Here is a 72089-nt window from a genome sequence, read left to right on the forward strand (position 1 = left end):
AGTTAGTGAACATGGCAACACACGAGCCTGTTATTGGATGTAAATGGGTTTTTAAGATCAAGTATCAAGCTAATGGGAATATTGACATACTTAAGGCACGACTGGTAGCTAAAGGGTATAATCAGACTGAGGGAATTGATTATCAAGTGACATTTTCACCAGTGGTGAAGATGGTTACAGTTAGATATATAATCTCATTAGTTGTTGCTGAACATTGGATTATTTACCAAATGGATGTTTACAATGCCTTCTTACAAGGTGATTTGTTTGAAGAAGTGTATATGGAATTGCCTAAAGGATTTCAACCATAGAAGAAGAATGTTGTCTGCAAGCTGATTAAAACTATTTATGGCCTCAAACAAGCTTTTAGACAATGGAATGCAAACTTCACAACTGCACTTTATGAATTTGGATATACTCAGAGTCATCTGGATTACTCCCTATTTACTAAAAGGAGAGGATCTAAGCTGGTTATTATTTTAGTATATGTGGATGACCTTTTGATTACAGGGAATGATATTAAATTGATAGAAGAGACCAAATGTGTGTAACATAGTCACTTCAAGATCAAAGAATTAGGAGAGCTTAAGTATTTCTTAGGCATTGAATTTCATAGATCAAATAAAGGGATAATGATGAATCAAAGAAAATATTCCCTTGAGTTGATATCAGAGGTAGGATTAGCAGCTGCTAAATCAGCTCCTACACCACTAGAATGTAACATGAATAATACTAGTGTGGAATATGACCAAAGTGCTGATTTACATGATGATTTATTTGAAGATGAAAACAGATATCAAAGACTGATTGGCAAGTTATTATACCTTACTAGCAAAAGGCCAGACATAGCATTTGCAGTACAATCTTTGAGTCAGTTTATGCAACAACCAAAGGTTTCACATTGGGATGCAGCTTTAAGGCTAGTAAGATATATTGAAGGTGATCCAGGAAAAGGGTTATTGTTGAGTTCAAATCAGAAGCCTCAACTTATAGGGTTGTGTGATGCAGAGTGGGCAACTTGTCCAAATACAAGAAGATATGTTACTTGTTTTATTTTGAAGTTTGGTGATTCCTTGATTTCGTGGAAGTCTAAAAAACAAAATACAATTTCCAGAAGTTCTATAGAGGCAGAGTATAGAAGTCTAGCAGCACTGACTGTAGAGATAGTTTGGGTTATAAATTTGTTACAGGAATTGGGGGTCAAATTGTTAGGACCAGCCAATATTTATTGTGATAGTAAAGCAACTATACAAATTGTTGCTAATCCTGTATTCCATGAGCGTACTAAACACATTGAAATAGACCGTCATTTCATCCGTGAGAAGATTCAAGCAAGATTGATCAAGACCAATTACATCCATACTAAGGAACAACAAGCAGATTTATTAACAAAAGAACTTGGAAGATCACAACATGAAGCACTTGTTGCCAAGCTTGGATTCTTGAACTTGTTCAATAGATCCATCTTGAGGGGGAGTGTAGGAATTGGTTAAATAGTTCCTATTATAATTAGTTAATTAATTAAGTTGATTAGTAGAAAGGCTAGTTAGCTAGGGCCCATAAGGTTCTTAGTTAGTTAGTACATACTAGTACTGTGTAGATTGTATATATAGAATAGTTCATTGTAAACAGGAGGTTACAATTTTTCAGATCAGATCAATAAGATCTTTCTCTTCTTCTTTCTTCTTTAGCTCATTCTTAGATTACTCCAAGATGTTGAGAGTTGGTACAATTATTGGCTGGCAAACTTATATCCTAAGAGGAGGGTGATTTTCTAATTTCAAATCCAACGGTTTCCCCCAAAATCACCCAAGCTTCCCCTATAAATGTCCCCATCTCCTCCTCCATGTTTAAGATGATGTCTTCAGAGTGGAGAGGGAGCAAGTATTAGGAGGAACTTTTGGAAGTTTCAGATAATGAATGTACTATCAATATAATATTTATAAAAAAAACACTCAGGTCTAGAGTTTTAGGAATTTCTTCTCGTCTCATCGGAGCATCACCGGAGTTTCATTGGAATCTAACTTGTGGTGGTAGATGCTTCATCGTTAAGCTCCTCCTCCTAGTCTCGCTGCTCCAAAAGAGGTATACTTCCTTATTTTGTTATTAAGTCATATTCAGGATTGTAATCTTAGTTCACTGTTCAGCAACTAATTTGATTTAATGCCTTGTTACTTTGGCTACTGTGGTTGTATTAGCTTTTAAGGGATATATACTTTTTTCCTCTATTTCTTTAAATTCAAAATGATTTGTGCTTGACATCTTCTCATCCTTGTACTTTGTTTTCAGCTTCCTCATCAACTCTTGGCTAGCTAGTTACTTTTAGTACTATTGGGTTTTCATATGGTAGAATTTAGGCATAATACATTAATATTTCCTTTAACTTGGCTTCGAATCACATTTATGCCCTTCAATTTTGGGTGTGCACAAGTACACGCTTAAACTTGTATAAAGTTGAACAAATAGACAGACATGTCCTACATATTATATTTTGTCCTACGTGGTGTCCTACGTGTATTGTGTCATGTAGGACTCATGTGCTTATTTATTTTAAAATTTGGATAGTTAAAGTGTTTGTTTGTGCATTATGAAATTTGTTGGTCAAAGTTAAAATTTGAAGCCAAGTTTAGGATCCAATATATGTATTATGCCTAGAATTTAATTGTATTTACGTTTTAGCTGAGAATGTTCTTCCCTTGTGTCTACTGTTATGAGGTATTAGGACACATTAACATGAATATTTTAGCGGGTCACTGTCTATAAAATTTGAATCGACCTTAATGCGAACTTAGTTATCGTCTTTTCTTTTACTCATTATGATATGTTCTTCTATCTTTCATGTCCCTTAGAATTCATGTGCCTTGTTTGGTTTTCTTTGTGTAATTCTCACTCTGTTTCGAGTTTCCTCCTGTTGTATGACAAGCTTGTCTGAAACTCTTGACGCTGCCAAAAGGTTTATTACTGATTCAGCACGATATATCAACTTTTCGCTTTAAAAATGAGAAGCATATCAATCGTGATTCTTCATGTTAGCAATAAGTGTTTTGTTTGTCGTAAACTCTTGAAAACAGTAGCTTACTTTACATGCGTGGTTTTGAACTTTTACACAATGTCCTTTTTTTTATTTTGGTGTAAGTGATATACCGTGGTTTCACGGTATAATTAATACTTTTTCCTTAAGTTTAGTGTGTCCGAAAGTCTTTTTGTGCTAGTTTTTATATGAGTTTCTCTTTGTTTTGCAGTAAATCTGTCCAAAGTGGAATGCGGAGATTTTGAGAGAAGAAATGCAGAAAAGGCCACCTACGGAGTTGATGACGGTCCGTCGTGCTTGTGACGGTCCGTAGGTGGAAGCATAGTGCAGCTGCTGAAGGAAGATGGGGAAGTCTGACCAAGTGTGGGATTACGAAGCTTGTGACCGTCCGTCATGGCTATGACGGTCCATCCTGCAGGTTCGTCGTGAAGATCAGAGAAGTGATCCCAGTACCCAGATTCCAAGAGTTGTAGTATTTTGAAACGAAGACCCTCAACAGACCGTTGTGCCTATGACGGTCCGTCATACTTGCCGTTGAGGGAATGAAGAGAGCAGCAGAAGAAATTGCTAAGTATGGGACGACGGAGTCCATGACGGTCCGTCGTGACCATGACGGCCCGTCGCGTGGTCCGTCGATCCAGCCGCGTTTTGGCAGATTTCCAGCAATTAGAATCCTTGTTTAATTAGGTTTTTATTTTTTCATAAATAGTTCGAAAAATCTCATTTTTGAGGTTAGACTCTGCTAGATTAGACATCACATTATTAGACTTTGTGTATTAGTGTTTGATTTTATGGAGATTCTTACAAGTGATTTTTGGTGATTAATCAAGCAAACTTTCGGACATTATTCTCTCTCATCAAAGTGAGTACATGAATTCTTATTTAATATATTTGAATATTATGTTTATGGATATGAGTAACTAAACTCCATAACTAGGGTTGTGGGAACCATAGGCAAATAATGATATAAAACCTAGCTAAAATAACAATTCTAGAATAGTGTCTTGCATGTATTAATAATTCTTTCGCTTAGAAGTCTTTTTAACGGATGATCAACGTTAGAACTCGCCTTAATGCTACTTGGCGGACCAAGGAGGTAGATAATAGGAAAAGAATTATTAACATAGATTTAGTGTATACTATCTAATAGGCTAGTATTGATTGGTATGAGGTAATAACTTAGTCAAATATCGAATACGATACTTAATATGATGTAAAGATAAGGGTTAGGAAAGCAACACACGTAGCCGGACCAAGGTGCGGAGTGAGATTTTCTAGATGCCGGACCAAGGATTTAGAAATACATAACTTATCACTTTGCATGCAAGATATTAGGAAATAATTGTTATAGTTAGAATTATCAAGTTATGAACCTGTGAGGAACACGTAAACCTAGTTACTTTGATTAATTGATTAAAATTCAACTTTTAAAACTGTTAAGCGTCTCTTTCAATTTCGTTAGTTATTTTTACTCATTAGGAAATACAAACCCCCCTTTTTATGTTTTTACTTTCTAAGGAAGTCATCAACCGAACAATAGTAATAACAAGTTGAAGTTAAGTCTAGACTATTTTCCTCATGGGAACGATCCCAACCTCACTAGTTGGGTTATTTACTTGACGCGACCGCTTTACTTCTCATTTGAGAAGTAAGTTTGAGCGTATCAAATTTTGGCGCCGCTGCCGGGGATCCACAACCTCTTCACCACGCATCGCTTAGAGTGGACAGCCCGTCTGTTGGGACGATACAACGAGGAAATGGTCCGAGAGTTCTACGCATCCTACGTAGCGACTCTTTGATCACAGATTGATAGGCGGGCTGCACCCGCTAAACAGGCTACTCTGGAGCAGGTTCGAGTCCGGGGCGTGCAGGTTGACATTTCCCTGCCAGCCATCCGCCGATTTATATACGGCGAGAGTGCAGATGCTACTCGGACCCCCGTTACTGCCGAGTTTGACTACCGCTGGCAGATAGTAAAGGATGGACAGTTCTTGCGCGAGCCAGCACTGAGAGAGACCACCAAGAGGTGGATGGACCTGCACCTGTCAGTAGAAGGAGAGGGTGCCGATTAGGTCACTGAGTCGAAGGGGGCCATCAAGAAGGCCAACCTCACGTTCGTCGCAAAGTTGTTGTGGCTGCTCGTCCGTCACTGTCTTTCCCCCACAGCTGCTGATAACATCGTCACCTGGGATCGAGCAGTGTTGATGGTGGCGATGATAGCCGGATTCGAGGTGGACTTCACATGGCTTCTCCAGGCAGTCATGCACGAGAGGGCATTCAAGGTCACTACTACCTACCCCATCCCGTGTATGATCTTTGTCCTTTGCAGGTCCGCAGGTGTGCCCATATGGCACATAGATCAGTTGAAGACCCCGCAGGGCACCATTGACCTCGGCCTCATCAGAGACGAGGCCAATGAGTTGGCCCCACGTAGAGGGACCCGTCCAGAGCTGCCACCACTTGCTGATGATCTTGCGGATATGGTAGCCCAGGACCGCGCAGCTACACAGGCGTCCACTGACACTATCCTGGTCGAGTCTATCCCGGGTAGTAGCCCAGCCCCGAGCTCCTCTCGCACAACGCCTCTACCGGTACTGGTCCCGCTGTCTAGGGTCCAAAAACTAGAGGCACAGATGGCCACTCTTCTGCATCATATCCAGCCGTGGATGCAGAAGTCGATTACTGAGTCTGAAGCGCGTCTAGAGAGGAAGATGTAGCAGTTTACAGAGCATAAGATTGCTGAGGTCAACTAGCGTCTGGACGCCTTTAAGTTGAGAGTATTAGCCCGTCCAGCCCCTTCGGTGGATGTGTCGACTCTTCAGGCTGCAGTCGACAGTCTTCGTGCCGACATCGACACGATCCTAGAGGCGAGGGTGCCGGAGTCTAAGGCCGCTTCTGTCGAGCCTGCTGAGGACACTGTGCTAGCCTCCCTATTTACTACTTCAGACATTCCACCACCTCCCTCTCGAGAGACTGCCAAGAGGCGTAAGGGTCAAACAGAGGATGAGGCGCGAGCAAGGAAGAAGGAGCACCGAGAGATGGAGGCTGCGAGGAGAGCCTCACTTGCTGAGGAGGAGGCGCACCAGATCAGAGCATCACAGTTAGCGGCTGGGGCGTCTAGCTCCTACACTGTAGAGGAAGCAGGAGGCACTACAGATGGTGTGGGTGTTGCTGAGGACACCACTGAGGGTGTCCAGATTGCAGAGGACGTGGGTTCCGGGGAACTGGACCCACCATCTTGCTGATCGACGGCGCTTTGCGCCACAGGTTTACTTCACCTACCACTCTAATAATTAGATTTTTTTATGCATTGGGGACAATTGCATGCTTTTTTTTGTTGGGGGTGGGGTAAATGGAAAGTGAGTGTAGGGTGAAGTCTGAGTAGCCCAACTCACTATCCTGTTTTGGGGTTTTCTTGCCTGTGTTCTTTTTCCCCAAAAGACTGATTACTTTTTCTGTTGAACCGGCATGTTTATATCTTTTGTACATAGTTTAACTCTGAAGCATGATGGCTAAAATGATATCCTGAGAAAACTGGAAAATGTTGCATGACTAGGCATAGTAACTGATAATTGTGTGGCTCTAAGCATGAAATAGAATTACACCATTGCATTACACTAAGTCTTCAATTCGAACTAGGTATCTAATAATCTGGTATAGTGATGAGATGTCAAGTGAGTGTGAGAAAATTTGAATAGTCCACTATTGGTACTGAGCTAGAACTTGCCTGGTTAGTCCTGCTAGAAGTAAGCAGTAACTGACAATTAGGAAAGGATCATAGGCCCTTATTCAAGATAGCCTATTTCTAGCCTAAATAAAAGAAACCAAATAAAACTTATCCTTCTTTGATCCAAATAATCTGAGCTTAAAATTAGACCTTTCTTTTTCACCCCAACTGATCTTTTCTGGGAACAATATAATGGCCCTGGTCCCTCCTTGGACATGTGCACCTCAGCTTATGCCAAAAGCATAAGTTGAGGGTGGCTAATGCATAAACAACCTTTGTTATGGCCCTGACCCGACTTTGGGTATAGTGTACCTTAACTCATGGCAAAGCCATTAGTTAAGGGTGGTTGTTTTGAGGAATGCTCTGGAAAGTGGTGTTGAAAGAACAAAGAGAGAGAAAGAACAAAAGCAAAGTGACTCAAGAACTCATTGAAAAAAATAAAAAAAAAGAAAAAAAAAGAAAAAAAAGGGGAAAAGAGTCACCTACAGAAATGAAGAAAGAAGGGATAATAGCAAGGTGAAAGAATAGGAGAAACTGGGCTAGATAAAGTGATAGAAAGTGGAAGGTTTAGCCGATATGTCAAGGAGGGCAAAAAGTCACTAAAGTATACCTAAATATACCCTACCTGACTCTGAGCCTATGTTACAAGCTAAGAAAGTCCTATCATGATCCTAAGGGTTGTATAGCGAACTTAAGGCAGTGAAAATAAGGGCAAACTTATGGCAATAGGTATGAATGAGTGTGACTTTCTTCTGAGAGAGAGTGTTGAAAAGTAATCCTTATACTCAAACTGAAATCATTGTGTGAAAAATGAGGATTTTGGTTTGAAGTGAGGACACTAGTTGCAATACCGGAATTGCTAGCACCTCGGTGAGAAATTGAAGAGGTAGTTGTTAGTGCATGGTGAGTCTGTGTCATGTTTGAATCCCACAAAACTCAAGCCTAATAGTGATAGCATGCATAGATTTAATGAGATTAATCGGGATTGATAGTCAAATGATTGCAAAGGATAAAACATGAATACTATTGTACAAAGATTGTGTAGTGAGTCATAGAGCGTCGCTTGAGCACAAACAACGAATTTAAGTTGAGGGTGTTGATATACCGTGGTTTCACGGTATAATTAATACTTTTTCCTTAAGTTTAGTGTGTCCGAAAGTCTTTTTGTGCCAGTTTTTATATGAGTTTCTCTTTATTTTGCAGGAAATATGTCCAAAGTGGAATGCGGAGATTTTGAGTGAAGAAATGCAGAAAAGGCCACCTACGGAGTTGATGACGGTCCGTCGTGCTTGTGACGGTCCGTAGGTGGCAACGTAGTGCAGCTGCTGAAGGAAGATGGGGAAGTCTGACCAAGTGTGGGATTACGAAGCTTGTGACGGTCCATCATGGCTGTGACGGTCCGTCATGGCTATGACGGTCCGTCCTGCAGGTTTGTCGTGAAGATCAGAGAAGTGATCCCAGTACCCAGATTCCAAGAATTGAAGTATTTTGAAACGAAGACCCTCGACAGACCGTTGTGCCTATGACGGTCCGTCATACTTGCCGTTGAGGGGAATGAAGAGAGCAGCAGAAGAAATTGCTAAGTATGGGACGACGGAGTCCATGACGATCCGTCGTGACCACGACGGCCCGTCGCGTGGTCCGTCGATCCAGCCGCGTTTTGGCAGATTTCCAGCAATTAGAATCCTTGTTTAATTAGGTTTTTATTTTTTTATAAATAGTTCGAAAAACCTCGTTTTTGAGGTTAGACTCTGCTAGATTAGACATCATATTATTAGACTTTGTGTATTAGTGTTTGATTTTTCGGAGATTCTTACAAGTGATTTTTGGTGATTAATCAAGCAAACTTTCGGACTTTATTCTCTCTCATCGAAGTAAGTACATGAATTCTTATTTAATATATTTGAATATTGTGTTTATGGCTATGAGTAACTAAACTCCATAACTAGGGTTGTGGGAACCATAGGCAAATAATGAGATAAACCCTAGCTAAAATAACAATTCTAGAATAGTGTCTTCCATGTATTAATAATTCTTTCGCTTAGAAGTCTTTTTAACGGATGATCAACGTTAGAACTCGCCTTAATGCTACTTGCCGGACCAAGGAGGTAGATAATAGGAAAAGAATTATTAACATAGATTTAGTGTATACTATCTAATAGGCTAATAACTTAGTCAAATATCGAATACGATGCTTAATATGAGGTAAAGATAAGGGTTAGGAAAGCAACACATGTAGCCGGACCAAGGTGCGGAGTGAGATTTTCTAGATGCCGGACCAAGGATTTAGAAATACATAACTTATCACTTTGCATGCAAGATACTAGGAAAGAATTGTTATAGTTAGAATTATCAAGTTATGAACCTGTGGGGAACACGTAAACCCTAGTTACTTTGATTAATTGATTAAAATTCAACTTTCAAAACTGTTAAGTGTCTCTTTCAATTTCGTTAGTTATTTTTACTCATTAGGAAATACAAACCCCCCTTTTTATGTTTTTACTTTCTAAGGAAGTCATCAACCGAACAATAGTAATAACAAGTTGAAGTTAAGTCTAGACTATTTTCCTCGTGGGAACGATCCCAACCTCACTTGTTGGGTTATTTACTTGAGACGACTGCTTTACTTCTCATTTAAGAAGTAAGTTTGAGCGTATCAGTAAGCGATAAGTGTTTTGTTTGTCGTAAACTCTTGACATTGGTAGCTTAATTTATATGCGTGGTTTTGAACTTTTAAACTATGTCCTTTTTTAATTTGGTGTATTCATATGCTTTTGTTATGGGATAAACTTATCCAAAGACACTTATCGCTTACGCCAAAACTTTAACTTTGCATTTTTGTCAATATTTACCGCTCTCTGTGTTTCTTTCTTTTTTAATAATCACATAAAATTTTTCTTGTTTTGTCTAGCTTACAATTATGGCATTAGCTTACAATTATAGCATTAGCTTACAATTATAGCCTGAGTAATTTCCTTCTGTCTATATTAAAATATCGGTAAGTACATGGTTATTTGCCAATTTGTCAACATGGATTCATCAGCAGTAGCTTGTAGTATGTCACGTGGTGATACTTCATATGCTTATACTTTTTTTTTACGCTTGTAGTAAATTGTGGATACTTTTTTTCTGTTTTTTAAATTAAATTGTGGATGTATTAAATTAGCTGTAACATGATTATTTCTAGTTAAAAACATAATTGTGTATGTAAATTGTTCAAAACCCTCCATTAATTCCTTTTCCCTTATTTTGATACACGTGACATTCATCGGCGTCCATTATGGACTTCATCTTGACATTTTGTTGAATTTCATTCCTTTCGAGTCAACCCGTCTTGTTCAAGTTGCTGGGAGCTGAATTATAGGGAAAATCGAAGCAAAAATACCAGGTTAAAAGGTCGATGGCAGATGTCAAAAGCCCAAAATGAGGTGGTGTAACCTGCAGTATACAGCTGTATACACGTTATATACACAGATTTAAGAGTGAATACGCAGCCCCCATATATTTGGTACACGTAAAACAGGTTGAAAGTAAGGATTACAGGGAAAAAGAAGCAGATTACAGGTCAAGGGAACTGAGAAATAGATTGTATACACTTGTATACATGTCTTGTGTATTTAGTACACATGGGGCAAAGCCCAAGTGCAACAGCAGCAAATCCGGCCCATAAAGAGGGCCCAATTCATTTCTTCTTCACCCTAAAATTATTTAATGTCTTTATTTATTGTTTTGATCTTTTTATTATTATTAACTCTAACTTTAGAATTATTAATTTCCCAAAAGATAAACTATATTCTTTATGTTAGTAAAGCTTTAATCAACTCGTGTATTTTATCCAAAAATCTCTAGTCAAAACTTTTTATTTATTTTTCAATTAATTTAACATAGTTTTCATACTTTAATTAAACAAATTTGTTTAAACAATTATTTTTAAAATGAGTAACTAATCTAACCGATCTCGTAAAAAAATTTAATCCCTTGCAATTTAATTGAAACATTTCAATTAATATCTTCTTTTTCTTAAAAATTAAATATTAGTCTTTTCTTAATTATTTTCTCAAGTTGAACATTTTTCTAAAAATAGTCAATATATATATATATATATATATATATATATATATATATATATATATATATATATATATATATATATATATATATATAATTTAAGTTTTAGGATAATTGCGTGTTAGCGGACTCTTCAAATACCGTAAAACCTTCTTGAAGCGTAAATAAAAACCTCTTACCACTTTCTCTATATTTGAAAAAATTTAATCTGTTTAATTCTTTTTAAAAGGAAATTTTCATGATTTCTTCAAACAATCAAGTGACAACTCTTATCAAGTATTTTTCTAAAATGTTTATACTAGGAACGTTTCAAAAAGTGATTTTTCTAAAGATAGATAAATTACGGCATAACAAAAATTGTGACTCTGTTGGGTAAATAGGTTCTAAGCATAACAGACTTAGGTTAATTATTAAGATTTTTAACATATGCTTACTTGTTTGCTTATTATACACATCGAATGCTTTGTTTATCATGCTTATGTGATATAAATTATTTATTTTTAACAATTTTATATAAATTGTTTATCTGTTATTGCTTTATAAACTGTCATTCTGTTCATATTTCTCCACTTCTTGGAAATTCACACAATCACACATATATGCGAGGTGTGCTTTGTGCACCCGCAAATTTCTTTTAAAATTCTCAAAGTTATGAGAGTTGGCATATGTACGGGGTGTCCAGATCTTTTTTCGTGTGACCGCATAGCATACTCACTCGAGTTGTTCACTCGAGAACCTTGTGTCTAGTAAGCAAAATTCTTAGAAAACATAAGATAGAGCTAAGTCACCCCTCACTTTAAGTCATGCATGCATATACCTTAGGGAGCGATCCTAGGTATCGACTCCACATTTAAGAAGTCCACCCTTACGTCGACGGATTTCATGATGCAACGACCAAAAGCATGTTTTATGCAACTTGATAATGATAGACGGACTCATGCCTAAGTTTGACATAGTAAGTTTGATTTAATGAAAACTCGAGTTTTCACAAATTAATGACTTAGATCAATTTATCTTAATCACATTCTTTGAATCATTAGGCCTACCCTTGGTAAAAAAAAAAAGGTCACATATCTGTTTAGACCGTGCAATAATTGTTATGTGTTATAACTAATTATGCGAAAATGTTGCTTTATTTGGATATATTGTAGCCCACTCCTTAGTTTTTAGAATCCCTAAACATAAATATCAAGTCACATCAAAAATGCGTTCAAATATTCTTCGAATCGTTAGTTTCCAAAAAAAATACGTATATTCAAAACTCTCTTGAAAATCCTAAATATTATTACTCTCTCATAAAAAAAAGGGTGTACATTTTCCATCTCAAATCAAAAAGAGATTCAAACAGGTCAAACTATGTAGGACCCGAATTCTCATCTGCGAGATACGTATGCAGTCTTTCAACACTCGTTCTGCATATTTAAAAAATTCTATTTCTCCACTCTCCCAAGCAAACTAGAGTTTCCTCTCAATTACATATACAAAAGTCCATCGACTCCACTAAGTTAACTTTTCAAATTCACTATTCCCAAAATTAGATAGACAAATTTCTGTCTATTTAGTAACCTTTCAATATCAGTGGGCTCGTTTATCTTCAAACGGAGCAATTCTTATGTGATTGTGGATCATATGTGTGATATTTTATATTATTTATCATCGACAAAAATTAATGCAATTGTCTTCTGAGTTATTTTCCTCTTCACGTATTCAAAAACTAATCTATGTTGAAAAAATGACAATCCATACTTCACGAGGTCTAAAGATTCCAAAGGTTCCTTGTGTGACCAAAGTTTGTCAAAAGGCAAAGAAAAAATGATTGAAAATGTTGAGAATACTGATTTGACCAAAATCCCTATGAACAACCCTATCATTGCTGAAGAGAAAAAGTTGATTGCACAATTGTCCGAATAGATTGCTAAAATGAAGGTCGAAATGGATAAGACCCGAAAATTGATGAATTCAACTATTTTTGCCAACACTCTTATTCCAGACAACGGAAGACCTCCACTTCATTTTCCTACTTCATATCCAACCTCTGAATATCTTCCAATCAATTCAACCACCGCTAAAAATCTAAATCCTCCCATCATCGACTCAACCACACTTAACCCACATCAAGCTAGCTTCTCATGCCAAAAGTTACTTACTCCTCAAAATCCAAATACCAACAACTTCTAGAATATTCCTCACAATCATCAAATTTCTACAATAGTCCAAAACTCACTTACAACTCAACCCATACATATAAAAATTGTATCTACTACACACTTCGAACTCGATAATTATGAGAAGAAGGGAAAAGAGTGGAAGGTCATGAAATGAAAGACTAAGCAATGCAGAAAAGGAATTTCAATGCACTCAAGATAATGTGGGATTAAATTATGAAGATTTGTGAATTCATCCACACTTGGAGATTCCAAAATGTTTTAAAGTGCCAAAATTTGACACTTTTAGTGGAATTGAGAATCCTTTTCCTCATTCAAGGGCTTATTGCAACAAATTTGTTAGAGTTGGCAAAAATGAGGATTTGTTAATATGACTCTTTGGTCGAAGCCTGAAAGGAGAAGCTTTTGAATGATATGTTTCTCAAGAAATCAAGCAATTTCCAACTTGGAACACATTAGCGAAAGACTTCATTGAAAGGTTTGGTTACAACGTAGAACTCATTCCCGATCGATACTCTTTCAAAAGAATCAAACAGATATATTGTGAAAACTATCGAGAATATTCCTACCGTTGGAAAAGAGAGTTTGCAAGGGTTATCTCTCCCCTAAGTGAGAAATATATTATAGAAGTGTACGTGCGCACTCAAGAGCCGGTGTACTACAATGGGATGTTTCTCATTTTAGGAGGGAAGTTCATTCAGATAGTCAAAATTGGTGAAGCTATTGAAGATGGTCTCAAGACCGGAAAAACCATTCAAATGACTCCCCAAATTATCACGCTCCACCACCAAATTATCCAAATTACCAAGATCCATTGTCATATTACCCAAATGCTTAATCAAATTACCAAGTAACTTTGCAAAATTACCATAATACCCCTTATATCTACAAAACTCCACAATATGGGTATTTTCAAACACAGACACCTACTTTCCAAAATCCTCCACTTTATCATCAAGAACCTCCACCTCCATGAAATAATTACATTCTTTCTCATCCAAAACTCAAGAGAAAACAACCTCGAGTTTTTACTCCATTGGTTGAAAGTCAGACTCAACTTTTGAGAGATTGAAAGTAGTCGGTCTGATACAAATAGTGATCAAAAAAATGTCAATTCCAGACATTATAGGGCCGATCGCCATTGTGCTTACCATTTAGGAGGTGTTGGGCCTACCTGATACGCTCAAACTTACTTCTCAATTAAGAAGTAAAGCGGACGTGTCAAGTAAATAACCCAACTAGTGAGGTTGGGTTATTTACTTGACACGACTGCTTTACTTCTTATTTGAGAAGTAACTTTGAGCATATCAAATTTTGGCGCCGCTGCCGGGGAATATAGCTTTTAGATTAACTTGAACTTATTACTATAGTTTAGTTGATATTTTCTTGATTTTACTTTGTTTTATTGTTTTTGATTTTTTTCAGAACTATCCTCCTTGTATGCCAAATACACGGAGAGGAAGAGAACCCTTGTTTCCCTACGATCACGAATTAGAGCGTACACTACGCAATATGAATCGAAACATAGGAATAAATGATGATGACCCAAACCAGAACATCCCAACTCCGGTTGATGTTCATGGTCAGTTGTTACCCGATGCTCCGGGTGAACACCAACAGAGGGGACAGAATCCTGTTCCACGGCCCCAAGCATACTACAGAGGCTATGATAACATAACAGACTCCGATGGGCCACTTGTCTTACCTCCTCTACCCACAGGCCACACCTTTGTGGTAACTAGTAGTCTGATGCAAATGCTCACTGCCAGAGGTTTGTTTTCAGGGCTACCTTCTGAGGATCCACATGCCCATATAGCTAAGGTAAGGACAGTGTGTAAAAGTTGTGTAGGGAGGCCTGATTTGGATTTAGATTTAATAAGGATCAGAGTGTTTCCTCTCTCACTGATGGGAGAGGCTGCTATATGGTTCACTGAGCTCCCATACAACTCAATCTTCACTTGGAACCAACTAAGGGATGCTTTCTTAGCACGCTACTATCCGGTCTCCAAGAAACTAAACCACAAAGACAGAGTGAATAACTTTGTGGCACTACCAGGAGAGTCAGTTAGTAGTTCTTGGGATAGATTCACCTCGTTCTTGAGAAGTGTCCCAAATCACCGTATAGATGATGAGTCACTGAAGGAATACTTCTATCGGGGATAGGATGATAATAATAAAGCGGTGTTGGACACTATAGCAGGTGGATCTTATGGGGAATATCCTTATGCTAAGATTGCCGAAAAATTAGAGAAAATCTCCCGGAATAATAAAGCTTGGAGTACTAGGAAACCTGATACAGGGAGAATCACCTTCGCAGTAAAGTCCACTCACAACCCAGCCACAGATGAGATTCGCGAAGAAATGGCTCAGATGAGAACTGAGCTTGGGTTGGTACTAAAACATGTCACTAGGGTGCAGAAAAGATAAATGCAGTCAACTACTTGTCGAAACCACCATCTAATGATGAATGCTATTATGCAAAGGATTCCTATGCGGTAAATGAGCAGACGGGGGGTTTCCGATCGAGCGCCCAAGGCTCAAATCAAGATAATTAGCGCCAAGGTCAAGGGAACCAAAGTCGGAACTATGGTAACTATAACCGTGAGGGTCATTATGTCCGAGATGGAAACTACAACCGCGAAAACAACTTCAACAGGGGTAAGTACAGTAACAAAAATGATAGGAACGGGCCCTATGTCCCTCCTCAAAATCGTGAAGTTAATCCTACGGATGGTGGAGATAGTATGGCTCTAGTTGAGGATGTGTTGCACAAAAATGATGAGGAGGTTCGATGCTAGTGATGAGCACATTAAAGAGTTAAGGGGTGATTTAGCTAGTATTGGGCAAAAAGTTTATACACATGCAATATCGATTAAATAGATCAAATTGTAAATGAACCAATTACCCGCGACAGTGAACACACGGCAACCGGGCACTATTCCTAGCAACATTGTCCAAAATCCAAAAAAAGATGCACACTATATGGCAATCACTACTCGGGGTGGGAAGCAAACCATTGACCCACCTATGTCGTCTAATGAGGAAAATGTGAGAAAGGATAATGATAAGGTGGTAAAGGGTAGTGTTGAGGAAGAAGAGAGCAATAGAAAAGATGCAGAAGTCCCTATGAAGGTAATTTCCATGCCTAGACCACCATCACCCTTCCCTCAGAGATTAGTGAAAAAGACCGAGGATGGTAAATATCGACGTTTTATAACAATGCTGAAGCAGCTCTCTATCAATGTCCCTTTGGTAGAAGCTCTAGAACAAATGCCCGGTTATGCCAAGTCTATGTAAGATCTGGTCACAAAGAAAAGATCGGTCACTTTTGATGATGATGATAGACTGCAGCATTGTAGTGCTATTGCTACAAGATACCTCGTACAAAAGAAACAAGATCTGGGTGCTTTCACTATTCCTTGTACAGTTGGGTCATTACATTTTGCGAAAGCATTATGTGATCTGGGGGCAAGCATAAATCTCATGCCCCTATCGATCTACAAGAAGTTGGGTTTGGGGGATCCAAAACCCACTGCGATGCGGCTACTGATGGCTGATCGTACAGTGAAAAGGCCTATACGGATACTCCATGATGTGCTAGTAAAAGTGGAGTCATTCATTTTTCCGGCTTATTTTTTAATTCTTGATTGTGAAGTCAATTTTGAAGTGCCTATTATTCTTGGGAGGCCATTCCTTGCTACAGGTAGATCCTTAGTTGATATGGAAAAAGGGTAGATGAAATTTCGGTTGAACAATGAAGAAGTGACCTTCAACGTTTGTAGGACCATGAGGCAGAGTGGTGAGCTCCAATCGGTATCAGCCATATCCCACAAAGAAAAGATAAAGAAAGAGAATGAAGAAAAAGTGCAAAACAAGATTTTATGGTTGGGGATTTGGTGCTTGTAGACAGTTCTGGGGTGCCTTGTTTTCCGGGCAAGCTTGAGTCCAAATGGACTGGCCCTTACTTGATTACCCAAGTATTCCCTCATGGAGCAGTTGAGTTAAAAGCCAATGAGGGAGTGCGGTTTAAGATGAATAGAGAACTAATAAAACTCTATTTTGGCATAAAGCATCGGGGAATGAAGTGATAGAGGCATACCATCTTGATGAAGTCTGAGTATCAAGTGTCCCCAGTCGTGCCGCCACATTAAATCAGGCTCTTTTTGGGAGGCAAACCAATACTTGTAGTCTTTTTAGTAATGGTAACATTTTTCTACTGATGGGTTTTTAAATTTGCAGGCACATCACTAGGAAATTCTGAAGAAAATTACTCTACAGCAGTCACTGACGGATACAGCGATGGACCGTTGCGCCTGCGACGGAACGTCGTATGCATCCGTCGTGCCAGGTACGTCTTTCTGTTATTTTCAAACTAGGGCACACACGACGGAACCAATGACGGATCGTCACAACTGAGATGGACCGTCGTCGGGGAATCATCGCGTCATTAATGAGGCGTACCCGACCCAACCCGATTGGAGGTTTTTTTGTGTGGTTTTGCTTGTCTTGTTTGCCACTACTCGTACTAATATTGATCCTTTACAGGTACTATCTACTATGGCACCCAAGAAAGATCGAATCTATGCACGCGGGCGATCGAAGTCTGTCGCCCCGTCTGCCCGCATGGTCATTGGCTCTGATGATGAGCATGACCCCGAGTACGTGCCCCCAGGCACTTCCACCCCTTTCCGTGCTTCACGTGCCACCAGAGCCACACCCACAAAGGTGGCGTCTAGCGTAGTCACTGCCTCCCAGTCTGATGAGGAGCGCACACTGACCGGCACACCTTCTTGGTCAGGCACCAATGAAGAAGGAGCGTCTGGCTCCTTAGGAGTTTCGTGGTCGGAGGAAGCCTCCGGCTCTGCTGAGGTTCCCACACCCGCCACCGCTGTAGCGTCGGCCTCGTCTGATGAGGCTGACAGTTCGGAATCACACCAGGATCACCAGCTCATGCCCTCACCCAGCTACTGACCAGCCCAACCGGTGGTGTGTCGACGGGCAATTTCAAGTCTACTCCGACATCAAGTTCCTGAAAGACAAAGGAGTTATGACTCGAACACTCACAATGGAGAAGCGGGTCCTTATAGGGAGTCTCCCAATGATGCCTGAGATCCACAATCTCTTCACCAGGCATCGCCTGGAGTGGACAGCACGTCCGTTGGGATGTTACAGTGAAGAAATTGTCTAAGAGTTCTACGCATCCTACGTAGAGACTCTCCGATCACAGATTGATAGGCGGGCTGCCCCCGCCAAACAGGCCCCACTGGAGCAGGTCCGAGTACGGGGTGTTCAGGTCCATATTTCCCTGCCTGTCATCTACCGGTTTCTATACGGTGAGGGTGTTGATGCTACTCGGACCCCTCTCACTACCGAGTTTGAATATTGATGAAAGCTTGTTATAATGGTCAGTTCTTGCGCGAGCCATCGCTGAGAGAGACCACCAAGAGGTGGATGTCCCTGCACCTGTCAGTTGATGGAGAGGGTGCCGACTGGGTGACCGAGCCAAAGGGGCCATCAAGAATGCCAACCTAACTTTCACGGCGAAGTTCTTGTGGCTGATTTTCCGCCACGCCTTTCCCCCACACCCGTTGATAATATCGTTACATGGGATCGAGCAGTATTGATGGCGGCGATGATAGCCGGGTTCGAGGTGGATATTGTGTGGCTTCTACAAGCAGTCATGCACGAGAGGGCTTTCATGGTCACAACTACTTACCCTTTCCCGTGCATGATCTTTTCTCTCTGCAGGTCTGCAGGTGTGCCTATATGGCACGTTGATCAGCTCAAGACCCCTATGAGCACTGTTGATGTCGGCCTCATCAGAGATGAGGCCAATGAGTTGGCTCCACGCAGAGGGCCCTGTCCAGAGCTGCCCCTACTTGCTGACGATCTTGCTGATACGGTAGCCCAGACCCGCATGGCTACGCAGGCGGCGTCCACTGACACTACCCCAGTCGAGTCTATCCTGATTAGTAGCACTGCCCCGAGCTCCTCTCGCACAGCCCCTCTATCCACGCTGGTCCCGCTTGCTAGGGTCCAAAAATTAGAGGTGCAAATGGCTACACTTCTGCATCATATCCAGCCGTGGATGCAGAGGTCTATTACCGAGGCAGAAGAGCGCCTGGAGCAAAAAATGGTCCAGTATACAGAGCGTAAGATCGCTGAGGTTCACCAGCGCTTGGACGCCTTTGAGTTGCGGGTGCTAGCCCATCCAGCTCCTCCGGTGGATGTGTCGACTCTTCAGGCTGTAGTCGACAGTCTTCGCGCAGATATCGACATGATCTTAGAGGCTAGGGTTCCGGAGTCTGAAGCCCCTTTTGTCGAGCCTACTGAAGACACAGTGTTGGCGGCCCTATTCGCCACCTCAGAGATTCCACCAACTCCCCCTCGAGAGCATGCCAAGAGGCGTAGGGGTCGAGCAGAGGACGAGGTGTGAGCACATAAGAAGGAACGCCGTGAGATGGAGGCTGCAAGGAGAGCCTCACTTGCTGAGGAGGCGGCGCACTAGATGAGAGCAGGAGAGTTAGCGACTGGGGCGTCTAGCTCCCGAACTGTGGAGATAGCGGGAGACACTACTGATAGTGCGGTTGTTGCTGAGGACACCACTGAGGGTGTCCAGATTGCAGAGGACGTGGGTTCCAGGGAACCGGACCCACCAGCTTGCTGATCGACAGTGCTTTGCGCCACAGGTTTGCTTCACCTACCACTCTAGTATTTAAATTTTTTATGCATTGGGGACAATTGCATGTTTTTTTGTTGGGGGTTGGGTAAATGGAAAGTGAGTGCTAGGGTGAAGTCTGGGTAGCCCAATTCACTATCCTCTTTTGGGGTTTTCTTGTCTGTGTTCTTTCCCCCCAAAAGACTGATTACTTTTTCTGTTGAACCGACATGTCTATATCTTTTGTACATAGTTTAATTCTGGAGCATGATGGCTAAAATGATATCCTGATAAACTGGAAAATGATGCACAACTAGGCATAGTAACTGATAAATATGTGGCTCTAAGCATGACATAGAGGTACACCATTGCATTACCCTAAGTGTAAAATTCGAACTAGGTGTCTGATAATCTTGTAGAGTGATGAGATGTCAAGTAAGTGTGAGGAAGATTTGAATAGTCCACTATTTGTACTGAGCTAGAACTTGCCTGGTTAGTCCTGCTAAAAGTAAGTTGTAATAGACAATTAGGAAAGGATCATAGGCCCTTATTCAATATAGCCCATTTTTAGCCTATATAAAAGAAAACCAAATTAAATTTATCCTTTTTTGATCCAAATGATCTGAGCTTAATTAGACCTTTCTTTTTCACCCCAACTGATCTTTTTTGGGAAAAATGTGTTGGCCCTGGTCCCTCCTTGGACATGTGCACCTCAGCTTATGCCAAAAGCATAAGTTAAGGGTGGCTAATGCAGTAAACAACCTTCGTTATGGCCCTGACCCAACTTTGGGTATTGTGTACCTTGACTCATGGCGAAGCCATGAGTTGAGGGTGGCTATTATGAGGAATGCTCTAGAAAGTGGGGTTGAAAGAACAAAGAAAAAGAAAAAGCAAAAGTAAAGTGACTCAAGAATTAGTTGAAAGATAAGTAAAGAAAAAGAAAAATATACAATAAATACAAGCAAGAAAAGAAGAGAGTCACGTACACAAATGAAGAAAGAAGAGAAAATAGCAAGGTGAAAGAATATGAGAAACTGGGCGAGATAAAATGATAGAAAATGGTATGTTTAGCCGATATGTCAAGGAGGGAAAAAAGTCACTAAATTATACCTAAATATACTCTAGCTGACAATGAGCCTATGTTACAAGCTAAGAAAGTCCTATAGTGATCCTAAGGGTTGTATAGCGAACTTAAGGCAGTGAAAATAAGGGCAAGCTTATGGCAATAGGTATGAATGAGTGTGACTTTGTTCTGAGAGCGAGTCTTGAAAAGTAATCCTTATACTCAAACTGAAATCATTGTGTGAAAAATGAGGATTTTGTTTCAAAGTGAGGACACTTGTTGCAATATTTGAAATATTAGCATCTCGGTGAGAAATTGAAGATGATAGGTGTTAGTGCATGGTGAGTCTGTGTCATGTTCTGATCCCACATAATTCAAGCCTAATAGTGATAGCATGCATAGATATGATGAGATTAATCGGGATTGATAGCCAAATGATTGCAAAGGATAAAACATGGATACTATTGTACAAAGATTTTGTATTGAGTCATAGTGCGTTGCTTGAGGACAATTAACGAATTTAAGTTGAGGGTATTGATATACCGTGGTTTCACAGTATTATTAATACTTTTTCCTTAAGTTTAGTGTGTCCAAAAGCCTTTTTGTGCTAATTTTTATATAAGTTTCTCCTTATTTTCAGGAAATCTGTTCAAAGAGGCATGCGGAGATTTTTGAGCGAAGAAATGCAGAAAAGACCACCTACGGAGCTTGTGACGGTCCGTCGTGCTTGTGACGGTCCGTAGGTGGCAACATAGTGCAGCTGCTGAAGGAAGATGGGGAAGTCTGACAAAGTGTGGGGTTATGGAGTCCATGACGGTCCGTCGTGTCTATGACGGTCCGTCCTGCAGGTTCGTCATGAAGTTCAGAGTAGTAATTCCAGTACCCATATTCCAAGAGTTTAAGTGTTTTGGAACGAAGACCCTCGACGGACCGTTGTGCCTATGACGGTCCATCATACTTGACGTCGAGGGTAGTGAAGAGAGCAGCAGAAGAAATTTCATCAAGTATGGGACGACGGAGTCAATGACGGTCCGTCGTGACCACGACGATCCGTCGCGAGGTCCGTCGACCCAGCCGCGTTTTGATAGATTTCTAGCAAATAGAGTTCTTGTTTGATTAGGTTTTTATTTTCTATAAATAGTTCGAAAAACCTCGTTTTTGAGGTTAGACTCTGTATTATTAGTTAGACTCCGGATCATTATTAGACTGTGTATTAGTGTTGGACTTTTGATTATCATTAGACTTTTTGTTAGATTCTTGATTACTTTGAGATTCTTTCAAGTGATTGTTGGTGATTTTTGGTGATTAATCAAGAAAACTTTCGGATTTTACTCGTTCTCATTGAAGTAAGTACATGAATTCTTATATAATATATTTGAATATTGTGATTATGACTATGGGTAACTCAACTCCATAACTAGGTTTGTGGGAACCATAGGCAAATAATGATATAAAACCTAACAAAAATAACAATTCTAGAATAGTGTCTTGCATGTATTAATAATTCTTTCGCTTAGAAGTCTTTTTAACGGATGGCCAACGTTAGAAATCGCCTTAATACTACTTGCCGGACCAAGGAGGTAGATAATAGAAAAAGAATTATCAACATAGATTTAGTGTATACTATCTAATAGGCTAGTATTGATTGGTACGAGGTAATAACTTAGTCAAATATCAAATACGATGCTTAATATGAGGTAAAGATAAGGGTTAGGATAGCAACACACGTAGCCGGACCAAGGTGCGGAGTGAGATTTTCTAGATGCCGGACCAAGGATTTAGAAATACATAACTTATCACTTTGCATGCAAGATACTAGAAAAGAATTGTTATAGTTAGAATTATCAAGTTATGAACCTGTGGGGAACACGTAAACCCTAGTTACTTTGATTAATTGATTAAACTCCAACATTCAAAGCTGTTAAGTGTCTCTTTCAATTTCGTTAGTTATTTTCATTCATTTAGAAATAGAACCCCTTTTTTTTGTTTTTGCTTTCCAAGGAAGTAATTGACCGAACAATAGTAATAATAGGTTAAAGTTAAGTCTAAACTATTTTACTCGTGGGAACGATCCCAACCTAATCCCAATGCTGATTCACTGCCGAATCATGGAGAGTTAACCGTTAACATGGTCGAGGTCGAAAGAAATTGGTGTGTGGATAAAGTTTTAATCCCTACCAATCCAGACAATCTTGAGAAAGTTCTAGCTTCTCTGAGCATAATTGAGAAATCCAAATTCCTGGTCATCAAACCGCATCAAACTTTTGCTTTGGTGTCAAAAGATGGTCTGAATAGGAAGTAAGTTAATCATGTATCACCAAAGTTTTGCCTCATCCGTTTCAGTCTTTAGTGGTAGAGGAATATGCCAATGATGACAATCTAAGAGAAGGAACTAAGGATGAAGAAAGTGATGTTGCATCAAAGAAGACGATCGAGACATAAGACATACGAGACACCAAGCCAATGGAGAGAGTTCTTAATTGGATTTCCACGATGTTCTTTCCCGCTCATCTTGATTTACAAAGATGAATTGTATATCATTTCTAAAATCAGTGGTAGTCTGAATGAGGCTTGGGACCCACCTGACCTTTTATGTAAATTTTAAATTTTTTTCGTAAAGTTTTGAAAAAGGCAAATAGGCCATGAGCATGCCATAGTTTGTATTTCCTTATTTTCAATGGAAGCCTCTTCTATTGCGAAAAATTCATTTCACTCGCTTAATCTTTCTATCTAATAGTCTTTCTTGTTTCAATAAAAAATAATTTATGTTTTTTTTTAAAAAAAACTATCAATATTATGTCACGTCACAAGTTGAATGAACAAATGAGGTAGATCACGATGTGTTCTAAGACCGTGATGAGGAGATCATGATACATTGTTGAGAAACTCGAGAATCATGATAAGTAAATCTGGATCACACATAAAAGGATGATTGTGTCCAGAAGACTAGAATAAGAGTCTATCTGACAGAAGCACGTAAAAGTGAACCCAACAACTTACTTAGGCAATACATCGATAAATTTGTCTGATAACATGTCAGGGTTGAGTATAGAGTTTATCTCAAGTGGCGAATTGACTCAAGTGATATCAAGAGTTGAAGATTCAGAACTTCTTTGATTACTTTCATGTAATTACACAACTCACTTGTAATCATCTCATATTTTATCGTTAGGAAATTATCTTTTGTAATTTGAACTAACTGAATTCTCAAGAATGAGATACGTAGGCGGCCTATGTCAACCTCGGTATTTTTTTTAATCCTCGAGGGGGAACTACGTATGACCTTATTCCTTCCTCAAAGGGGTACGTAGTCGCCACAAGGGTTCGATCATATCTCCCGTAAGATTTCTATTTTTCTTTACAATAGAAACTGGGACATAATTTTGAGAAGGACTAAAAAATTCTCAAAAAGAGGATCTCTCCAACAAATCAAGACTTAAGATACATTGTGAGTTGTAACTGGGATATAATTTTTCAGGGGATCTAAAAAACTCTTCAAGTCATATATAAAAAAAAATCAAGATATGCTGAGACATATAATCGGGACAAATTTTTGAGAGGCACTCAAAAATTCTCATGAAAAAAATCTCTAAAAAGTCAAGACTAAAGTCAGATTGTGAATTGCAACTAGGAAAGATTTTTTGAGAGGGACTCAAAAAAATCTACAACTCATATATCAAATATTTGAAATACTCCAAGACATCCAACTGGGACTTAAATTTTGGAGGATGGGTTGAAAAATTTCTTCAAGCATCACTACAAGTATGTAGTCAATTTTGAACCTTTTGAGCATGATCAAAAGTGTAAAGCTAACTTCAAACGACCTCTAGCATCGTCAAAGTTCAAAGTCAACTTTAGCAATCTCAAACACTGTTGGATTTCAAAGTCAACTACAAAACTTTCAAACCATGGAGGACTTCAGGAGAAACAAGTCTGAAATTGCTCAAGCTTCAAGGATATTTTGAATTCTCCAAAAACAAGCCATCAAACATGTCAAAAGTTTGAAACAAGGACATTCATTTAAGCAATGCATGACATGATATTTGACAATGACCTTTGCCAAATGGATTCTCAAAAAAAATATTCTTCCATCAAGATTTTTAATGTTGCATATATTTTGTATAATTTCATCTTATGTCTATCAAGAAGAAAGAGACCGGAATGATCAACTGAAGATAGAAAGAGAAAGAGCAAGCGCTTGAAGAAGTCAACACAGATCAGTTTGTTTCAAAAAACTAATAATTTTTTTGTGGATAAAGGTCTACAAGATTGCCTCAAGATCATCATATTTCTCTATTCAACAAATATGGAGAATTCAAAAGGTCGAGTATCTACCCAAATTGACAGCTTTTCTATGGAGAAAGAAAAGTATTCGAGTTCTTTAGAAGAAAAGCAGTTGTTTGAAATACGAGCAGCAACACCTCGTTCAAATCTCCAACAAAGAACCAGTTACATTGAACACAAAATGTTCAAAATGGAAATAAGTGAAGACATCACTCTCAACATGTACAAGCATCAACAAATATATTAAATTATAGTTTTTCAGCATCAAGAACTATTGGAGAATATTCACAAATCTCGTTGATATCAGACACGGCAATGTGATCCACCCAGTGGGAGATTGTATTTATGACGACGAAGTCATGCATATCATATTATCAAAGGAGTTAATGTTATTCCCAAGAGCGCCATTACATATTTCAAATTGTCGAGATGGCCATTACATAATTAAATTGCCAAGAGCACCATCACATTATAACCGCCGAGAGGGCCATTCATATTCAAATCTCGAGAGTGCCATTGCATCTTCAAACGCCAAGAGGGTCATAATCTTCCATTGCCAAGAGGACGATTGCATAATCAAATTGCCAAGAGGGCCATCATATTCAAAGACGAGAGGGTCATTCATATTCAAAACTGCTGAGAGGTCCATTGCATAATTAAAATGCCAAGAGGGACATTGCATAATTAAATTGCCAAGAGGGCCATCATATTCAAACGCCGAGAGAGCCATGCATATTCAAATTTCTGAGAGGGCTATTGCATAATCAAACTGTCAAGAGGGTCATTGCATAATCAAATTGCCAAGAGAGCCATAATATTTAAACGCTGAGAGGGACATTGCATAATCAAACTGCCAAGAGGGACATTGCATATTCAAATTGCCGAGAGGGTCGTTCATATTCAAATAGAAGAGAAAACCATTCATATCATACTTCCCAGAAGTCCATCATCTTCAAATGCTGAGAGGGCCATTATTTTCAAACGTCGAGAGGTCTATTATCTTCAAATGTCGAGAGGACCTTGCGTTCAAACCTCCAAGAAGGCCATCATATTCATATGCCGAGAAGAGCATTGCATTCAAACACTGAGAAGACCATTGCATCCTCAAATTTCGAGAGAATATTGCATTCAAACGTCAAGAGGGTCATCATCTTGATATACCAAAAGGGCCATTGCATCTTCAAACGCTAAGAGAGGCATTGCATTTATTTGCCAAGTGGGCGATTGTATTCAAACGCCGAAAGGGCCATTGCATATTCAAACGCCAAGAAGGTTATTGCATCTTCAAACTCTGAAAGATGTCATTGCTTCTTCTAATGCCAAGAGATCAACATCATCTTACCAATCAAGCTTCGACAACATCATCCTACCATTAGATTTACATTATTCTGCCAATGAATCATCAAAGTAGCATCATCATCTTATTGATCGAGTAGCAAAATCTTCATCACTAATGTAGCAACATCATTCTATCAGTGAAGTATCGTCATCAACAATATTACATTCTCGATAAAGTCATCATCGTGTCGCATCATATCAATTCATCATCTACTGTGTCAAAAGTGATGGAAGCTTACGTCAAAATATTTTTAAAAATGTGCCGAAGAGGGTAAAACATAACACCTCTCGATATAAAATACAGTTTCTACTAACAAGTTTGTTTCAATCTCTGCCGAGAGCATCCAAGAGAATGAATTCTCAAATCAAACCACAGCTGCGGACGACATCGATATGCAGCACAACGTTAAACTTTTTCTTAGCAGCAAACTGAAACATAGTCCAAAGAGGAGTATCAAAATCTTAGAAGAGAGCTGAGGAGAAACTTCCACCACAATTAAACCACACCCCTATCAAAAGGCATGTGGGTTTTTCTTTTAATTCATCGGTTTCAATTTCGCATCCGGTAAACATCTCACTCTTACCGAAGGCAACTTTCTAATCTGAGTGACAATGCACCATGAGCTATGAAAATTATGTCCATTTAAGTTCTTAATTATGGGTTTGAAGTGCATCACATTAATGGCTAGAGGTTGCAAGCCTCTTTTTAACACTCAACTTACTCGTCATTCCTCTAGAACCAAAGGTTATCTTGCATAATAGATTTCATTTTCAACCGATTGAGTCGAACTACAAACTACCTGATTCCTTAAGTCTAAGAATATGTAGGCGGGCTCAATGTTGAAAATTCGGCTGTATTCCGGCATCCTCTCTCTAATATTATTCTCGAGCATTCTGGTCTCTTTATAATTTGATATTGGGATAGGTTTTGAATTCTTTAATAATCGTGCGGTAAATCAAGCGTATCGAACTACAAATGACCAGAATTCTCATATAGTCTATGATATGTAGGAAAGCCGCTACCGGGTTCATCCATAATTCTTAAAGTCCGTACCGAAATCCCTTCCTAAAGATGAATGTGGTCGGTCAAAATTGAATTCGTCAATATAATTTCTCTCGAATTTCTTTCATCAATCCGAGTCAAACGAGGGACAACTGTTGACACCCAATTTTGGCCTTCCACAATATAAATTAGTCATCGAGCTTTTTGAATTTCAAACGATTTGAAATAATTAAATTTTATAAAATTTTAAATATTTTTCAAATCATTTTAAAGTAATTTTGTCATTATTATAAATTTCAAAATGTTAAAAAATAGTTTGTATAGACTATATAATTTTGTATATATTTATCATATTAAAATTTGAAAATCATCTCAAAAAGATTGTAATTTTACTTAAATATTTGATTAATTAGTTTAACTAATTTATAGTTTATATTTTTGAGTAATAGCTTATAATAAAAATTAATTATTATATCTCGTTAAGATTAAGAGACTATTTAATTAATATTAATTTATCTAAATGAACTCAAATTAGCTACATTCTTAATTCAATTTGTAACTTAATTGACATTCTTTGAATCCAATTGTATACCAAATTTTGGCCCTTTTGCTCACAAAACCAGGCCCAATTCTTCCTCCAAATAATGCCAAGCCCATCCCAATACAACATTACATATCAATACCACAAACCCAATTCATTCAACAACCAAATAAACAAAAATTCCAAACAACATCACAAAACTGACCCGACTGTCCCATCGTTCTTCTTCTCCACGCAAGAAACAACGAATAAATCACGCTGCAAACCCAGAAAATCAGCAGCAAATCGCGACCTCTAGCCACACTTCTAGCTGTGTCGTCCTCTCCTTTTTCCTTATCCTTCCGTACCAGGAGTCATTGGAGAATCCAAGTGTCTCAATCTCCTATTTTGTCCGCTCTTTCTCTAAGATCGGACGACCATCCTTTCCAAGCTGTTGAGAGTTGGTACAATTCTTGGCTGGCAAACTTATCTCCTAAGAGGAGGGTGATTTTCGAATTTCAAATCCAACGGTTTCCTCCCAAATCACTCAAGCTCCCCCTATAAATGGCCCCATCTCCTCCATGTTTTAAGATGATGTCTTAGAGTGGAGAGGGAGTAAGTATTAGGGGGAACTTTGGAAGTTTCAGATTATTGAATCTTCTCGTCTCATCGGAGCTTCGCCGGAGTTTCATTTGAATCTAACTTGTGGTGGTAGATGCTTCATTGTTAAGCTTTTTGTCCTAGTCTCGCTGCTCCAAAAGAGGTATACTTCCTTGTTTTGTTATTAAGTCATATTCAGGATTGTAATTTTAGTTCACTGTTCAGCGACTAATTTGATTTAATGCCTTGTTGCTTTGACTACGTGTGGTTGTATTAGCTTTTAAGGGATATACACTTTTTTCCTCTGTTTGTTTGAATTCAAAATGATTTGTGTTTGACATCTTCTCATCCTTGTACTTTGTTTTCAGCTTCCTCATCAACTCTTGGCTAGCTAGTTACTCTTAGTACTATTGGGTTTTCATATGTTGGAATTTAATTGTATTTATGTTTTAGCTGAGAATGTTCTTCCCTTGTGTCTACTGTTATGAGTTATTAGGACATATTAACATGAATATTTTAGCGGGTATCTCTGTCTATAGATTTTGAATCGACCTTAATGTGAACTTAGTTATTGTCTTTTCTTTTACTCATTCTGATATGCTCTTCTTTTATTTATATTGTCCCTTAGAAATTATGTTCCTTGTTTGGTTTTCTTTGTGCAATTCTCACTGTGTTTCGAGTTTCCTCTTGTTGTATGACAAGCTTGTCTGAAATTCTTGACGCTGCCATAAGGTTGGTTACTAATTCAGCACGATATATCAACTTTTTGCTTTTAAAAATGAAAAGCATATCAATCGTGATTCTTCTTGTTAGCGATAAGTATTTTGTTTGTCGTAAACTCTTGACAACAGTAGCTTTATTATATGCGTGGTTTTGAACTTTTAGGGGGTGTTTGGTAGGATGTATTAAAAATAATAATCCATGTATTAGATGTGGTATAATTTAATACTTTGTTTGGTAGGAAAGTGAGCCTATGTATAACTAATCCATGGATTAGTTAATACATCCCACATGGTATTATGTGGTGTATTGCTAATACCTTCCATTTGGAGGTATTAGCTCTAATACTATGGACTATTCTAGGTAAAGACAAAAATATCCCTCAAATCCTTTTAATATTTAATTTATTTTTTTGATTTTATATTTTATATTTTATATTTTATATTTATACTAATAAAGTTATTTAAATAAATTAGCTTGCAACTTTTATTATTTAGATATAATTTTTTGTTTCTAAAATATGAATTACGTAATCTATTTATTATTAATATAAAATATTATAATCCGACTAATATGTTAATGTTGATGTATGAATTTAAGAACAATTCATAAGTAAAATATTGTCTCTTAATGAAAGTTCATTAAACATTACACAAGCAGTCTAAAACAAGAGTGTGTATACACATATATATACACACACATCTCGAGTATAAAAATAGTTTAATTTATTTTTCTATATTTATTTTATATTTTTATTTTATTTTATGATAAAGAGTTTTTTAAAATTCATTGATACAAAACAAAGTTCAATAAATTTTCTCTATAATCATTATAGTGGTGTGACCTTTTGAGTTATTAACTCTAATTTATTAAGATGACAATTATTTACTCTCAAATAATTTAAGTGAGAAAATAGTGAACATGACAATAAAAATTTTATTCTCCTAACTAGTTAAAAATGTTATAAAAAAATAATACTCTCCGCTAATTATCTACTTTGACTCAATTACACGAAATATCTCATAATAACTCTAGGGTATAATTGGAAAGTTTTTTTAAAAAGAACATTTAAACCACACACAAAAAAATGAACCAAACACTTGATAAAAATAATCCCTGCATTACTAATCCCTGCATTGTTAATCCCTGCATTGCTAATCCCTGCATTGCTAATCCCTGCATTATTCATTTTTGTACCAAAAGACCCCTTAGACTATGTCCTTTTTTTATTTTGGTGTATTCATATGCTTTTGTTATGGTAAATTTATCCAATGACAGGTGTTTGGCCATAAATTTTTCAAATAATATTTGGGAAAAATTTGGCAAATAATGTTTGTCCATACAATTTGCCATTATTTGGTAAATATTTTTAGCAAATACCCCAAATTTCTAAATATTAGTTTTTTCTAGTATTTGAGCCAAATCTCATTATTTGGATATTTTAAAAATTAAAATTTTACCCCAATCTTTTATCTTTTACAAAAACACCCTCTCTAGTAGTTGCTTGCGTTGTATTACATATTTTTTTATGTGAACACCAAAATAGTGATGAAATATTTAGTGAATATCAAATAATGATATGATTGTTGATGAAAATTATTAAAAATTGGCTCTAAGATAACAAAGTCATGTGCTTTGTTTATTTCACGATTTATGGAATAATTCTTGTTGCACTCACTCCAAATTACCACATTGCTTTAGTGTCATTGACACTATTTGTTATTGTTGTAACGAATATTCAATTGACTTGTAATACAAACTTTTAGTTAGTTTTGATAGTTTTTAAAACTTGTGTGCATAAATCATACTTTTCTAAAAAGGTGAAATATATTTCCCAAATTTTATGGCCAAACACATGATGAAATTTCATCAAAAATTTTTACTCAAATAATATTTATCAAAAATATTTGAAAACTTATGGTCAAACGCTAGCTTAGATATAGGCATATAACTAATCTCTACAAAACTTTAACTTTGCATTTTTGTCGATATTCTCTGTGTTTCTTTCTTTTTATATATTCACATGATTTTTTCTTGTTTTGTCTAGCTTACAATTATAGCATTAGCTTACAATTATAGCTTGAGTAACTTCCTTCTGTTTATATTAACATATGGCTTAGTATGTGGTTGTTTGCCAATTTGTCAACATGGATTCATTAGAAGTAGCATGTAGTATGTCACGTGGTGATTCTTCATATGCTTACTCTTTTTTTTACGCTTGTAGTAAATTGTGGATAATTTTCTCTTTTTAAATTAAATTAGGGATATTATTGAATTAGCTGTAACATGATTATTTCTAGTTACAGACATAACTGCGTATGTAAATTGTTCAAAACCCTCCATTAATTCCTTTTCCCTTATTTTGATACATGTGACATTCATCTCTGTCCATTTTGGACTTCATCCCGACATTTCGTTGAATCTTAGAATATAAATATATTAAATACTTAAAAATACGATGAATAACGAATATAAACAAGAACTTGATAAAATAATTATGGCAAAAAGAAAAGAATTAAGGCATAGACAAAATAGACTAAATAACAATATATTTGCAGGAATTTGTGAAAAATCTATAATAACACAAATAAATACTATTTTATATCTAGAAATACAAATAGATAATCTAGAATATAAACTACAACATAATTTATAAATGAATAAGGAAGAATATGCAATAGATAAAAAAATATTTGAAAACTATGAAGGATTAAAAACAAGAATAATATTTTCTAATCTAGGAAGAAGATATAAGAAAATAGGTGACAATTTAAGTATAATGTTAGAAAAAGAAACGGTAAATTAGAAGATAGTTTAACTGCTATGGTTAGGATAGCAAAAGAAAATGAAGAAATAGATTGAAAAATGGAAATTGAAAAAATAAAACATCAAGCAAAAAAAGAAGTACAACAAATAGAAGAAATAAAAAACAAAGAAATTTTAGATTTAGAAAAAGAATTAGCAATGTTAAAAGAAATGTATGAAATAAAACAAAAAGAAAAAAACAAAAAAGAAACTTAGAAAATGAAATAAATAAATTTAAAGAAAGATTGCAATTAGAAGATAAATTAGAAGAAAATAATCAAGATGATATAAGGCATAGACATGAACGAAAAACCTAGTACATTAGGAGTAAAAAATCCAAAATACTTAAATCCAACATATTATAATATAAGTTATGAAAAATATGATAGAGAAGAGATTTTATGGGTTAAAAGATTAAATAAATGGACGCCTAAACCAAAAACTGAACAACATAATTTTTTAGATTTAGACTGTGTAGCAGATATAAATAAAACAATTCAATTATGGATGAGATATATATCAAAACAATTAATAAATAACAAGATAGGAATGACGGAAACACCAGGATATATAGAAAGAACACTTATAGGAACAGTAAAATTATGGTTACAAAATTTAACAGTAGAAAGTATAAAGACCTTAAGAAATAATAAAAAATTTAACGGAGAAATTGCTACAACATCTATGGAAATATTAAATAAATATGAAATAGCTATAAGAAATGAATTTAGTAGTATGGCAACAGAAGTAGAAGAACAAAATAAAGAAAAAGTTATAAATAGAAATTTAATGGCAAAATTGACAATATGTAACATGTGTTGTATAGATGAATATACATGCGCATTTAGAGAATATTATCATAAAGGAACATATAACATGGAAGAAAGTAAGGAATTAAGAAAATCATATTTTACAAAATTACCAGAACATTTTAGTTCAAAAATAATAAAAAGTTGGAATGAAGCAGAATTAACAGATACTTTAGGAGCTACAATGAAATTCTTACAAAGATGATTTGCAGAATTTTGTGAAAAACATAAAGAAGACATAAAAATGGAAAAAGTATTAATAAAAAATTTAGCATGCTGCAAAAATAAAGTAGCACCTCAATTTGGTTGCACAGATAGATATTATAAAAAGAAGTATAATAGAAATAAAAACTATAAAAAATATAGATCAACATATAAATATAGAAAATCAAGAAAGAAGTATTATGTAAAAAATTACAAAACTAAAAGACCATTTAGGCCAAAAAGAAAATTAACGAAATGTACTTGTTATAATCGCGAAAAATTAGGACATATAGCTAAAGATTGTAAATTGCCTAAAAATCCAAAGAGGAAACAGATAGCAGAAATAATTATGGAAAATGAAAAATATACACAAATAGAATATGTCGATTATGATTTAGAAAGCGAGGATAGTATATATGAAATATCAGAAAATGAAATAGACAATGACATAGAATTAGAATCAGATAATGAACTTTATAATATAAATGACTGAAGCAGATATACAAATAATAAATAAAGAAGAATGTCAAGATGAAGAAACTTTAGAGCAAAAAATAATATTTGACAATAGTATATTCGAACAAATAAAAGGAAAAGAATTAGATTTCAGTGATGAAAATATTAGAATTGTCAAAAATAAAAAATTGATTTAAAAGACAAAAAGAAGAATATTATGTAGTTCCAAAGAGAACATATCATAGACTGTAAATATACCAAAGGAAAAGCTAAAATACCAATGATTAATAAGAGAATAATTAATAAAGAAATACAAGATATAAATGCAAAAAACCCAATTAAATATGTACATTTAGGAGGAACTGAAATATTAATAAAAACATGTTTTAGAGAAGGAATAGATACACCTATAGAAATATATTTAGCAGATGACAGAATTATACAACCTATAGAAAAAAGTATAAGGAAAAATTACATAAATTAATACATTTTAAAAAATAATTACTGATTTTAGCGATATTTTTTGTTTATTACCATTTATAGCAATACTTTGTTAAATCTGTAATATATATTAAAAGTGAATTATGTATGCAATATATATGAATTATAATTGCTTTCTGAAATTTATCATGTTTATTTGGTAAAAAATTGTCACATTGTATTATAAGTGTATTAAAATGTGTGATAAATGTATTATTTATCATTAAAATTTGTATTATATTTGAATAATAAATTGTTCTTTGTAATATGTATTAAACTTGTATTATAAATGAATTAAAAGTGAACAAGTGAAAAAAATTATTATTGCAATAAATGGTAAATATTTTTTTATTATAATATATTTATGTAAGTTTCCCAAAGTATAATAAGTGCAGTAAAAGGTAATTTAATATACCAAAAATTTAAATTTATAATAAGTACTAATTACTCAGTAGCAATTAATGACAGAAACAAAGATAAATCATTAGTATTATATTAGAAAATGTCCGGAATAGAGCTAACACCTGGAAGTAAAATATTTACAGTAAAAATTTATATGTTTTTAACAACAAAGCATAAAATAACAGCAAAAAACAAAATAAATAAAATAAAAATAGAAAACCCCGTTGAAAAAATAGTAACGGTTATAGATAATAATGACTATAGTTATAACGAAATTAATATAGAAGGAGATTTGGAGATAGTACAAGAAAGACTAAGCACATCAAAAAGAATAAGCAATAATGATATATCACAAACATCATCGAAAATGAGTACTTCAAATAGTTCCAAAAGAATAAATACAAGTTCACAAATATTAATAGAAGAAGAAATAAAACCACACTATTATTATATAACAGGAATAATGGAACAAAGAAAATATTTAATACTAATAAATACAGGACAAGAAGAAAGCTATATTACAAGAGAGTTAGTAATGGAAGATGAAATAATAACTACGGAACACTCATGTCCAGAATTACCAAAAGTATTAATAAATATTGAAGAAACAACGGAACAAGAAATAATAATTGAAAGTATACCAATGATAATAAAATTTAAAATATATCAAGGAAATGAAAATATAACATTAGGAATAAAATGGCTAGAACAAGTAAAACCATACAATATAGAGGATAAACAACTAACGATAAATTACCAAAATAAAAAAGTCATAATAAAAAGGACTTAATATAAGAAATATATGAAAATGTATATACTCGTGAAGATAATAATAGAACGATATTATAACTGATATTATACACCAATGATACATACAGGAGCAGCGGCTGATATATGTAAATATAATTGTTTACCTGAAGAAAAATGGGAAAATTTAAAAACACCAATAGTAGTAACACGATTTAATAATGAAGGACGTATGATCACATACAAGGCAAAAGATATAAAAATACAAATATGAGATAAAATATTAACTGTAAACGAAATATATAATTTTGAACTAACAACAAAGGATACGTTATTAGGAATGCCATTTTTAGAAAAATTATATCCACATATAATAACAAAAACACACTGATTGTTCACAACACCATGTAAACAAAAGATAGGAGCAAGAAGAGTAGGTAACAAAAGAAGAAAAACAACGGAATGGATTAAAGGCAGTGAAAAATTACACAAAAACTAGAAAATATAAAAGAAGAAGACCCTAGAATAGAATTAATTATATTTTCCTTAGATAAAGTTAAAATAATCCAAGAATAATTAGAATTATTACATGACAAAGATCCTTTAAAAGGATGGGAAAAAATATAAAACAGAAGTTTAAATTGATCTGATTGATGAAAATAGTATAATAACACAAAAACCATTAAAATATAATTTTAATGATTTAAATGAATTTAAAATACATATAAATGAATTACTAAAAAATGGATATATACAAGAAAGTAATAGTAAACATACAAGTTTGACATTTATTGTTGATAAATATAGCGAACAAAAAAGAGAAAAAAGTAGAATGGTAATTGATTATAGAAATTTAAATGCAAAAACTAAAACATATAATTATCCAATACCAAATAAAATATTAAAGATAAGACAAATATAAGGATATAATTACTTTAGTAAATTTGATTGTGAATCAGGATTTTATCATTTGAAATTAGAAGAAGAATCTAAAAAACTTACAGCATTCACAGTACCACAAGAATTTTACGAATGGAATTTATTACCATTTGGATATAAAAATGCATCAGGTAGATTTCAACATTTTATGGACAACTATTTTAAACAACTAGAAAATTGTGTAGTATATATTGATGATATGTTATTATATTCTAAAACACAAAATGAACACATAAGATTATTAGAAAAATTTATACGTATAATACAACACTGAAGAATAAGTTTAAGTAAAAAGAAAGCAGAAATAATGAAAAAACAAATAGAATTCCTAGGAACACAAATAGATAAAAATGGATAAAGATGCAAACGCATATAGTACAAAAAATAATAACCTCAAATGAACAATGAGATACAAAAAAGAAATTACAATCCTTTTTAGGATTAGTTAACCAAGAAAGGGATTATATACCAAAATTAGCAGAAAACTTAAAAACCATTACAACAAAAACTAAAGAAAGACGTAGAATACCATTTTATAATAGAGATCAAACACAAATACAAAAGATAAAATTATCATGGAAAACATTACCGAAATTATAGTTTGCAGATGAAGATAAAAAATTTATTTATATTGTAGAAACTGATGCAAGTGAATAGAGGTATGGAGGAGTATTGAAATATAAATATAATAATAGTAATATAGAATATCACTGTAGATATTATTCAGACACATACAAATACGGAAATAAAATGGGAAATAAATAGGAAAGAATTATTTTCTGTAAATAAATGTTTATTAGCATTTGAGCCATATATTGTATATAACAAATTTATTGTAAGAACAGATAATACACAAGTAAAATGGTGGTTAACCAGAAAAATACAAGATTCAGTAACAACAAAAGAAATTAGAAGCTTGTTATTAAATATATTAAACTTTACATTTACAATTGAAGTAATAAAGACTAACAAGAATGGTGTTGCAGACTACTTATCAAGACAAAACTACTCAGACTGAGAACAAAAATGAAGATACAATCGAAGAGCTACTCAAAGTCATTACTACACTTTGTATCATAGTGGACGATGAGATACAAAAGCTAAAGACTAATGAAGATAACCTGAAGTCTAAAGCTAATATAAGTCAACAACATGACTATAAAAATGCGGAGCTACGTCGATCGGAAGATGATAAAATTTCAGAGATGAAAGGAGACGATGGGAAACTCCCTAAAACCCATAACGTTTGTTTAAATACAGCTGCAGGTACAAGCAGGAATGTTAGTGAGAAATCACGAAATACAAACTTACACCAGTTATTTATAAAACCATTTACCCAAAACACACAAAAACATATATCCACAGAACCGCAAACTTCTACATACGCAGTTAGTATACAGAGTGATAAAAAAAGATACAACTATATCCAAACCTATTTAAATCTCAACCCCAGATCTAACCAAACCGAAGATCCAAACCGAGACTATATAACCCAAAAATTACAAGGATATAATAGACTTACAGCACAACAAAAAATTAGTGCTAATCTAGTCAAGACATGTTATAGTTATCGATTACTAAGTACAGTATATACATACGACGAAGAAGAAATTAGTGGAATACCAGAGTTATATAAAACATTTATTACATATAAAAGAGTTACAAAAGGAAACTTGTTTTATATTATGTTTTATACAGCACTAGCAGAGATATTGTATGAAGAAATTAAGTCACCGATTCAAGTTATAAAGATAGGATTAATAAAAGATATACCATACCAGAAGATATTGGACATCAGAACGAAATAACAAAGATAGAAATACCAAGTTTTTATGCCAATAAAAGAATAATTGGTATATCAACTATCATACAGGAATTAGCAAACAACTATTTAAATGGAAACGCTACATGAAATTATTACGCTAGAGATGTTATGATATATTCGTATTCGAGGGAGTTAAGAAGAGCAGATATGGATGAAGTCCAGCGATTGATTTTGTCACTATTAAAACTAGAAGAACAATCTACGACAAGAGCATTGAAAAAGGATTTATTGTGGAAGAATTATTAATCAGATATTGCAAACTTATTGGACACAAATATCCAGATCACAGAAACTCCAAATGCAATGGAGAGGAAGATAACATTATACCATATGTTGATTTGGAATAAGGATAAGGAGATAAAGATGCAAGATAAGATAAGGATGAAGAAAAGAAAAAGAATTATAGCAGACAAAAAGATAGAAATCTTTGAAAAACTGTAAACATAAAGAGATAAGATTCCTTTGTACAGTTAATAACTTTTGCTTTTTTGAAAGGCCAATGTGTATAGCCGGCCATTTGTAAAGTTTTATTTAAAAAGTCGTAAAGTATATAGTAGACGCACTTATGTGCAGACTTAGGATTTAGTATATATAGATTGCGAAATTGTAAATGAAAGGCAGACAATGCCAAACTAAAGTTCAAGTTAATAAACTCTCTCTCAAAATACAAAGCTCTCTCAAAGATACAAACTAAGAAAAACATATAGAAAAATCTGAAATACAATCAGATATCTCAGATAGCATGAAAAATCAAGAGGCAAAGGTATATTGTTTATTAGATATGCAGAACTAATTTCATATATTCCTGAATATAATATATATGATTGATTAAAGTTATGTTAGTTATTATACACTAGAAATATTTGAATCATGAATTTTAGTTTGCTAGTAAACGAAAAACAGGGAGAAAACTGCTAGACTATGCCATCCCACAGTGGAAACCGGTAGGCGAGGGATGCCGTTAGGGGAGTACACAAGGTTGAGGCGCTGATAAGCAGTAATTATCCGCTAAAGTAGGATGCTAGTAGTGACTGGAAAACATGATAATGATACTCTAGTTTATAATAAACTAATATGAATTTAATTAGATTATGATATGATAGGAAGGAATAACTGAAGAAAAAACTCCATAATAAAAAATAAACATGTTTACAATGTACGATGAAATAAGAAAGCTATAAAACTTTGATTTTATATATACTTAAAGATATAGAAATTGATGACATAAAAAAGAGTTATATGGGAAAAAATATTTGAGTATGATTTAGAAGATATATTAAGTCAAAAGTGGTATGAAATATATTTACAAGAATTAGATATAGAAAGAATAGATATATATGATTTAGAAATAGATTCAGATTAAAATGAACTATGACTATTTAGAATATTGGATAAAAACTATGGAAACTAAAAGATTATTAGAACAATTAATACAAGAAAATTTAAATATGTATAAATGAACCCAAGATATATTATATATGGAACACATAATAACAAACCTTGAAGAAATAATTAGATTAAAACAATTATCAGAAGAAATTTATGATAAAATATATTTTACTCTACAATATATATATCTTAACTTATGATGGATTCCGCACCCCCCAAAAATGGTATATTTTACTCTACAGTATATATATCTTAACTTATGATGAATTCCGCAATCCCCAAAAATTCTTGTAAATCTATTTCATACCCTTTTGACTTAATATATCTTCTAAATCATACTCAAATATTTTTTCCCATATAACTCTTTTTATGTCATCAATTTCTATATCTTTAAGTATATATATAAAATTAAAGTTTTATAGCTTCTTATTTCATCGTACATTGTAAACATGTTTATTTTTTATTATGCAGGTTTTTCTTCAGTTATTCCTTCCTATCATATCATAATCTAATTAAATTCATATTAGTTTATTATAAACTAGAGTATCGTTATCATATTTTCCGGTCACTACTAGCATCCTACTTTAGCGGATAATTACTACTTATCAGCGCCTCAACCTTGTGTACTCTCCTAACGACATCCCTCGCCTACCGATTTTCACTATGGGATGGCATAGTCTAGCAATTTTCTCCCTGTTTCTCGTTTACTAGCAAACTAAAATTCATGATTCAAATATTTCTATTGTATAATAACTAACATAAATTTAATCGATCATATATATGATATTCAGGAATATATGAAATTAGTTCTACATATCTAATAAACAATATATACATTTGCCTCTTGATTTGTCATACTATTTGAGATATCTGATTGTATTTCAGATTTTTCCATATGTTCTTTTCTTAGTTTGTATCTTTGAGAGAGCTTTGTATTTTGAGAGAGGGTTTATTAACTTGAACTTTAGTTTGGCATTGCCTGCCTTTCATTTACAATTTGGCAATCTATATATACTAAATCCTAAGTCTGCACATAAGTGCGTCTACTGTATACTTTACGACTTTTTAAACAAAACTTTACAAATGGCTGGTTATACACATTGGCCTTTCAAAAAAGCAAAAGTTATTAACTGTACAAAGGAATCTTATCTCTTTATCTTTACAGTTTTTCAAAGATTTCTATCTTTTTGTCTGCTATAATTCTTTTTCTTTTCTTCGTCCTTATTTTATCTTGCATCTTTATCTCCTTATCCTTATCCAAATCAACATCTGGTATAATGTTATCTTCTCCATTGCATTTGGAGCATCTGAGATCTGGATATTTGTGTCTACTAAGTTTGCAATATCTGATTAATAATTCTTCCAAAATAAATTCGTTTTTCAATGCTCTTGTCGTAGGTTGTTCTTCTGGTTTTAATAGTGACAAAATCCATCGCTGGACTTCATCCATATCTGCTCTTCTTAACTCCCTCGAGTTCGAATATATCATAACTTGATCTCTAGCGTAATAACTCCATATAGCGTTTCCATTTAAATAGTTGTTTGCTAATTCCTGTATTATAGTTGATATACCAATTATTCTTTTATTGGCACAAAAACTTGATATTTCTATCTTTGGTATTTCGTTCTGATGTCCAATATCTTCTGGTACGATCATATCTTTTGTTAATCCTATGTTAATAACTTGAATCGGTGACTTAATTTCTTCATACAATATCTCTGCTAGTGCTGTATAAAACTTAATATAAAACAAAATTCCTTTTGTAACTCTTTTATATGTAATAAATGCTTTGTATAACTCTGGTATTCCACTAATTTATTCTCCGTCGTATGTATATACTGTACTTGGTAATCCATAACTACAACATGTCTTGACTAGATTAGCACTAGTTTTTGGTTGTGCTATCAGTCTATTATATCCTTGTAATTTTTGGGTTATATAGTCTTGGTTTGGATCTTTTGTTTGGTTAGATCTGGGTTGAGATTCAAATAGGTTTGGATCTTATATATATTTTCAATGTATGATTGTGTGATATAGTTGTATCTTTTTTTATCACTCTGTATACTAACTACGTATGTAGAAGTTTGCGGTTCTGTGGGTATATGTTTTTGTGTGTTTTGGGTAAATGGTTTTATGAATAACTGGTTTAAGTTTGTATTTCGTGATTTCTCACTAACTTTCCTGCTTGTACCTGCAGTTGTATTTAAACAAACGTTATGAGTTTTAGGGAGTTTTCCATCGTCTCCTTTTATCTCTGAAATTTTATGTCACGACCCAAACCGGGTTGCGACTGGCACCCACACTTACCCTCCTATGTGAGCCAACCAACCAATCTAAACCTTAACATTTCCATGTAATAGCAATAGAAAGTAATGCGGAAGACTTAAACTCATTAATAAAAACCAATTCAATAACTATCAATATTCAACATCTACTATTCCCAAAACGTGGAAGTCATCATCACAAGAACATCTACTTTAAACTACTAATTCTAAGAGTTTCTAAAAGCTAAAAATACATAAGAAGCTAGTCCATGCCGGAGGTTCAAGGCATCAAGACATGAAGGAGAAGATCCAGTCAAAGCTAGAAGCGTTAGCTCACCCTGAAGATCCGGTGTGACGAAGACTGGCTTGAGTTATTGTTGAGTCAAAGATGACGACACGTTTGCTGCACTCCACAAATAACAAGAAGAAAAACATAAAAGTAGGGGTCAGTACAAACCACGGGTACTGAGTAGATATCATCGGCCAACTCAAAATAGGGAACAGTATATATCAAATATTATCGTAAATCAACTATAAAACTCAACATGTAGCAACAACAAGTACTATAATCATCAATAAGTACCATCAAGTTCATCCATGAGGGCTCAAGCCTCAACACCATACTCATTTGGGAATTAAGTTTATTAAGTTGAGTATATTATCATCTTTCAAGATTCATTATCTTTCCTCCTCTTGTGTCGGTACGTAACACTCCGATCCCCTACTACTATGTGTCGGTACGTGACACTCCGATCCCCTAATTCTATGTGTCGGAACGTGACACTCCGATCCCCTACATGTGTCGGTACGTGACACTCCGATCCCCTACATGTGTCGGTACGTGACACTCCGATCCCCTACATGTGTCGGAACGTGACACTCCGATCCCCTACATGTGTCGGTACGTGACACTCCGATCCCCTGATTATATGTGTCAGAACGTGACACTCCGATCCACTAATACTATGTGTCGGAACGTGACACTCCGATCCACTAAATCTATGTGTCGAAACGTGACACTCCGATCCACTAAATCTATGTGTCGGAACGTGACACTCCGATCCACTAATATCATTCTGTAAATCATCAAGCCTTCCCTATACCAAGGCATCCTCAATCCCATTACTTTAATTCATCAAGCCTTCTTCTATACCAAGGCATCATCAATCCCATTACTTTTATTCATCAAGCCTTCTTCTATACCAAGGCATCATCATTAATAATGTATATTAAAGTTTCTTTTCAAGATTTGGGATTCAATATTTTCATCATGCTTATCTTATCACAATCACATAATCATATTCATGCAAACATACAATTAAGCATATAATAGGGTTTACAATACTACCAATACATATCATTCTCTATTAAGAGTTTACTGTGAAAGCACGAAAACCATAACCTACCTCCACCGAAGAATTGAAATCAAGCAAGTTAATCCTCAAAGCTTGGTGTTTTTCCTCTTCTTCTCGATCGTTTCTCTCTCTCCCTTCTTGTTCTTTTTATTTTCTTATTCAAACCTCTTTCTTTTATCCTAATTAATATATAATTAAGAATAAAAGATGGCAATAATACCCCACTAATTAACTTAGGGTTACCTCTTTTAACCCCCCAGAATTTGAGTTATTAATATAAACCCACGAAATCTATAATTAAGGAAAGAATAGTCCAAAAACGTCCCTTAAAACGTGTAAGGAAATCCGATTCCGCCTGGGATTTGCGCAACTTGTGACGGGCCGTTGTGCCTGCGACGGTCCGTCCTGCAGGTCGTCGCAAGGGTCAAAGAGTCAATTTCCACTGAACAATCTATGACGGTCCGTCACGCCTGTGACTGTCCGTCCTGCCATTCCGTCACGAAGTTCAGAGAGTCGCTCCCTGTACCAAATTTTCAAGAGTTGAAGTGTTTTGAAACGGTGGATCACGACGGTTCGTCGTGCCTATGACGGTCCGTCCTGCGTGTCCGTCACAGAGTTCAGAGAGTCGATTTTCAGTACCCAATTTCAGATTTTCTAAGTGTTTTGAAACGAGACCCTGCGACGGTCCGTCGTGCCCATGACGTTCCGTCGTGGGGTCCGTCGCTTCTGCCAGTTTTTCCAGAATTGAAGTCTGTTGCTCAAAACGACTAAACGGGTCGTTACATTAGATACCAATTTACCCATGTTCGTCTCCGAACGATCAAAAGAAGGAAAACAAGGGCGAAAAGGAGAACCTGAATCTGTAAACAGATGTGGGTATTTTTCTCGCATATCCGCCTCCTTCTCCCAAGTGGCTTCTTCAACCGGTCGATTCTTCCATTGCACCTTGATGGATGCAATCTCTCTTGACCTCAACTTGCGAACTTCTCTATGTAAAATAGCAACAGGCTCCTCCTCATAAGACAAGTTCTCATCAAGCAAAACTTAATCCCAACGGATAATGTAGTTTCCATCCCCGTGGTATCTTTTCAACATCGACACATGGAATACCGGATGTACTCCGGACAGCCCTGGGGACAAGGCTAACTCATAAGCCACCTCCCCTACTCGCTTAAGTACTTCAAATGGTCTAATGTACCTTGGACTTAGTTTACCCCTTTTTCCAAACCGCATCACCCCTTTCATGGGCGAAACTTTCAACAAGACTTGTTCACCTTCCATGAACTCTAAGTCTCTAACCTTTCGATCTGCATATTCTTTTTGTCTACTTTGCGCCGCTAGAAGCTTTTCTTGAATAGACTTCACTTTTTCCATCGAATCCCTCAAAAGGTCAGTACCCCAAGGCCTAACCTCAAATGCATCAAACCAACCAATGGGAGACCTATATCTCCTACCATACAATGCTTCGAATGGAGCCATATCAATACTTGAGTGATAGCTATTATTGTATGAAAACTCCGCTAAGGGTAGGAAGCTATCCCAATGACCACCAAACTCTATCACACACGCACGAAGCATATCCTCCAACACTTGAATCGTCCTTTCAGACTGACCATCGGTCTGAGGATGGAACGCAGTACTAAGGTCCAACCTAGTACCCAATTCCGCATGCAATGTTTTCCAAAACTTAGAAGTAAACTGCGTACCTCTATCTGATATGATGGATAGTGGAACCCCATGCAATCGCATCACTTCCGAGATGTAAAGTTTGGCTAACTTCTCTGCATCATAAGTCACCTTGACCGGAATGAAGTGAGCAGACTTAGTTAACCTATCAACAATCACCCAAATGGAGTCATACTTACCCATTGTCTTCGGAAGACCAACCACAAAATCCATCGCAATTCTTTCCCACTTCCATTCTGGAATGGGCATTCTCTGAAGCGTTCCTCTGGGCCTTTGGTGTTCATACTTTACTTGTTGACAGTTTGGACATTTGGCAATGAAATCCACAATGTCACGCTTCATTCTACTCCACCAAAAGTGTTGTTTTAGGTCACGATACATCTTGGTTGCACCCGGATGTATAGAATACCTTGAACTATGAGCCTCTGTCAGAATAGTGTTGATCAAACCCTCGACGCGGGGTACACATACCCTTCCCTTGATCCTCAAAACACCTTCCTCATCAATTTGTGCTTCCTTAGCCTCTCCTCGCAATACCTTATCTTGGATTCGCCTTAGTTTCTCATCATCAAACTGTTTTCCCTTAATTTTGTCAAGAAAGGAAGATCTTGCCTCCACAGAAGCCAACAATCCTCCCCTCTCATTTACTTCTAATCTCATAAGGTTGTTAGCCAGAATCTGAACTTCTCTAGCCAATGGGCGTCTAGAAGCTTGCAAGTGAGCTAGACTTCCCATGCTTCCCGCCTTTCTACTTAAAGCATCCGCTACAACATTCGCCTTCCCCGGATGATACAAAATAGTGATGTCGTAGTCCTTCAGTAGTTCCATCCATCTCCTCTGCCTCAAGTTCAAATCTTTCTGAGTAAAGACATACTGAAGGCTACGATGATCCGTGTAGACCTCACACTTAACCCCATATAAATAGTGTCTCCATTGTTTTAATGGAAACACTACCGCGGCCAATTCCAAATCATGAGTGGGATAGTTACGTTCATGCACTTTTAATTGTCTTGAAGCATAAACAATCACACTCTTCTCTTGCATTAGTACTGCACCCAAACCAGAATAGGATGCATCACAATAAACAATGAAGTTCTTACCCTCTACTGGCAAGGTAAGGATAGGTGCGGTAGTCAACAAAGTCTTGAGCTTCTGAAAGCTTTCCTCACATTCGTCCGACCATACAAATGGAACGTTCTGCTTAGTCAAGTTCGTCAATTGGGAAGCAATGGAAGAGAATCCCTTGACAAATCGGCGGTAGTAGCTAGCTAACCCAACAAAGCTCCTTATTTCTGACACATTAGTAGGTCTTACCCAATTTTTCACTGTCTCAATGTTAGAAGGATCCACCATCACTCCATCCTTAGAAACCACGTGCCCCAAGAAGGACACTGCATCTAGCCAAAACTCACACTTAGAGAACTTGGCATAAAGCTTTTTCTCCCTCAACATTTCCAATACCATTCTCAAATGCTCTTCATGTTCCTTCTTGCTCTTTGAGTATACCAATATATCATCAATAAATACGATCACGAAGAGGTCCAAATATGGCTTAAAAATCCCGTTCATCAAGCTCATGAACGCAGCAGGGGCATTCGCAAGACCAAAGGACATCACTACAAATTCGTAATGCCCATACCTCGTCCGAAAAGCAGTCTTTGGCACATCCGTTGCCCGTATTTTCAATTGATGATAACCGGATCTCAAGTCAATCTTAGAGAAGACACAAGCACCTTGTAACTGATCGAACGAGTCATCAATGCGGGGAAGAGGATACTTGTTCTTTATGGTTACCTTGTTTAGTTGTCTGTAGTCTATACACATTCGAAAACTTCCATCCTTCTTCTTTATAAACAAAACCGGAGCACCCCAAGGGGATGCACTTGGTCTAATGAAGCCTTTGTTCAATAACTCTTGAAGTTGTGCCTTTAACTCTCTTAACTCCGCGGGAGCCATTCTATAAGGGGGTATAGAAATGGGGCGAGTACCGGGTTCAAGATCAATACAGAAGTCAATATCCCTATCCGGTGGCATACCGGGAAGATCTGCAGGGAACACATCCAGAAACTCACGAACTACTGAAACCGACTCAATCGAAGGTACTTGGGTAGTGTTATCCTTGAGATGTGCCAAGAAAGCTAAACACCCTTTACTAACTATTTTCTTAGCACGAAGAAAGGAGATGATACGCACCGGATTGGAAGTGTAGTCACCCTCCCAAACTAACAGATCTGTCCCAGGCTTGGCTAACGTCACCGTTTTAGCATTACAATCCAAGATTGCAAATTGCGAAGAAAGCCAAGTCATACCCAGAATCACATCAAAATCATCCATTTCTAAGATAACCAAATCTACATAAGTGTTGCTCCCCACAAAGTTCACCAAACAAGACCTATACACCTTTTCAACTACCACAGACTCACCCACCGGAGTAGAAACACGAATAGGCATATCAAGTAATTCACAATGTAAATTTAGACCATTAGCAAATGAGGAAGATACATAAGAAAACGTGGATCCAGGATCAAACAATACAGAAGCCATGCAATCACAAACCAGAAGATTACCTATGATGACAGCATCAGATGCCTCCGCTTCAGACCGCCCAGGGAAAGCGTAACAATGGGCCCTATCGTTCGTATGTCCGTTGCCCCTACCATGTTGTGATGTAGTGGCCCCAGTTTGCCCATTACCTCTGCCGTTTTGGTGACCACCATTACCTCGACCACCACGTCCTCCAGAATAACGGCCTCTACCATGACCACCTCTACCTCTAGCTATTGGGGGTCTATAACTTTGTCTGGGACAATTTTTCCTAATATGTCCAATCTCCCCACATCCATAACATTCTCTGGAGTCAATCATAGGCCCCTCGGAGAAGTGTTGACCGGTCTGAGGTGGTCCCCCAACTACAGTCTGTAGTTAAGACTGAATTGGTCGGACTGAGTAATTTCTCGAACCCTGTCCTCTAGTGTAAGAACCATTAAACTCACCTCCCTTTCGAAGCCTTTTTGATGTCGATGTTGTGGTGAAGTCGTCTGGCTTCACTCCTTCCACTTCTATCACAAAGTCTACCACTTCTTGGAAGGATTTTGCCGTTGCCGCTACCTGTAAGGCCGAAATCCGCAATTCTGACCTCAACCCCTTCACAAACCGGCGAACCCGCTCTTGAGGACTGAAACAGAGTTGAGTGGCATATCTGGATAGTGCACGGAACTTAGCCTCATAAGCATTAACCGACATCCTACCTTGCTCTAGGCTCAGGAACTCATCCCTTTTCCTATCCCTCAAAGTCCGGGGGATATACTTCTCCATAAACAAGCTAGAGAACGAGGCCCAAGTCATTGGTGGTGCCTCTATTGGTTGACACTCAATATGTGACCGCCACCACATTTTGGCGTTCCCTTGAAACTGATAAGTCACAAACTCCACACCAAACCGTTCTACTATACCCATCTTGTGTAGTAGCTCGTGACAGTCCACCAGAAAATCATAAGCATCCTCCGATTCAGCACCCTTGAAGACTGGAGGTTTCAATTTCAAGAACTTACTGAAAAGTTCATGCTGATCACTTGTCATCATAGGCCCAGTAGTCAGACGTGGAAACGTGCCTATTTCCAATGGAACATCCATGCGGGGAGCCATAGTAGCCGCATGTTGTACCTCCGGAGCCTGAGGTGCTGGTGCAGAAAACACTGGGGGTGTCTGGCCCTGATCAGATAACCCACTAAGATAAGCCAGAACCTGATTGATCATCTCTGGGTAGGTTGGGGTGGCATTTCCTCATTTTGCACTTGTTCATTCACCCCATCCTCCCCCTCTCTTATCACTTCCTCAGTCGGTGGAGGAGTCACCGCCCTAGTACCAGATGGGCTAGGTACTCGTCCTCTTCCTCTAGAGGACGTCCTCCCACGACCTCTACCACGGCCCCTTGCCGCTGTTCTCCCTCGAGCCACAACCCTAGTGGCTGGCTCAGTTGTTTCTTGTCTGTCCAGTGTTGGTGTTGGCGTAGTCGTTGCTCTAGTTCTAACCATCTGCGAAAGAGAGTGAAGATGGTCAGATACCAATTCGTATCGCCTAGATACCAATTGGACTCAAGTAGTAGCACGAAAGAAAGAATGAAAGAGTGAAATTTTCCTAAAGTCTTATAGCCTCTCAAGGAAAAGTAAAGGCGTCCCCCTACCGTTCCTTAAGACTCTACTAGACCTGTTCTTATGTGATGAGACCAACGAACCTAATGCTCTGATACCAAGTTTTGTCACGACCCAAACCGGGTTGCGACTGGCACCCACACTTACCCTCCTATGTGAGCGAACCAACCAATCTAAACCTTAACATTTCCATGTAATAGCAACAGAAAGTAATGCGGAAGACTTAAACTCATTAATAAAAACCAATTCAATAACTATCAATATTCAACATCTACTATTCCCAAAACGTGGAAGTCATCATCACAAGAACATCTACTTTAAACTACTAATTCTAAGAGTTTCTAAAAGCTAAAAATACATAAGAAGCTAGTCCATGCCGGAGGTTCAAGGCATCAAGACATGAAGGAGAAGATCCAGTCCAAGCTAGAAGCGTTAGCTCACCCTGAAGATCCGGTGTGACGAAGACTGGCTTGAGTTATTGTTGAGTCAAAGATGACGGCACGTTTGCTGCACTCCACAAATAACAAGAAGAAAAACATAAAAGTAGGGGTCAGTACAAACCACGGGTACTGAGTAGATATCATCGGCCAACTCAAAATAGGGAACAGTATATATCAAATATTATCGTAAATCAACTATAAAACTCAACATGTAGCAACAAGTACTATAATCATCAATAAGTACCATCAAGTTCATCCATGAGGGCTCAAGCCTCAACACCATACTCATTTGGGAATTAAGTTTATTAAGTTGAGTATATTATCATCTTTCAAGATTCATTATCTTTCCTCCTCTTGTGTCGGTACGTAACACTCCGATCCCCTACTACTATGTGTCGGTACGTGACACTCCGATCCCCTAATTCTATGTGTCGGAACGTGACACTCCGATCCCCTACATGTGTCGGTACGTGACACTCCGATCCCCTACATGTGTCGGTACGTGACACTCCGATCCCCTACATGTGTCGGAACGTGACACTCCGATCCCCTACATGTGTCGGTACGTGACACTCCGATCCCCTGATTCTATGTGTCGGAACGTGACACTCCGATCCACTAATACTATGTGTCGGAACGTGACACTCCGATCCACTAAATCTATGTGTCGGAACGTGACACTCCGATCCATTAAATCTATGTGTCGGAATGTGACACTCCGATCCACTAATATCATTCTGTAAATCATCAAGCCTTCCCTATACCAAGGCATCCTCAATCCCATTACTTTAATTCATCAAGCCTTCTTCTATACCAAGGCATCATCAATCCCATTACTTTAATTCATCAAGCCTTCTTCTATACCAAGGCATCATCATTAATAATGTATATTAAAGTTTCTTTTCAAGATTTGGGATTCAATATTTTCATCATGCTTATCTTATCACAATCACATAATCATATTCATGCAAACATACAATTAAGCATATAGTAGGGTTTACAATACTACCAATACATATCATTCTCTATTAAGAGTTTACTATGAAAGCACGAAAATCATAACCTACCTCCACCGAAGAATTGAAATCAAGCAAGTTAATCCTCAAAGCTTGGTGTTTTTCCTCTTCTTCTCGATCGTTTCTCTCTCTCCCTTCTTGTTCTTTTTATTTTCTTATTCAAACCTCTTTCTTTTACCCTAATTAATATATAATTAAGAATAAAAGATGACAATAATACCCCACTAATTAACTTAGGGTTACCTCTTTTAACCCCCCAGAATTTGAGTTATTAATATAAACCCACGAAATCTATAATTAAGGAAAGAATAGTCCAAAAACGTCCCTTAAAACGTGTAAGGAAATCCGATTCTGCCTGGGATTTGCGCAACATGTGATGGGCCGTCGTGCCTGCGACGGTCCGTCCTGCAGGTCGTCGCAAGGTTCAGAGAGTCAATTTCCACTGAACAATCTATGACGGTCCGTCACGCCTGGGACGGTCCGTCCTGCCATTCCGTCACGAAGTTCAGAGAGTCGCTCCCTGTACCAAATTCTCAAGAGTTGAAGTGTTTTGAAACGGTGGATCACGACGGTTCGTCGTGCCTATGACGGTCCGTCCTGCGTGTCCGTCACAGAGTTTAGAGAGTCGATTTTCAGTACCCAATTTCAGATTTTCTAAGTGTTTTGAAACGAGACCCTGCGACGGTCCGTCGTGTCCATGACGTTCCATCGTGGGGTCCGTCGCTTCTGCTAGTTTTTCCAGAATTAAAGTCTGTTGCTCAAAACGACTAAACGGGTCGTTACATTTTATCTTCCGATCGATGTAGTTCCACATTTTTATAGTCATGCCGCTGACTTGTATTAGCTTTAGACTTCAGGTTATCTTCATTAGTCTTTAGCTTTTGTATCTCATCGTCCATCCTGTCCACTTTGGTACAAAGTGTAGACTTTGAGTAGCTTTTCGATTGTATCTTCATTTTTGTTCTTAGTCTGAGTAGCTTTGTCTTGATAAGTAGTCTGCAACACTATTCTTGTTAGTCTTTATTACTTCAATTGTAAATGTAAAGTTTAATATATTTAATAACAATCTTCTAATTTCTTTTGTTGTTACTGAATCTTGTATTTTTTTGGTTAACCACCATTTTACTTGTGTATTATATGTTCTTACAATAAATTTGTTATATACAATATATAGCTCAAATGCTAATAAACATTTATACACAGAAAATAATTCTATCCTATTTATTTCCCATTTTATTTCCGTATTTGTGTATGTGTCTGAATAATATCTACAGTGATATTCTATATTACTATTATTATATTTATATTTCAATACTGCTCCATTCCTTTTTTCACTTACATCAGTTTCTACAATATAAATAAATTTCTTATCTTCATCTGCAAACTATAATTTCGGTAATGTTTTTCCATAATAATTTTATCTTTTGTATTTGTGTTTGATCTCTATTATCAAAATGGTATTCTACGTCTTTTTTTAGTTTTTGTTGTAATGGTTTTAAGTTTTCTGCTAATTTTGGTATATATTTCCTTTCTTGGTTAACTAATCCTAAAAAGGATTGTAATTTCTTTTTTGTATCTCATTGTTCATTTGAGATTATTATTTTTTGTACTATATGCGTTTGCATCTTTATCCATTTTTATCTATTTGTGTTCCTAGGAATTCTATTTGGTTTTTCATTATTTCTGCTTTCTTTTTACTTAAACTTATTCTTCAGTGTTGTATTATACGTATAAATTTTTCTAATAATCTTATATGTTCATCTTGTGTTTTAGAATATAATAACATATCATCAATATATACCACACAATTTTCTAGTTGTTTAAAATAGTTATCCATAAAATGTTGAAATCTACCTGATGCATTTTTATATCCAAATGGTAATACATTCCATTCGTAAAATCCTTGTGGTACTGTGAATGCTGTAAGTCTTTTAGATTCTTCTTCTAATTTCAAATGATAAAATCCTGATTTACAATCAAATTTACTAAAGTAATTATATCCTTATATTTGTCTTATCTTTAATATTTTATTTGGTATTGGATAATTATATGTTTTAGTTTTTGCATTTAAATTTCTATAGTCAATTACCATTCTACTTTTTTCTCTTTTTTGTTCGCTATATTTATTAACAATAAATGCCTGACTTGTATGTTTACTATTACTTTCTTGTATATATATCCATTTTTTAGTAATTTATTTATATGTATTTTAAATTCGTTTAAATCATCAAAATTATATTTTAATTATTTTTGTGTTATTATACTATTTTCATCAATCAATTCAATTTTAACTTGTGTTTTATGTTTTTCCCATCCTTTTAAAGGATCTTTGTCATATAATAATTCTAATTTTTCTTGGATTATTTTAACTTTATCTAAGGAAAATATAATTCTATTCTAGGGTCTTCCTTCTTCTTTTATATTTTCTAATTTTTGTGTAATTTTTTCACTGCCTTTAATCCATTCCGTTGTTTTTCTTCGTTTGTTACCTACTCTTCTTTCTCCTATCTTTTGTTTACATGGTGTTGTGAACCACCAGTGTGTTTTTGTTATTATATGTGGATATAATTTTTTCTAAAAATAGCATTCCTAATGACATATCCTTTGTTGTCAGTTCAATAATGAAGGACAAATGAAAGTGAAAATACCGGGTTAAAAGGTTGATGGTAGATATCAAAAGCCCAAAATGAGGTTGTGTAACCTTGTGTATAAAACTGCATACAACCGTAAAATAATGGGCAAATGGAAGCGAAAATACCGGTTTAAAAGGTTAATGTAGATGTCAAAAGCCCAAAATGAGGCTGTGTAACCTGCTGTATAAAACTGTATACACAGATTTACGAGTCAAGTGAGCTGAGAAATAGATTGTATACATTGGTATACAAGTCTTTTGTAAGTAGTACACATGGGCCAAAGCCCAAGTGCAACAGCAGCAAATCCGGCCCATAAAGAGGGCCCAATTCATTTCTTCTTCACCCTTAAAATTATTTAATTGTCTTTATTTATAGTTTTGTTCTTTTTATTATTATTAACTCTTAACATTAGAATTATAAATTGCCAAAAGATAAATTGTATTCTTTATGTTAGTAAAGAATCAACTAGTGTATTTTATCCGAAAATCTTTAATCAAAACGTTTTTATATATGTTTCAATTAATCTAACGAAGTTTTCATACTTTAATTAACCAAATTTGTTCAAATAATTATTTTAAAAAATGATTAACTAATCTAACCTATCTCGTTAAAAGTTCTAATCTCTTGCAATTTAATTCAAATATTTCAATTAATATCTTCTTTTTCTTAAAAAATAAATTTTGGTCTTTGTTTAACTATTTTCTAAAAATAGTAAAAATATATCTAATCTAAGTCTTTGGATAAGCGCGTGTTAGCGAAAGCTTCAAATACATTAAAATCTTATTAAAGTGTAAATAAGTTTGAAAAGATTAAATCTGTTTAAATCTTTTAAATTTAGTTTTCTTGATTTCTTTAAAAAATTAAGTGGCGACTGTTTCTAAGTATTTTTCTTAAATGTTTTATACTTGGAAAATTTCAAAAAGTGATTTCTTTAAAGATAGATAAATTACGGCATAACACTCGTTTGATCTAGAAAATGGGCCTTTCGGCTGTGGTGATAAACTAGATCCATATCTAAAGTCTTAACAGACGTGCATGTGAATTTTTGGCAAAATTGACGTCAGAATTCTTGATCACCAAAAAAGATAGTGAACTATATAACACACGAAAATTGGCAAAATAGGGGGTGTTCCTGTTTTTGGTTTGTTTGACGTATAAAATGGGTTGTTTTTTCTGTTAGAGCCAACTGATTCCATAGCTAAGGTCTCAACGGACGTCCATGAAATATTTCGACAAGAATGACATCGGAATTTTCAATTCCCCAAAAAGGTGAGAAACTATTGTCACGATCTGCGAGTACATCCTAGAAGTTTGGACAACCCTTGGGTCGGAACACGGTGTACTTGACCTCTAGGAGGTCTAGTACAAACCCTTAGACATCATTCATTGCATATATACAAAAAGTAGTGCGGAATTAAAATTTTTCTTTCAAAACATAATGCGGAAGTCATTTCATAAAACATCTAACATGTGTCATAAACCATATATGACATCATGAGTACAATAGTCTTGGGTGACAACTCATAAAAGTCTAACATAAATGAAAATATAAAGATAACATAGTGGTGGTAGTCCTCATATGCTATGAGGACTCACCAATCTTCTCCTCTTGGAAACCTTGGAAACTCTACCCTTGCAAGCCAACCAATATCCTCAAGACCCTACATGGACAACATGTAGGCAATATGTGCTTGTACGATATGTACGAAGTATGGAAACATCATACCAAACATAAGATATCTCAAAGGGTTAATCAATAATAGATATAATCATAAGCGATAAAGACATAAGCATAACATGTATATCATAAGCATATTAAAGCATCATAAAACATATAAGAGTTAGTACTTTACTCATTGCCTTTCTTACTATTATGAACTATCTCACAAGCCACCTCCAAGTGTCCTTGTGCAAGGCTAAGGTAGCATCCCATACTACTACCAAAACTAAGTACCCTCTTTGGTTATACTTGATCATAGTTCACTTTCGTAGTTAAGGACTAAGGTTCATCATAAAATATGAGCACTATGCCCCTAGGCTACCTCGAAACACACTTGTACAATCCATGAGAAGCATCCCATACTACCTTACACACTAGCATGTCTTGAAGTCACCATATCTTGTTTCATTAAGTCTTTAATAGCCTTACTTCATACTAAAGAGTACTACACTCTTATGATTCCCTCAAGAATTGCTTGTGCAATGTACATGAGACAATCCATACTACTCCATATACTAACCCTATCGTGAAGTTATCCTTAACATGTCCACCTTCCATAGACTTATCATTACTTAACTTCATTTAATAAGATTATCTCATCTTTAGTCTACTTTACTAGGAAAGGCAACTCTAGTCTAATCCTATATTCAATCTCTTATTCTTTAGTGACCCTAGGTTATACCTTGTGCGATGCACTCATGATGTCCCATACCACCATTCATGCAAGGTACTCTACTTTGGATCCTTTTCTCTATTACTTCTTATTATGGAACCTAGCTCCTATCTTCATCTTTTGAACACTATGAGATATTTTTAAGTACCTCATAGTGGATCCTACGAGATACTTTTTAAGATATGTCTTGATCAGTTAATCATGAACACTACGAGATACCCCTTGGGCATGTCTAAGTTCATTCATACATTATGAACAGTACGAGATACCCCATGGGCACAATTTAAGTTCATTCATTGCTTATGAAAACTACGAGATTCTTGTCAAGCATATCTAAGTTCATTGGTTATGGAGATCTTTACTAGGATACCTTGACTCTACTACGTGAAGGACTCCCGCCTCATGAGCCCTAGTGGAATAGTCATCACAACTACTAGGTGTGGCTCTCCTTTCTACTTGGAGTCCCGACCGTTGCTAGACTATTCATATCACCTTGCATATTCACTTGGATTCAAGCATATAATCCAATGTTTACTTGTCTAGCCTTGCCCAACCTTCTCTCATGGAGGGATGTCCTAGACAATCTCTCCATGCTCAAGTGAATTCTATCACTTTCAATCAATCATCCTAAATGTACATCCAACACAACCATCCTAAGGTTCATTATTCGTCAATACATTCTATCTTCATTCATAAGTAGATAGTAGATCCTTCTAGCCTTAACTTTCTTCTCACATTCTTCAACATTAGGTAAATATAGCCATAGTTCATACTTTAGGGTTCAATTTAATCAACATCAATCCCAATTCACCAAACCTAGTCCAATTCATACACAGATGATATAATCATGACCAATCAATATAGAATGTAATTAAGTTAAGAAGAATCACACAAAACCTTCATTAAGTCTCTAATAGCCTAAGATCACTATGATCAACCTCAAACTCAATTATCATAATTCACCATGAAAACTCCATAAAAACAATATATAATCATCATATAAAAATCATTGAATGCTACCCACTATATTGGGATCAAAACAAGCCTTACCCATGATGCAATCACAATCCTCTCTTGAATGGGGTTCTTTAAATTCATAATTGAACGGAAACTAGGAGGGCTTCATGGATGGAAGAATCCATGAATGAATAAGCTTTACATACCTTCTATTAAGACCTTAAACCCAACTTGAAACCTTGATCAATTCGTCCTAAAAGATGATGAAATTCCTCTTCTTTTTCAATGGTGGTTTTGGGAGAATTCTGGGAGAGAAAGGTTTTGATTTGCATTCTAGGTTCTAATTGGCTATTGTACTGCTTAAATACTCTTCAAATACCTACAATAACCACCAATAATTAATCCCTAAAGTTCCCAAAAGACCCTTGCTTTTAATGGACATTTTAACCAATTCAAATTTGACTTAAAAATGATGCGACCAAAAAAATATGGTGAATTATAGCATACAAAAATCGGCAAAATGGGGGGTTTACTTTCTCCAGGGCTCGTTTGACCTTGAAAATGGGCCGTGTTGGCCGACAAGGCAAACTAGCGCCATAACTAAGGTCTTAAGTGGTTGGAATAGTGCTATCTTGACCTAACCTTCTCTATATTGTGTAGCATGGGTATTTCAATTATGATGTTTGTTATGGTTCACTTATGGTGACGGTGCTTATGTGGTATACTTGTGAAGAATGTGATCTCGTCGGCCTTACTTTATGAATTATGATATTAACATGTTATAACTTGAATATATGGTTATTGTGAAGGTCTACATGGATTATGTGTTTATGTGGAGTTAAAGTATGTGTTCTTCTAGTTGATGATAGGTGTCTATAGTAGACTATGGTGATTCCTTAATGTGTGTTACTTGATGTTGAAGTATGAATCTTTTAATTGACTATATGAGTCTTATGATGAGATTATGTGATGTTGCTATGGGAGTGTGTAGGGTGACTTGTGGTATACTTAGTTGACCCTATGTTCTACATGGATGTGATGGTACATGTTATAAGATAAAGTATGTGTGTTTCGTGTTGTGGTAGACCTATGTCCCTATACTTGATACGTGAAATATCAATATGACTCTTGACTTAGTAGGGTAGAGTACCTTTGTCATGAATGTATATGTACGATTGAAATATGACCCTGATCATAGTTAAGAAGGTCATTTATGTGGAACCTTCAACCTAGATAGAAGGTTATGATATCCTCGAAGTTGAAAGTCGTAATGGTATCCTTCTTGTGTGAATGATGGACTTAGAGGTTGGTAGGCTGGAACAACATGAAATCATCCTTAGGAAAGTCATTGAACTATCCTAGTAACCATTGAATGGACGCCTCAATGGACCCTCTTTGGTATGGTGTGTTATGATTGGGTAATGACTGCTATATGGTACCTCTTTGTATGCTCCTTGATTGAATTACTCTATGAGAACAAAGGCTAGAACCGAGAGAGTATGCTTGGGAAGTGACTCTACATAAGATGATTCTAGAGTACGAAGAAACCTTGGATATTCCTTAACCATGTACCTTCATGGGATGTGTCCCTAGTTCTACCATTGCATGTAGAACACTCTCCATCAGAGTAGGGTACACACCAGATTCATTACCTAACTAGTATGGTCTATGTCGGTTATTTCCTATTTTCATCATGTGGCATACATGCTAGTGTTGGATGAGGTCTATGAAATGTAGGTAGTGGAATGAGACGCTATCTGGACATTGAACAGGTAGTCTTTAATGATGTTAGTATGTAGGTTCCCTAGGTCTTTTCCAAGACCATTATGTGAAATTCGTTAATTGTTGAATGTCTCTTAAATGGTTTAATGAACATAATGACTTAAGTGAAATGCATGTTGATGAAAAGGTACTTATCTAGAATATCTTTAACGATTACTTACGTAGGCTTGGAGAGGGTGTATGAGCGGTCTTTTCATATCTTACTTAGGTGAGTCTTGAAGTAATTCTAGGTAGGGAGCTTAATTGATGAAATGAGAATAATCTTATCTTAGGTAGTCTAAAGGATCACTTTGGTGTGTGTGAAAGGGTTGTATGGCAGGTCGCTCCATAACTCACTCAAGTGAGCCTTAGAATAACGTTTGGTAGGATGCTCTCATAATTATGTGTTTTGAAGTGACATTAGTGATATATTTTGGAATGTAACTATGTTGACTTAATGTGGTCTCTTATACTTGTCTTATGAAGTTTTACTAAAAAAGAACATGTTTTATACAAATATCCTTTTAGCATGATTTTATTGCATTACTCCATACTTAGTTCATTCTATGTACTAATTCTATATATTTTATCTTATCTCTAAAGGTGTAGGTGGAATTAGAGAAGAGTCCTTGATGTGAATCTTAGACATCAGTATCAATTCAAGCAAAGTTAAGGTATGTCCTTAATAGATTTGAGAACAGTACTATGTTAAGTTTTCTTTGTTAAACGTATTGTAAAGACTTAGGTATTTCTATATTTTGATGTATGGGTTGTGACCCAGGATATTCGTTTGTCTAAGATGGCGACTTTGAGATTTATCCTTTCCTTATAATTTTCTATGAAAGATATTTTTGAAGTATTACTATTTCGTGTGAAAAGTTTTAATTCCTACTTCTCATACATGTATGAATGATGTCAAAGGGCTTGTACAAGACCTCCGAGAGGTCAAGTATGTCGTTCCACAATTGGGGGGTTCCATATCATCTAGGATGTGCTCTCGGGTCGTGACATGGGATGTTCACTCTAGTTATTGGATAGGTTTTACAACGTGTAAGTAGTGGAATGGGACGCTATCTACACATCGTATGAGTAGGCTTTGAAGATTCTAGGTGAGTTTCATAGGTCCTCCAAGACCATTATGTAAAGTCCTTTAATTGATTACTTTTCTCTTAAATGAATTTAATGAATATTCTTGACTTAGTAAAGAATGCTTTAATAGAAAAGTTCTTATCTACAGTAGCTTTGAGGATCACTTAGGTGTACTTAAAGAAGGTGTACTGGATTTAAAGATTCCAGGTGAGTATTGTAGGTCCTCCAAGACCATTATGTAAAGTCCTTTAATTGATTACTTTTCTCTTAAATGAGTTTAATGAATATTCTTAACTTAGTAAAGAATGCTTTAACAGAAAAGTTCTTATCTACAGTAGCTTTGAGGATCACTTAGGTGTACTTAAAGAAGGTGTATGGGCGGTCTCTTTATGTCTTACTCATGTGAGTCTTAGAGTAACTTTTTGTAGAGGATCTGAAGTGATGTAAAGGTTACTTGTTGAATATGGAATAGGACTTAATATGTGATTGTTTACTTGTGCTATGTCTTTTAAACTCTAATAATGAAGGTTTCTATCAAAATGGCATAAAAGTATCTTTTAAATGCAATGTCCTTTTTTGCATGGTTTTCTTGCATATTCAACATACTTAGTGCATTCAATGTGCTAATTTCGTATGTTTCTCTATTTCTACAAGTTTAGATGTCAAGTGAGGATCCTCTTAGAATTTGAGGCTTAGGAAATAACATTCTCTCAAGAAGCTTGGTATATCCTCATATGTTCGAGGACATGGCTTATGTGTAGTTTCTTTTTTATAAAAGTCTTTGTAATTCACTATGGGTTCTTTCTAAAATTGATGTAAGGGTAGTGACCCTATGCTATTATATGTGTCTAAGATGATGGAGAATAACACTTAGTTCTTTCTTATATTTCTATAAAAGAGTTTGACTATTGTTGTGAAAAGTATTAATTCCACAATACTTTTCATATATATGTGATGAAAGATGTCTAAGGTCTTGTGTAAGACGGTCGAATACGCCTTGTAACTTCTAGGGTATACCCTTGGGTTGTTACAAACTTGGTATCAGAGCTTAAGGTTACGAAGTAGTCTTTAGGATTCAAAGTCTCAAAAAGCATCGTCTAGTATAGTTTTATGTATCAGTGTGAGTTGCGACACATCTATGAGAAAGAAGCTAATAGGATGATAGCAGTTTAACTTTCTTCATTACTCTTGTGTCGTGCCATAGAGTTGAGGTTATTAGTGTCCTTTCCTAATCTCTTCTCTTTTATTTATAGGATATGAATACAAGAAGGAGGCCCACAAGAAGAGTGGACGAGGAAGTGGTGAATGAGGGAGTTCGTCCCCAAGGTGTTCAAGTTCCTCAAGTTGAACAAGTCCCTATAGCTAATCAAGGGAATGGGGTTTCAGTGGTTCCCCCGAACATGAATAATCAGGAAGTTATAGGAGATCTTCTTACCCTAGCCCAAGTAATGACTGCTCAAGCGAATCGAGACGTAGGGCGTAGGATGAATGCTCTTGAGAGTACCATGACCTCCAGGTTGAGAGACTTTGTGAGGATGAATCCTCCTACCTTCTTGGCTATAAGGTGGGAGAGGATCCGCACGCCTTCTTGGATGAGGTATTTAAGATAGGTAATGGTACGGGTGAGAAGACAATAGGCTGGTAGAATCAGGTTCTATAGAGTGGGAAGATTTTAAGGAAGTCTTCTTAAGAAAGTACATTCTTTGTGAGAAGAGGGAGGTTAAGATTGATGAGTTAATAAATCTTAGGCAAGGGAAAATGAGTGTAGAGGAGTATTCCTTGAAGTTTACCCTATTGTTTAAGTATGCTCCATCTTTGGAGTCTAACCCTAGGGATGAGATAAGTAGGTTCTTAACCAGTATTTAAGATCTTGTGAAGGAAGAGTGTCGTACGGAAATGCTCCATGGTGACATGACTCTATCTAGGCTCATTGTGTATTCTTAATCTATTGAAGAGTCTAAGCTTGGGAGGAGAGGTAGAGTTGCCTAGCGGGGAATAACCGGCGAGCAAGCTCAACCTAGGTTTAAGAAAAGGGCTCCAAATCAAAACGTTCCTACTGCTCCTAAGGCCAACTATGAGAGAGGTGGTGGTTCTCATCTTGATTAACCTACTTTCTCAAATTGTGGGAGTGTCTAGACGATACTGGTGGGTTCATTTGATGTGGGAAGAATGATCACAAGGTGAGCGATTGTCCTACCTTGCCGTGCATAAAAATCACGAAAACGGACATTTATTGGAAATATGCATCTTTTCTTGAAAATATCATAATATAATCATAAGAACAATATTTATCAACTTAGAAACACATAAGGGAACATTTAAACCAAATATCACATTTTTAGGAGTCACTTTCAAGTAACTCAAATCATTGTTACAGTGAAGTCATTTCATTGTACAGTGAAGTTCTTCCTCTTCCATTTTAACACCTCTTAGCAGGTAGTCTCCTCACTAAAATCTATCCTAAGACCCATATAATCAATAAAAAGAGATACCGCCCATACAACCTCCCTAAGCATACCTAAATGACCCTCAAGAATACTTATAACAAGTCACATACACACTCCAAGACATCAAACATATCAACACATAGAAAATATGACATTTCCTCATCAAAGGCTATCAAAGGACTTATTTAAGTAGATCAAGAAGATAAGGTCCATGATTAACCTCTTCAAGACTACCTAAATAATACTTAATACTTTCTAAGTTTGGATCATCTCCACATGATCATTTTCCTAAACTAGAGTCATTCTTAAGACACTACTAGATAATATACGAAGTGACCATTCCTATGCCCCCTTCACACTTTAACTGGATAACCCTTAACTACTCTACATAAGTACTTAATTCATTAACATGCTTTCTTACTTAGCTGAAATCATTACATCATTAGTTCATTAAGACTCATACATCACATAAAGGACACTCAAATAATGTTCTTGGACAAGACCTTGGGACTCCAACTAAAACCTTCAAAGCCTATTGTGCAATGTCTAGATAGTGTCCCATACAACCACCTACACTTCATATAACTTCTCTAGTGCTAGTAAGTATCCCACTTGATGACAATAGGCGATAAAACTGACATAGACCATGATAGCTAGACATGAAATCTGGAGTTCTAACATACTCCGATGAGGGTGTTCTACTTGCAAAGGGTAAAACTAGGACACATCCCATTTAGGCACATGATTAAGGCATATGAAGGGCTTTTATGCACTTTAGTCTCATTCTCAAGTAGAGGTACATTGTACTCTAGTCTCATTCTCAAGTAGAGACACTTCCCTTAAAATAATCACTCGGCGCTAGCCTTCGTTCTTGTAGAGTAATTGACATTAAAGGATCACACGAAGAGGTTTCCAATCTTGTTCATAACCCAATCACATTCACCCTACCAAAGAGGTCCACTAGGGATACCTTTTCAATGGAGACTAAGATAAATCATTATAACTATCCTAAGGATTAATATGATGCCGTTCCAACCAATTAACCTTATGTCTACCATTCCCTTACATGAAGAATACCATTAAGGTTCTCGAGATCAACATTCATAACCTAACCTTTACCACATACATGACCTTCTTAACATCCTCTAAGGTCTCACACGTCTTTCATTCTTACATGGCAAGGGTGAACTAAGCCTACCTAGTCAATACATATCATAATCTCATAACATTCATTCATATATCAAGTAAGGGACACAAGTCTATCGTAGAAGAAACTACATTCATTCACCTTATCACATAGATCATATCATTCTGTAAACACTTAGGATGACCCTTACTATCTTTATGTTCACCCTATACATTTCTACAACATCGTCAATATAACCATTATGGACTCATATAGTCAAGTAGGAACAATCATGCATCAACTATAAGACTACACATATAAGCACATAGTCATAGTCTAACACGATCTTTTAATATGCATCAAACTCTCAGATTACTAGCATATAAGTAGACATGATCATACTCCACATAATCAATTACACAAAATAGCCACATTACTTCAAGTAGTACTGACAAGACCATGATCATCATATTGCATAAAGTAACACCGATAAGGCCAAGTCAATTCCAAGAAAAACACATAACATCGCCACCATAAGTGTACCATACCAATTACAATACAATGGAAGAATAAAAAACATCAAAATAAAGGAAATAGGGCAGCTTACCACCACAACATCCTCAACACGTCAACTTGATGCTAGATCATCCAATTCGATACATAAGACCTAGATATCAATTTAATTCAATTATTACATCAATGAATAGCCCAAATAAAACTACAGAAGAATTCATCAACATTAGATCAATCTCAAGTAACCCAAAACTTAATAAAAAACTAGGGTTCATCCAAATTCATGCGTTCATAGGTAACTAAGGGTAAAATCATCAATACAATATCAATTTAATCCATAATAAATGATTAAAAACAATTGATGTAAGAACCCATGGTAGAGTCATGAAATTGGACAATTCAACTTTGAAAACTTTAGAAAACATCTTGAGAATTGGGGCTCCTTGATGAAACAAGTTTAAAGGATCCAAAGACATACCTTAATGATGATAATTATTCACTTTGATGAAGAATTTCAACTCAATTTGTCACACCAAGCTCTTCCTTGATTTTGGACTTCAATGGAGACTTTGGGAATTCTTAAGGGGTTTTGAGGTTTTGACATAGAAAAATAAAGTCTTCAATGTGTTAAAGACTTATATACACATTTAAAATACCCAAAATTATGATTCGCCAAACTCCTCATTTAGAAGTGCGGAGAAATTACAACATCACCCCTCACTTAACAGTTAGGCTGCGCAGAAAAACCAGGCCCATCGACGGTTGGAAAGTCGACGGATCGTCCTGTCCTTCTGTTGGTTGGTTAAGAGACTTGCCATGGTACTATTATAACCTAATTCTAATCCCTACCAACTCACCTAACGACGGGGCGTCAATAGTCCCACGAGCCGTTGATGCCTCCGTCATTTGGGGGCTGCCTGGGACAATCTTGACTCCAAGTTTTGGGTCCTTCCTCAAGGACCCTTGGTTGGTATTTGGGGATTTTACATGGACGTTTCCAACCCAAAAATGATCGTCTATGAGTTTATCACCTCTCACATGAAATTCATCCATAACAAACACGTAAAACTCAACGAAACATGCCTAGACACATAAGGTCATTTCAAGGCACATCTTTCAAACGTCGTGGACGTTTGACCTCCAAACTCCACGAAAATTGATGCACTGCCTATATATTCTATAATTACTCATTGACAGACCTTAAAGCCTCATTAATTACACATAAACACATAAAACCGCATATGAGGCACATAGGTGACTTATTCATCGAACGTCTTGGTCATCCCTTGACGTTTGACTTCCAATGCACCTAAACTCTTAGACACTTCCTCATTACCATATATTAGACCTTTTTAGGACCTTATAACTTCATAAAAAGCATTATAATATATATTTAACCTAAGTCATTTTCAAGGTTTTACAATCTTCCCCACTTGGACAACATTCATCCTCGAATGACACTTGCCTCTCTCCAATCACTTCGTAGAATAGAGATTAAAATAAAAGCTAATAAATATACCATACAACACATAATAAAGAAGGAAACATCAATATTCACAAAAGTCAAGAGATTCGCGACACAACAAGAAACTAGAAGACAATTCTATAACTCATTATGCTACAAAACTCACATGCTCCCTTCCAAATGGTAAAAACTTATTTTATATCCAATATCATACTTATTAATCAGTTATAACCACATTAATAAAATTTAGACCAGAATCAACAAGTCAAATTTCCAAAATTTCAATAGTGAGCAGCTTCCCCATGCTACATTGATTTTACAAATTTTTCAAAAATGCGACTTTTAGGAAATTCATGATATAAACATGCTAATATGAAAAGTAACATCATAGAACCACATCTTACAATATAATCATGGTTTCATAAAACACACAATGAAAGAAATTAATGAAATTCAATTTCAACAAAACTCCTAAACACCATGCACAACAACTTCTAGGACTTTCTATCACATCTACTAACAACACTCCACCACTTAGAAGGAACTCATATCACAACAAGAGAAAGAGAACTTCAAAACATCATCATGACTTTCATCCTCATCCGGCTTTGATCCTCTTGCCCGGAGTGCATAGATACGAGCCTTTTCCTTTGGAACATCCTCCTTCTGAACATTAGGAGCAACTTGCTTACTCTCTCTTCCCTTAGCCGCAATGGTAGGACAATCTCTCACCTTGCGATCATCCTTCCCACAACCAAAGCAACCACTAGTACTGGCTAGACACTTTCCATAGTGCCTCTTTCCACAAGTGACACATGTTGACTTTTCATTTTGAGACCCACCTCCTTTCTCAAATTTCACCTTAGCTCTCCTAGGTTCTTCTTGAGTTTGATCCCTCTTCTTAACCCTATTTTCCTCATGATCACTTGAACCACCCCATTTCAAGTTTCTAGCCATCCTCTTAAGTTTAGACTCTTCAATTGATTCTCCATACACCATGAGTCTAGCTATGGTCATATCATCATGAACATCACTGCACGACATTTGTCCTTCACTAAGTCGGCTACACCCATCACAAAAAAACTCATTCCATCCCTTGGGTTTGACACAAGAGAGGGACCATATTTGGATAGCTTAGAGAACTTTAAGGAGTATTCCTCAACAATCATATTGCCTTGATTGAGATTGATAAACTCCACTACCTTAACTTCCCTCATCTCACGGGAAAAGTACTTACAGAGAAAAACCTCCTTAAATTCTTCCTACTCAACAGGACCCGACTCCTCCGGCGTATTGCCTTTCCATTGTGTGTACCACACTTGGGCCACATTTTTCAATTGATACGAAGCCAACTCCGCCTTCTCCCTAGATGTTACTCCCATAGCATGCACTATCTTGTACACCACATCTATAAACTCTTGGGGATCCTCTCCCACCTTAGAGACCAGAAATATAGGAGAATTCATCCTCCCAAAATCTCTTTACCTAGACATCATAGTGCTCTCCACCACATTCCCCCTAGGTACCATACTCAAATTCACTATAATACTCATGGCTCAAGCTAAAGCAAGCAAAGCCTCTCTAATATCCCTATTACTCAACTCCGAGGGATACTCATTACCTCCCTCCATATTAGGAACATGATCACCTTGGGATCCTTGGACACCTTTCCCATCTTGAGGAACTTTCTCAACTTGATAAGGAATCTCCTCAATCATCCTCTCCTCTCCCAACCTTCTAGTGGACATCCTTCTAGTATTCATTTTCTAGAAACACAAGGAAATACAATAAGAAGGATACTCATAGCCTTTAGTCTAACGCACGACATAAGAGTAGAAAAAAAGGGAAACTCTATTGTCCTATAGCCTCTTGCCCATATATGTGTGGCGACTCACACCGATAGTCAAGACTCTATTAGACGTGACTTGATGAGACTTTTTGATATCTAATACTATTTTCACATCCTATGCTCTGATACCAAGCTTGTCACATCCCGAAACCACACCCTAGAGTTAGGATCAATCTCGGATTGCAACCAGTGTACTTGACCTCTCGGAGGTCTTGTTCAATCCCTTACATATCATTCATCACATAAACATAGTGAAAAATAGTCCGGAATTAAATTTTTTTACAAACATACTTCATTGTGTTTTAAAACTCTTTCATACAAAGCATTAGGAAATACTAAGTCTCAGTCTCATCTTCTTAACACATAAGAATACTTGGGACATGGTCCATACAAAATACTAATATAGAAATACTTAGTCTATTACAATACTTCAACAAGAAACATAAAACACATATACGCCCTCGAGCCAAATGAGGACATACTTCAACTTCTCTTGAACGATGCGATGGTCCGATTCTTCCTTCCCAAAATCTCCTCACCTACCAAGAACTATATAGATAGATAAAAGCATAGAGTTAGTACAACCACATGTACTAACTATGACATTATGCATGAAAATCATGAAAACAGACATTTAATGGAAATATGCATCTTTTCTTTAAAATATCATAATATAATCATAGTAACAACATTTATCAATTTAGAAACACATAAGGAAACATTTAAACCAAATATCACATTTTTAAAAGTCATTTGCCAGTAACTCAAATCAATGTTATAGTGAAGTCATTTCATTGTACAGTGAAGTTCTTCCCCTTCCATTTTAACACCTCTTAGCATGTTTTTTCCTCACTAAAAGACATCCTAAGACCACTTAAGCAACTCAAAGAGAGACCGCCTATGCAACCTCCCTAAGCATACCTAAATGACCCTAAAGAACACTTATAACAAGTCACATACACACTCCAAGACATCAAACATATCAACACATAGATATTATAACCTTTCCTCATCAAAGGATATCAAAAGACTTAGTTAAGTAGATCAAGAAGATAACATACATGATTGACCTCTTCAAGACTACCTAAATAATCCTTAAGACTTCCTAAGTTTGGATCATGTCCACATAATCAACTTCTTCCCTAACTAGAATCATTCTTAAGACTCATCAAGGTAAGATACGAAGTGATCATTCTTCTGCCCCCTTCACACCTTAACTAGACAACCATTAGCTACTCTAGGTAAGTACTTATTTCATTTACATACTTTCTTACTTAACTTAAATCATTAGATCCTTTAGTTCATTTAGTTCTTTAAGACTCATACATCACATAAAGGACACTCAAATAATGGTCTTGGACAAGACCTAGGGACTCGAACTAACACCTTCAAACCCTGTTGTGTATTGTCTAGATAGCGTCCCATACCACCACCGACACTTTATAGAACTTATCTAGTACTAGTAAGTATTCCACATGATGAGAATAGGAAATAGTGGACATAAACAATGATAGCTAGACATGGAACCGAAGTTCTAACCTACTTTGATGCGGGTGTTTTACTTGCCAAGGGTAGAACTAGGACACATCTAATGTAGGCACATGGTTAAGCAATATGAAGGGATTTTATGCACTCTAGTCTCATTCTGAAGTAGAGGTACATTGTAATCTAGTCTCATTCTCAAGTGGATCCACTTCCCTTAACATAATCACTCAGTGATAGCCTTGGTTCTCATAGAGTAATTGACATTAAAGGATCACATGGAGAGGTTCCTTATCTAGTTCATAACCCAATCACATTCACCCTACCAAAGAGGTCCAGAAGGGATACCTTGCAATGGCAACTAAGATATCTCATTATGACTTTCCTAAGGATTAATATGATGCCGTTCCAGCTAATTAACCTTAAGTCCACCATTTCCTTACATGAAGGATATAATTACTGCTCTTAACTTCAATATTCATAACCTAACCTTTACCATGTACATGACCTTCTTAACTTCCTGTAAGGTCTCACATGTTTTTCATTCTTACATGGCAAGGGTGCACTGAGCCTACCTAGTCAAGACATATCATAATCTGATAACATTCATTCATATATCAAGTAAGGACACGAGTCTATTATACAAGACACTAAAAGTCTTTCACCTTATTACATATAGCATATCATTCTTTAAACACTTAGGAAGACCCTTACTATATTTATGTCACCCTATACATTATTACAACATCGTCAATATAACCATTATCGACTCATATAGTCAAGTAGGAACAATCATGCATCAACTATAAGACTACACATATAAGCACATAGTCATGTCTAACATGATCTTCTAATATGAATCAAACTCTCACATTACTAGCATATAAGTAGACATGATCATAATCTACATAATCAATTGCAAAAAATAGCCATATTACTTCAAGTAGTACCGACAAGACCATGATCATCATATCGCATAAAATAACACCGATAACGCCACGTCAATTGCATGTAAAACACTTAACATAGCCACCATAAGTGGACTATACCAATCACAATACAATTGAAGTATAAAAAAACATCAAAATAAAGGAAATAGGGAAGCTTACCACCACAACATCCTCAACACGTCAACTTGATGCTAAATCATCATATTCGATAACATACGACCCTTACCAATGCCATGAACATCAATTCAACATAAAAACTATAATAATACATGAACTAGGTCAAATAAATGTAAATTCATAAATCTAATACAACCTAGATATCAATCTAATTCAATTATTACATCAATGAATAGCCCACATAAAATTACATAAGAATTCATCAATAGAAGATCAATATCAAGTAACCCAAAACATAGTAAAAAACTAGGGTTATCAAAATTCATGGGTTAATAGGTAAATTAGGTTAACATCATCAATTAAATATGAATATCATCCATATGAAACGTTTAAAAACAATTTATGCAAGAAACCATGGTAGATTCATTAAATTGGACAATTCAACTTTGAAAACTTTAGAAAACATCTTGAGAATTGGGGCTTCTTGGTGAAATAAGTTTCAAGGATAAAAATGCATAGCTAAATGATGATAATTATTCACTTTGATGATGAATTTCCACTCAATTCGTCACACCAAGCTCTTCCTTGATTTTTGACTTCAATGGAGTCTTAGGAATTCTTTAGGGATTTTGGGGTTTTGACTTAGAAGAATGAAGTCCTTAATGTGTTTAAGACTTATGTACATTTAATATCCCAAAAGACCCCTTAGGAACTGACAAACTCCTTATTCAGAAGTGCAATGAAATTACAACAATACCCCTCACTTAACAGTGAGGCTGCGCAGGAAAAACAGGCCCATCGACGGTTGGACAGTCGACGGACCGTTTGTCCACAAACGGACTGTCCTGTCCTTCTATTTGTTGGATTAGAGACTTTCCATGGTCCTCTTCTCGCCCAATAATAAGTCCCTACTAACGGCACCAATTAATGGGGCATCGATAGGCCCACGAGCCGTTGATGCCTCCATCGTTTGGGGGTTGCTTGGAGCAATCTTGACTCCAAGTTTTGGATTCTCCTCAAGAACCCTTGGCTGTTCCTTGGAGATGTTTACTCAGATTTTTCCAACCCAAACATGATCGTATATTATTTTAGCACCTATCACATTAAATTAATACAAAACTAACACATAAAACTTGACGAAACATGCCTAAACACACAAGGTCATTTCAAGGCACTTCTTTCAAACATCTTGGACGTTCTTGGACGTTTGACCTCCAAACTCCATGAAACATGACACACTGCATATATATGCTATAATAACTCATTTTAAGACCTTAAAACCTCATTAATTACTCATAAACACATAAAACCACATATGAGGCTCATAGGTGATTTATTCGTCGAACGTCTTGGTCATCCCTTAATATTTGACTTCTAATGCACCTAAACTCTTAGACACTGCCTCATTACCATATATTAGACCTATTTTGGAACTTATAACATCATGACCAACATTTTAGGATCTAGTTAAGCTAAGTCATTTTCAAGGTCTTACAATCTCCCTCACTTGGACAATATTCGACTTTGAATGACACTTGCCACTCTCCTAACACTTCTAAGAATAGAGATTCAACTATCATCTAATAACCATACCATAAAACACATAATGCAAACATTAATATTCACAAAAGTCAAGAGATTCACTACACAACAAGAAACTAGAAGACAATTCTATAACCATTATGCTACAAAACTCACATGCTCCCTTCCAAATAGTAAAAACTCATTTTATATTCAATATCATACATACATCAGTTCTAACCACATTATAACAATTTCAGACCAGAATCAAATAGTAAAATTTCCAAAATTTCAATAGTGAGCAGTTTTCCCATGCTACAGTGATTTTACAAATTTTTCAAAAATACGACTTTTAGGAAATTCATGATATAAACATGATTATATGCAAAGCAACATCATATAAACACATCTTACAAAAAAATCATGTCTTCATAAAACACATAATGCAAGAAGTTAATGAAATTAAATTTCAACAAAAAACCAAAAAACCATGCACATACAAGAACTTCTAGGACCTTCTATCCCATCTACTAACCATACTCCCACACTTAGAAGGAGCTCATATCACAACAAGAGAAAGAGAATTTACCAACATCATAATCACTCTCATTCTTATCCAGCTTTGATCCTCTTGCCCGGAGTTTATAAAAACTAGCCTTTGCCTTTGGAACATTCTCTTTTGGAACATTAGGAGCAACTTGCTTACTCTCTCTTCCCTTAACCCCAATGGTAGTACAATCTCTCACCTTATGATCATCCTTCCCACAACTAAAGCAACCACTAGCACCGACTAGACACTTCTCATAGTGCCTCTTACCACAAGTGACACATGTTGGATTTTCATTCTGAGAACCACCTCCTTTCTCAAATTTCACCTTAGATCTCCTAGGTTATTCTTGAGTTTGAGCCCTCTTCTTAACCCAAGTTTGCTCATGATCACTAGAACCACCCCTTTTCAAGTTTCTAGCCATCCTTTTAACTTTACACTATTCAATTGATTGTGCATACTTTATGAGTCTATATATGGTCATATCATCTTGTAACATCGCCGTACGACATTCGTCCTTCACTAAGTCGGCTATACCCATTACAAAACAACTCATTTCATTCCTTGGGTTCGACACAAGAGAGGGAGCATATTTGGACATCTTAGAGAACTTCAAGGAGTGTTCTTCAACACTCGTATTGCCTTGGTTGAGATTGATAAACTTATCTACCTTAACTTCCTTCATCTCACGGGGAAAGTACTTACCAAGAAAAACCTCCTTAAATTCTTCCCACTCAATAAGACCCAACTCCTATGGCCTATTGCCTTTCCATTGTGTGTACCACCCTTGGGCCATATCTTTTAAATGATAAGAAGACAAATCCGCCGTCTCCCTAGATGTTACTCCCATAGCATGTACTATCTTGTATACCTCATCTACAAACTCTTGGGGATCCTCTCCTACCTGAGAGCCAAGAAATATAGGAGGATTCATCCTCACAAATATCTTAACCTAGACGTCATAGTGCTCTCCACCACATTAGCCCTATGTACTATACTTAAATTCACTTGGTAGGCACGGCTCGAGCTAAAGCAAGAATATCCTCTCTAATATCCCTAATACTCAACTCTGGGGGATCCTCATTACCTCCCT

The 72089-nt window shown here is 36.2% G+C and overlaps 1 long non-coding RNA gene across 1 annotated transcript; it reads left to right on the forward strand.

Moving 5' to 3' along the window:
• The first annotated feature begins 28038 nt into the window (after nucleotides 1-28038).
• Nucleotides 28039-38509, forward strand: LOC104648748 (uncharacterized). The gene is made up of 2 exons (XR_742718.4): nucleotides 28039-28620; nucleotides 37006-38509. It is a non-coding gene; the product is annotated as an uncharacterized lncRNA (long non-coding RNA).
• Nucleotides 38510-72089: the final 33580 nt, after the last annotated feature.

Source organism: Solanum lycopersicum, chromosome 8 (assembly GCF_036512215.1).
Source record: "Solanum lycopersicum chromosome 8, SLM_r2.1".
In the NCBI taxonomy this organism is placed as follows: Eukaryota; Viridiplantae; Streptophyta; class Magnoliopsida; order Solanales; family Solanaceae; genus Solanum; species Solanum lycopersicum.